Source organism: Tachypleus tridentatus, chromosome 8, assembly GCF_004210375.1.
Source record: "Tachypleus tridentatus isolate NWPU-2018 chromosome 8, ASM421037v1, whole genome shotgun sequence".
NCBI lineage: Eukaryota > Metazoa > Arthropoda > Merostomata > Xiphosura > Limulidae > Tachypleus > Tachypleus tridentatus.
Window position 1 is genome coordinate 92,011,369 of NC_134832.1, and position 72,089 is coordinate 92,083,457.

Here is a 72,089-nt window from a genome sequence, read left to right on the forward strand (position 1 = left end):
AAAAAGACCAGTCAAAAAACAACTTCTTGCCAACTCAATGAAGAAAAAACGGTATTAATGGGGTCTGAAATACAAGAACTGGACCCAAGAATAATGGAGAAAAGTGTTATTCAGTGACGAGACTCATTTCTTCGTACGGGGTCAAAGAGGTCTGCATGTTCGCAGACCTCCAGGTGAGAAACTTCAAGAATCTCACATCAATAAGTTCGTAAAACATCCCTTGAAAAAAATGTTTTGGGGCTTTTTCAGCTACTATGGCGTCGAAGGCTTACATATCGTAGAAGGTATGATGCGAGTACCACAGTACATCGAAGTTTTCCAGAGAAGAGTCGTTCCAGAATTGAAAAAAAGATTTCCAGATGAATCTGGCATTTTTCAGCAAGATCTGGCTCCGTGCTACACAACGAAACTTGTGAAAAATTTTATGACTACAACGTGAATAAAGGTTCTGGACTGGCCTGGAAACTCTCCGGACTTAAATCCTATTGAAAATCTTTGGGCGATTTGTAAAAAAAGACTTCGGGCAAAAGACTGTACTACGAAAGACAAGCTAATTGAGGCCATAATTGAGGGGTGGTACCGCGATCCAAAAATTAGTAAAGATTGCAGACAACTCGTGGACTCGATGCTAAAGCAGATTAATGATGTTCTGAAAAATAAAGGCGGTCATATCATATATTACTTTGTGAGTAATTTTTGGATTCTCAGAAATAAAACGCAAAAAATTGAAAAAAATCGTAATTTTCTGTCTTGTTTCAATTAATTTGCACAAGAGTGTATCAACCTGTCTTTAACGGTTATAACACGCGTGAATCCAATAATGATACTTGTCAACCTGTCTTTAACGTTTATAACAATGGTGAATATAATGATGACACTTATCAACCTGTCTTTAACGTTTAGAGCAAGTGTGAGTACAATAGTGACACTTATCAACCTGTCTTTAACATTTAGAACAAGTGTGAATAAAATAATAACACTTATCAACCTGTCTTTAACGTTTAGAACAAATGTGAATACAATAGTGATACTTATCAACCTGTCTTTAACGTTTAGAACAAGTGTGAATAATGGCACTTATCAACCTGTCTTTAACGTTTAGAACAAGTGTGAATACAATAGTGACATTTATCAACCCGTCTTTAACGTTTAGAACAAATGTGAATACAATAGTGATACTTATCAACCTGTCTTTAACGTTTATAACAAGGGTGAATCCAATAATGAGACTTATCAACCTGTCTTTAACGTTCATAACAAAGGTGAATCCAATAATGATACTTTTCAACCTGTCTTTAACGTTTAGAACAAGTGTGATACAATAATGACACTTATCAACCTGTCTGACGTTTAGAACAAGGGTGAATCTAATGATGGTACTTATCAACCCACCTTTAAGACTATAACTTTGAAAAATCTCTGTTGTTTTTAGTAACATGGTTCTCCTTATGAATCATTTACTTTAACATTAACGAGTGATATCAAGGAATATAGAAAGAAGAGATATTTCGTCGTTCCAAACCCTTTACATTGCAACTACCAGGAATATTCGATTTGAGTTTTTCAAAATTTGCTCAAAGCTACTTACGCTATCTGTTCTAAAACTGTAGATTAATGTTTACAATGACATGGCTGATAATACACGTCGACCTGTTTACAGTGACATAGCTGATAATAGACATCAACCTGTTTACATGGTTGGCCAAACACGTCAACCTGTTTACAGCGACACAGCTGATCATACACGTCAATCTGTATGCAGCGACATAGCTGACCAAACACGTCAACCTATTTACAGCGACATAGCTGACTAAACACGTCAACCTATTTACAGCGACACAGCTGATCATACACGTCAATCTGTTTGTAGCGACATAGCTGACCAAACACGTCAACCTATTTACAGCGACACAGCTGATCATACACGTCAACCTGATTACAGCGACATAGCTGATCATACATGTCAACCTGTTTACAGTGATATAGCTGACCAAACACGATAAAATCTTTAGTCTTAACATTCGTAACTCATACAACCATAAGTCCATGTCGTAACACAAATGTTGTAATAACTAGTTCACATAAATGAGAATGCCTTGAACAACTTGAATGGCATAAGACTAAATTTTAACGGGAAAGAGCTCATTCGAGTGATCAGAAAATGAAAAAAAAAATATATTATGCGTGATTTTGTTCTATCCTCAGTAGCGTTTAATCTGCTGAGGGCAGAAAGGCTTATTTCTGAAATTTAAGACTTGTGATACACATCGAAAAATATTATAATGAATATGTTATCATTATCACAGTAAAATAAAACCAAAGTTTATTTTAAATTTACTACTTGAATGTAAATTATATAAATTTATAAAACACGAAGTCGGTTTATCACGTATGTATAAAGGTCACAAAATAAACAAGGACGTTTGTTTGTTTTTGAATTTCGCGCTGACCTGGGAGCCAAAAAAAATTGGTATTTGCACAAGTAAATATGTATTAAAAATTAGTTTGTTTTGAATTTCGCGCAACGTCACACGAGGGCTATCTGCGCTAGCCGTCCCTAATTTTCCAGTGCACCACCAACTCTTGGGTTACTGATAGTGGGATTGACCGTCATATTATAACGTCCCCATATATGTTCATAAATTAATTTAAATAATATTACCAGTGGGTATGAATTTTCAATTTAATGTTTCTACTACAGAGATCAACCAGATCTCTTCCCTTCACCCTTTGTTATCTAGTGTTTATCAACACTCAGTTGAAGCTGTATGTGATATAATCCTTTGTGAGATGAAGACATGTGTGGACTGAGGGTGTTTCTCTGAATAGTTCTGAGGTGGCTTTTGCAAGTAACCAGGGAACAAATGGCAAGAATTTAGAGTTGCTTCTTCTGATTTATTCTTTTACTAAGTCAGCCTTAACAGGGGATCATTTTGATCAGTTGTCTCCAGCATCTTTCCTTCAGTTGATTACTTGGGTTTGTAAGGTTTTGGGGATTTCTCCTATTGTATTTGACTCTACTCCTTCCTTATTAGCAGAAAGGACAGAAAGTAATGTCTTGTTTTTTTCCCCCTTCTCCTGATATTGCTGTTTATACTGGGAGAATTGCTGCTCTGTTATGCAATGGAATAGCTGTGCCTTGACCCCCACATCTATTGGATCAGCATACTTTGGCTTATCACCTCTATAAGAATATCTGTTTAAATTCTCAATGGATGGACACCTTTTGGACCTATAAGGTTTAGATTGAATCCTGAGATCACTTTAAACAGATCACATTTTCTTCCTGTTTAGCTTACTATCTTACTGTCCTAAGGTATTTATCCTCATTCCAACTTTTGTCTGAAGCATATCAACATTCCCCTCAGCAATTTGAGGGCAAGTTGTGGATTTTGCTGACATCTACATTAGTCAGGTTGTCTTCTTCAGTTCTTTCTTTGGTTTCCTGGTTAGTTTGTTGTAGAAATTTATTTGGTACAAACATGTTAGAAACTATTCATTTATCATCTTCTGTCTTCAGGGAACTACAGAAAACTCCTTTTCTTCATCCCATGTTATTTGCTGGAATTCCAGAGATATTAGAAGCCCAAATTAATACAGCCTGTTCACATTCTTTTTTATTTTTTTGGCTTCCTGCCTTTCTGGTGCTAATTTGGGAGTATCGTCCTGTAGGGTTTTCCAACCTCCTTCTTTGGTTCCCAGACTGTTTGCTCCCATATTAGGATCTGTTCATATTCTCAAGGATCTATAATTTGGGTGGACCAATTACAGTGGCTTTAGTGACTACCCTGTGGGTGAGGGAGTAGTATGAGCATGATTAAATTACTTTCTAGACATCTGGAGTTCTTTCACCAGGGATCCATGGGTACTCTTAATTTTGTGGGCTCAATCTTTCACCTATTTATGTCCAATAGATCCACAACAAGTGGAATTTTGTTCCCAAGCCATAAGAGAGTTGTTAATCCAAAAGTCAGTGAAGAGATTTGATCCTGTTTTTCTGGGATTTTATTCCCTTTTATTTATTGTACTCATGAAGGTAGGAGATTGGCATTCAATCATTGATTTGTCTCTATTCAACCAATTTTTAGGTTATCCTCATTTTGCAATGAAATCTTTTCTCAACCTCTGGTAATTCTGTGCCAGGGTTCTGGATGACCAAGTTCGATGTTACCAATAGAATTTTCTCAGAGGTTCCTCAGGTTCATGCACAAAGGTCAAATGCTGCAGTTTAGGGCTCTACCTTTTGGTCTTGCATCAGCACCTTATGTCTTCTGCAGTGTTGATTGAACATTTTCTCATCACCTGCATTACTTGGAGCTGTGCACACTTCATAATATTCACATCTGGCTCCTTTTGGATTCATCCCTTCAATTAGCTTAACAACACTCTCAGATTCTCAGATATTTTAAACATATCAGTTGGAATATTCATTTGAATTATCTTCACTTTGATTTTTGTTTAATTGACCTATGCTTTTATTCCTATATCTGTTCTCATTGTTTAATCTGGTATCCAGTTCTTTGAAAAAGATGTGGTATCTTTTCCACATCTCATTATTTATGCACAGTCATCATACCTAGATCAGTTTATTTTTAACTGATACATAAAATAAAAACACAAACATACCACTACAACAACATTTTCATGGTTTAATTGGATTATGTATTCATGTTTCTGGCATCTTCCAAGATATATAACACTGCTTCACAGTAGTCATTCAATATTGTAATGACAGTGGAGACACTACTGGTCAGTGATGATGAGAAAACCCACTTGTAGAAAAGTATATATGTAAAAACGGCTGGTTTGGGTTGGAATTTTTTAATATTTTTTTTATGTAGAGGAGCAAACAACGATGACCGAAGAAGGTTAAAACATTGTTCGCTCCTCTACATTAAAAAAAAATTCTCAACCCAAACGAGCCGTTTTTACATAAATATTTCACTACTGGTCAGTGATACTTCTAATATTGCACAACATGTGATTGGTTCCATTCTGATCTCAGATCTAGGATTCACAGTTATCTACATCTGTCACTGCAGCTGAGCCTACCCCATTTTATAAGTGTTTCATTACTGTTGTTTTTATATTTCCACATCTACTGTTGTTTCTCTTTTCAATGTGGACCAGGTAGTCTCACTTTCATTGTTCACTGCTTGGATTCCATGGGTTTGTATATTTTGTTTTCTCTTCCTGTGGTGATATTTTGCTGACTCACAAGCTTCTTTATTGTATGAGCCCCATTCACCTGATTTTTTTCTTATTCAGTTTAGGGATCACTGTGAGGTTTTATGTAAGGGCTGAATCTTTTACAATAGGAGTCTGTGAATTGTTGGTGATAAATTTTAACAGTAAACAAACAGTACACAGTCCACTTGTTTTAAAATATACATATATTTTTCCTTTCAATTGGTCTTCTTCAGTCTACTAACCAATTTTTGACATTAAGCAGACCCATATGCAGAAGGTGTGTGACAGGAGTTTCTGATTTACAAGATCACAAGTCAACACATACTGTGCAAAGTACAATCAGCATGCTAATGCTATGTGGATATTTCAAGTAAAAAAATGCTAATGCCTCATCTAGACTGTACTTGCCAAGGAGTGCATTGAAAAATCTAGCACCAAGGAAGTGCCTGTCCACTTTCATAGCTTATGTATGCTGGCTTTATAAAATAGATTTCATGGTATTCTGTTGTATTTTTTCCAGTAAAAGACTGTTACAGTGGTTAAATCTGAGTCCAGGTACTTTTATGGATAATCCTCAACATCTTTTGCTCACCATGGTGTAAAAAAGGAGAACAAGAGATCTTCACCATTCCCATATTATATATAACTACAAGGGTGGTTAACTGGGAGAGTTTCGTAGCAGTTATGGAATCCCTCCAGAAAGTCAGAGTGAGCAGCACAATGCATTAGGAAGTAGGGCAGGAATATCCATGTTATTATAGTACAGGTCACCCATAGGACTGATTTTCCACTGGTTTTGGTCATCAGGATGGGCCAAAGTGTTCTCCTTTGGAATCAGGAAAAGACCTTAGTTTCCTGTATGGATAGTGATTAAATTGTACAGTAGAAAACATACCAAAATATATGTCTGGTCATTGAGTTAATATGTACTACATTTTATGTCCATCCAATCTGTTATGTGAAAAGATCAGTTGATCATATAATTTTCTACCTACCCCTGAGAAAAATTAACTAATCTTTGTTTTCCTCCTTTCGTACTTCCATCTAGTAAAAAGCAAACCCTGCCTTAGAAGAAAGCACTGTCCCACAAGTGTTGCCCTTCTATCATAGTATGCCCTCACTAACAGGTGTCATGTTCTGTGGGCTTTTCCTTTCTACTGCATTTGGAGAAGGGAACTCATTTAGGTTTTCTCCTTTGCATAGGCCTCTCCACTGTGTGAATGTAGAATTCTGGCTACTGTGTGTAGAGAATTAATTAGATTATTTCAGAAGATAGTATTTTCCTTGATTGAGAATGTGTTTCAGATACATACTTCACTGAACACCTTCCTAGCCTTTTCTCTACATTATTGGTTCACATTATTCCTGTCTCATCTATGAATGAAGTTAATAGTGAAAGCAAGTGTTGATGGGAATCTACTGTGGATGGATTATATGTTGCTCTTTTATTGGTAGGTGGTTATTTTTAAATGATGATTACCTCATGTTCTAGTGAAGCTCACATTAAAATGTGATTTAGGTGGAACATAGTTCAAGATTAATTGTGTGTGCAAGTTCTAAACAGTGGGTGCATGAGAAATAACTATTGTATGTGTAGAGATATATCTGTTGGAAATACATTTTCAAGTAAGGAAAATGTTAAACCTTTCTTGTTTTTTTTTCCCCATCACAAGGGCTGGCTATCACAGATCTTGGAGGTGGTTTGTTTTTGAAGCTACCCCTCATTCATTACAACATGGTCTAAGGTTCTGCCTGGTCCTCAGCTTTAAAATTGTTGGACCCCATTCACCATCTGTGGCTTCAGCTCTGCAGGGGGATTTTCCACACTTCTCCAGTCCAGAGTTTGTACACTGAGTCTCACACACCTCCTCTTCATCTCTGCCATTTTCAACTTTCTTTACTTTATACTTCAAAACTTTGATCCACACCACAGTATCCCCTCTGGGGGTGTGTCTTTCTTCCTTGGTGTGCAGGGTTTTTTCAGAATAGATGGTCTGCCATTCTTCCTTTTGGTCTTCCTGTCCAAGCACAGCTGGCTGAATTGAGCCTGTCCTTAGAAAACATTGCTGTCTCCACTGGTCAGTCAGTCCCACCATGGCTTATCACCATCCTCACCTGTGACCTTTCTCTGAGCCATCTGAGAAAAGCAGTTACTCCTGACTGGAAGTTCTGTTTTCTGTTTGCTGAGCATCTTCAGAACAATCTTTCCATTCCTATTTATAAGGATGGTTCAAAATCAGATGATTGTGGGCTCTGCCAGGGTTGATTGTGGTTCAGTAGTTGCACATACAATCCCCTCTGCAATTTCTGTGTTCACTGTTGAGTTGTGCACCATTTCTCTTGCCCTGTATCACACAGAGGCTATGCTGTACACTAATTGTACTATTTATACCATCTCTCTTAGCTCTCTATCGGTGCTGGAATCACTTCATGTTAGTTCCATCAATATTCAAACCTGACTGGCCCGTTTCTCTTCATCTTCCATTTCTATCCAGTTTTTTCTAGATACCAGGCCATGTTGGTATTTACTGGAATGAACTTGCTGACACCACAGATAAGTCTGTCTGCTCTTTTGCCATGTCTGTTCTACATATAGACTATAATCCAGTATTCAAGAAGTGAACTGGTACACTTTTCTAAGAATATGATGCAATAACAATATTGGAAGATTTATAAATAAAAGCACTTAATGGTGGTAGAGCAAATAGAAGAGTGAAATATTAATAATAAATTCAAGAAATTAAAGTTATAATAATAAACATATAAATAAATGAAAATGAATTCCTTTATTATTGAAATAATAATTTGTATATGTTATTACTTAATTAAATTATTTTTATTTTTCTATAATATATATTATTTTTATATCTTTTTAGTATTATTATTAAGGGCTTTCTGTAAGACTTTTAAATGTTTTAATTAGTTGAAAGGCTGTTTAACCTTTCTTACAAGCCAGTAAAGCATTCTGAAAATATCAAAAAAGTAATCTTCAGTCTTTGTCTCACCAACAGAGAAGCTTATGAAAGAAAAAACCTTGACTCTGAAGTTTTACTACGAGCTCTAGAAACTGAACATGCAGAAGTAACCCAGTTATAGTTGGATGTGGAATAAAGAAAGAGAATGAGATATTGAAAGCTTAGGGTTGCAAACGATATTAAAATTGTAATTGTAATAAATAAACTAAGTAGTGTAAAATCCCTTTTTAGTAAATAAAGCAAGCAGTTTAAAATTTTTTACGTAATAAATAAAGTAAATAGTTTAAAATCATTATTTAATAAGTAAAGTGAATAGTTTTAAAATATATCTGTAATAAATAAAATATGTAGTTTAATATCCCTTCTGTAATAAAGTAAGTAATTTAAAATCCCTCTCTAATAAATAAAATAGGTAGTTTAAAATCAATAAGTAATAAATAAAGTAAATAGTTTTAAGTCATTATGTAACAAATAAAGTACTTAGTTGAAAATTATTTCCGTAATAAATAAAATAAGTAGTTTAATATACCTTTGTAATAAAGTAAGTAGTTTAAAATCCCTCTGTAATAAATAAACAAATAAAGTAGTTTAAAATCACTTTCTAATAATTAAAGTAAGTTGTTTAAAATCATTATATAATAAAAAATATAAGTGGTTTAAAATTTTTTCTATAATAAGTAAAGTGAGTAGTTTAGAATTATTAATTTTGTAATAAATAAAGTAAATTGTTTAAAATCCCTTCTGTAATAAATAGAGTAGTTTAAAATTATTTAATTTTGTAATAAATAAAGTAAGTAGTTTAAAATCATTATGTAAGAAATCAAGTAACTAGTTTAAAAATATCTGTAATAAATAAAGTAAATAGTTTAATATCCATTTTGTATTAAAGTAGGTAGTTTCAAATACCTCTGTAATAAATGAAGTAAGTTTTGGAAAACCCTTTTGTAACAAATAAAGTAAGTTGTTTGAAATCATTATGTAATAAATAAAGTAAATAGTTTAAAATCCCTTCTGTAATAAAGTAAGTAGTTTAAAATCCCTCTATAATAAATATAGTAAATAGTTTAAAATCCAATCTACAATAAATGAAGTAAGTAGTTTAAAATCATTATGTAATATATGAAGTAGTATAAAATCATTTTGCAATAAATAAAAAAGTAGTTTACAATCATTATGTAATATAAAATCTAAGTCGTTTAATATCATTATGTAATAAATAAAGTAAATAGTTTAAAATACCTCTCTAATTAACAAAGAATGTAGTTGAAAATCCCTTTGTAATAAATAAAGTAAATAGTTTAAAATCCCTTCTGCAATAAATAAAGTAAGTAGTTTAAAATCATAACATAATAAATAAATTAAATTGTTTAAAATCCTATCTGTAATAAATAAAGAAGTTTAATTTTTTTCTGTAATAAATAAAGTAAGAAGTTTAATATTTCTGCTGTAATAAATAAAGTAACTAGTATAAAATAATTAAGTAATAAATGAAGTACTTTAAAATTCTTTCTGTAATAAATAAAGTAGTTGAAATTTTTTCTGTAATAAATAAAGTAAATCATTTAAAATTATTATGTAACAAATATAGTAATTAGTTTAAAATATTTCTGTAATAGATAAACTAAGTAGTTTGAAATTCCTTTGTAATAAATAAAGTAAATAGTTCAAAATCATTATACAATAAATAAAATATGTATTTTTCAATATTATGTAATATATAAAGTAAGTAGTTTAGTATCCCTTCTGTAGTAAAGTAAGTAGTTTAAAATCCCTTTGTAATAAATAAACTAGTTTAAAATCTCTATAATAAATAAAGTAAGTAGTTTATTTATTACAGAAGAAATTTTAAAGTAAGTAGTTTAAAATTATTTCAATAATAAATAAAGTAGTTTAAAATCATTATGTAATATATAAAGTGAGTAGTATAATATCATTTTCCAATAAATAAAATAAATAGTTCACAATCATTATGTAATATATAAAGTAAGTAGTTTAAAATCATTATGTAATAAATAAAGGAAGTAGTTAAAAAAACCTCTAATTAATAAAGTAAGTAATTGAAAATCCCTTCTGTAATAAATAAAGTTTGTAGTTTAATATTATTTCTGCATTAAATAAAGTAAATCATTTAAAATCATTATTTAATAAAGTGAGTAGTTTGAAATTATTAATTTTGTAACAAATAAAGTTGTTTAATGTCCCTTTATAATAAAAGGACTAAGTAGTTTAAAATCCCTTTGTAAAAATAAAGTAAATAGTTTAAAATTCCTTCTTTAATAAATAAAGTAACTAGTTTAACATTATTTCTGTAATAAAGTAAGTAGTGTGAAACCCCTCTGTAATAAATAAAGTAAGAAGTTTAAAATCATTATGCAATAAATAAAATAAGTAATTTACAATCATTATGTAATGTCTAAAGTAGTTTAAAATCATTATGTAATAAATAAGGTAAGTAGTTTAACATTCCTCAGTAACAAATAAATAATGTAATTTAAAATCCCCTTTCTATTAAATAAAGTATGTAATTTAAAATCATTATGTAACAAATAAAGTAACTAGTTTAAAAATATATCTGTAATGAATAAAGTAAATAGTTTAAAATCCCTTTGTAATAAATAAAGCATAAAAGTGTATGCAGAATATAAAATTAAGGTTAAAAAAGTGGTTCACCTCAGTAAGGTATAGGTGAAGTTATCTAACCTAATGTCACAGTAAAATTGATTGATTGATTTAGTGTTTTATGGCACAAAACAGCTAGGCTATCTGCGCCAAAAATATAGGGTGTTAGCAGTGTTAAGGTAAAACAAAACATCATTGAAAAACAGAAAAAGTATAAAATCAGTGTTGACACCTAGTCTACAATGTTAACACTCCTACGAAAAGTGGGGCGTAATAGGCCCCAGAGCAACTTGAAAGGTTATTAATATTAGGCTAATAATTTTGTATTTAAATGAAATTGCCATTTAAATCCATTAATGAATGGATTAACGAGATTCCCACTGTCCCTATCTACTATCTAGCGAAATCACAGCCAGGAGAACGGGCTTGGAGAAATCAGGACTAGAAACGTCTTTTCGTAGGAGTGTTAAGGGAGAAAGCAGAGTGAAAGAAGTTGTAAAGGACTACCTGTAGCAGAATGGTAATGATCATAACCCGCCAAGAAGACTAACAGGTAAGTATAAAAACCACTGTCAGTCACCTGAAGTTGCTCTTTCCAGTCCTGGTTTCGAGTTATGTGTCATTATGGCCAGTACTAAAAGGTAAAGTAGTAAAAGTGTTAAATGACATGCAGTAAAAGTGTAATAACAACTCGCCAGGACGACTAACGAGTAGTTCAAACGGATCGTTCAAACAGCAGGGTTAGTCACCTGAAGTTGGCCTTTCCAGTCCTGGTGTCGAGTTATTTAATGTTCTGGCCATTTTCCAATATCAAATTGAACTAGAGAGAATGAAACTGTAAAAAAGGAACCACAATTAAAAAGGTGTAATGAATAAATATTCAACACTTAAATGAGATTAAAAAGATTAATGGCCATTAAAAAACTAAAAACTTTATCAAGGTGGACAGTGTCACCATCACCAATAACACTGTCCAATATTACAGATAGACCCTGGGAAAAAAACATGTTTAAAATATTGCCGTCGTTGAGAATTGTAACGATGGCAAGAGAGTAAAAGGTCGCTGATAGTGATTTGAGTGTTACACAAACTACACATTGGTGCAGCAGTTCAAGATAAAAGAAAACGAGTTAAGAAAGTGTGACCAATGCGTAGTCTAGTAAGAACAACTTCCTCCTTCCGAACCTTACGGAAGCTAGACGGTCAAAGCCCAATATAGGGTTTTATTTGAAAAAGCTTGTTGTCGCGTTGCTCAGTGAATCCTGGTCTATTATACTAAGTAGAATAAGAAACATATCAAAAATAAAAATTAAAGCACCACTTTTATACTTGCAGCAATTCTTTACTAACAGACGAAATGTGATTTATTCTGTGTTGAAAATAGTAACTCTTTTTGGAGATATGTATTTTATTCACGACCAGTGTTTTGAAATATTTCGGATCGTTGTATCTTTATATTAAGCTAATCGCCTCAACAATAGCTAGATATCCCATGAAGCTTACCATATTAAACATGACATTCTAGCAGTGTGTGATTAATTTTTATTGGAGAAAAAGGTGCGAGAAAGCCACTGAATTTTCTTAAGAAATGTTTTATTAGTTTTTACAATAATTTAACAGAAGAAATAAATACAACAGTATCAACAACAACACTGTTAGATCACAGAGTCCAAATGATTGACCAGAAGTCCATGAGGTTGAAGAGTCAGCGGAAGATGAAGAATGAGATAATAGTCGAAGACCCAACAGAGGTCATTGGGATGGAAAAAAGAAAAGATGTCCGCTGAGGGACGTGGAGTTCCGAATTGATTTGTCAGACCATCCACATTTATATAAAACAAACAGACAAAAAAAATCAACAGATCCTTTGTATACGGTCAAATGTTTAAATACTTTTTAAACGAAACAAAAAAGAGAATTTTTAATTAGTTGCCAAATTTTGTATTATCCGTTGTTTCCAAAGCTGAGCATAAAAACTAATGCATAACTAACCTCTCCCGTGCAGTGGATAAATTCCTTAAATGGTAGATAAGGCCGGTGTATGAAGGTGTAGCAGTGAATATAATAAAGATTGTAAGTTTTCTATAAATTGTATATTCGACTACATGTTACTTTCTTATTTTTCATCTTTTTATACCTAGTAATTCAGCTTCTCTTGTTTTTGTACTTCTAGCTTGACTTGTTTTCGTATTTTAGGCTTTGTTTTTATACTTTCAGTTCGGCTTGTTTTTTTGTTTAGGTTTCGTGTTTTTGTAATTTAGGCTCAGTTTAATTTTGAAATTCTTTTTCTGAAGCAGCTAGAGGAATATTCTATTGTCAGGTAGTTACGAGCACTGCGTGTTATTTAGTGTGCAATAAAATAATTAATTCACAACGACCTTTAAAAATTGTTTGTGCATTTTTTTTCGCATTCCTTCAAATTAGAACTTTAATAAGATTAAAATAAGAGTGAAAATTACATTTAAAATCAAGTCTTGTTATTCACATCTTCTGTGATGAATTCCAAAATAAATCAATTATGAGGTATGTGTTAAAACGTTGCACTTAAACAGAACTTTCGTCACCTTTCATAGGCTTAAGAAGCCTCAAAGCTTTGACACTACTAGACAAAGTTAATTTATTTGCTCAAATAACACAACTACATCTCAGAAAAAAATACAGTTATTAGATATGTGTTTATTTGGTCCTTTTTTTACTGATTTAGAAACAATTCATGGAAGAAGAATGTAAGTAACAGGTACAATATATAAAGTAGTATTTACAAAAACTATAGATATGCATTTCAGAGGCTGTGTAAATACTATATAGAAATTATAAAATGATGAAAAAACTTATTGTTAGTTTGTGTAAAACAGGTGTTGTCAACTCACAAACATATCTTTGAAACTTATCTAAATTTTTTGTGTATAACAGACTTGTATGTTTCACTACAAGCCTGCTATATTTCTTGTAGGTACTTCTGATAGGTTTAGAATTTTAGTAAATATTCCTTTTTCAATATGGGGTCAGTCCAATGTATCAGTTTCATACACTTTGAATTAAGTAGTATTTGTTCACAAGTTATGGAAATATTTGTGTACAAAAAGACCAAAGTCTTTTATGTATAGAGTGTACAGTAGCAGTGGTAAAATACTCCAGTGGTTCAAGTGTAAATCAAATCCTTTAGTATTGAATATGATTATTAAATGTATTATATTGAAGCAAAACAAATAAATAAAAGAACTTTTTAATTTATGTAGAAACAAAATATACATAAATTAATTACAACCAAGAATACTGTTAGCAAATGTATTGTTACCTATCTTGACCTTCTTCTTAACATTCAGTACATTATTTTTTTCTTTTTTGCATACAAGTCTCTTTTTAATATATTTATTTCTTGATTTTAACTTCTAGTCAATATTTTCTAATTAAATGTTGTATAACCATACTGGTATTGTTTACATATAAGAAGGATGGAATAGAATTTTTTCAACCAGTGAGTTGTTAGTGTATTATTTATATTTCCTAAATAAAATGGAAATACGTACCATGTTTGTCTTATTTTTATCAAAAATCAGATTTTTATATTTTGACAGTTATAGTTTCTCTTTCACCAAATTGTAAAAATTGTAGATGAACCTCCGAGCAAATTAGGAAAAGTTTCACATGGTGTTCAAGAAGCAGCTGTCCTGTTGGTTATCACTGCAACTCATTGTACAGAAATGTTCTTGTATCTCTTCATGTGAGAGCTAGATATTTGATCTGACTGAGATAGCCTTAACTATGCCAGGACATAATGACATTCAAATAAATTTCAATTCTCCAACTGTATAGTTCTTGTTGAATTCTACAAATGAAATATGAGTTTCAAAATTGTATATACCACTTTGAAATGATTATAAGTTTCAACTATATAACATATTTAATTGCAATAAATTTACTGAAGTTTGAGCTGTTGAAGTTTTCAGAACAATAATATGTCAGATTTACTTAACCAGTGATTGCATTCATTTTGTAGTTTAAGCAGTTTGAATTTTTTTCTGTACATCTATTTTGAAAGTGAAGTAAATGTGTGAAGAATTACTTTTTGATGGATCATTCACTGGAATAATTCATGAAAATTCAACAAACCCATAAATTTAGCTATGTTTTTAGAACAAGTATGAAGTATCTGGTCTATATTGTTGGGCTCAAAAGCTCTCTCGTGATCTGCAGAGACTCCAGTGTAATAGAAATCTTCCATTATTTCCAGATATGTATATATATATATATATATCTTACAAGAAGACGGGATTATACACATGAAATAATATTGTTAGGGCACAAACCCACGATTCTTAAGCACTTGCCCCACCATTAACCCCTCTAACTTGTTATGGCCTTGTAAATCAATGAGGGGACTAGAAACACAAAATGTTATTTGTGTTTTATGATAAGAATAAATTAGGAAACAACAATTTTAATATAAAGAGTATAAAAAAGGTATTTAAAACATTTAACTTAAAAGCAAAAGTAAACTAATGATATGACATGAAAACTGATTAAAATGTAAATGTTAAGAAAAGGGAAATGAAGGAATTCAAAACAAATAAATAAACATTATTTTTTACAGATAATATTTTTTAAGAAAGATCGGGGTTAGAAAAGTAAAAAACTTGCACCATAATTCAACAACTAATTTTCCAAAATATTGTTTTCTTCTAAAGATACATGAAGAGATTAGTAAATGACAAACAACAGTACCTGTCTCCAGTGATGGGGAAGGTTGAAGTTAATCTGTCAATTAAAATTATTTTCTTGTCCTTAAAAGTGTTTCATTATATCACACTCTTGGTTTTACTCAGAACCAAAGCCCTAAGCTACTTATACCACCCACCATGTGAAGTAATTTTTGAACATTTCAGACAATATTAAGACCAACTCAACAATAACGTGGTAAATCTAAATTCTTATTATTTCAGTTACATCATATTTTGAAATGTGAATGAGTTTGATTTTTCTGACAGTTTAGTGTAGAATATCTTTCTTGTCAAATAAAGTTTGTCATCAACATTATTCATGCCTGTTCTCTTATCATTTTCAAAGTGTAGGTTTAGCTTTGCCTGTATGGAAATCATGTTAAGTGCAACATGGGAAGTGGCTGCTGTAAATGGGAGATAGGTAAATGCTCAAGCAGACAACATGGATTGTAATATATATATAAGATAGTGCTAATACACATAATCACTTGAATTTGGTGATATATTGTTATTAAATTAAAAATGAGATACCTTGGTAACAAATTCTAATAATTTCTGAAATATATGTGTTAGAATTACCTTCTTCATCATATAATAATTAACTGTTAAAGTCTTCACCAAATGAATGTTAATGTGCAAATAATCTACCTTAAAATATCCATAGGAAGTATTTTTCTTCAACTGTTTTTCATTTTATTAGAAAAATAGCAACCATCTTCAACAGTATATCACTGTAAGTGTAATGTTCATGTTGAGAAACTTAAACAGCAAACTAGCTATCTCATGTTAGAGAAATCATATACTATCTATTAATAGTATCTAAGAAGTTCCATATAATATAGCCATATGGTTGTTTGGTGGGCTTATCATTGACTATAAATATAACTTATAATATTTTGTGGTTTCACAAATAATTCCATAATATTCCTCTACTCTCTGTAGAATTCTTTTCTGACACAATAACCTTTGTATTGTAATTTAAATTATTATTAATTTTAGAATTATCTATATGGAAAAATGGCTCGTTTGGGTTGAGAAAATATTTTACATAGAAGAGCGAACAACGTTTCGACCTTCTTTCAACCATGAGATTAAATTATATTCTTTTGAAAAAATGTTTCAGCAGAAAATAATGTGATGGTTATAAAGATTCATTACAGATATTTTTAATATATATTTACAGTTAATTGTTTTTTGTATTTTTTGTTCATTTGTTAACCAAATAATTTTCGACTTTGAGAAGAATTACAAGTGGTAAATGAATGAATATCATACCTTTTCTTTGTGCTATTTTCTCAACCCAAACGAGCCGTTTTTGCATATAAATTTCTCAACAAGTGGGTTTCTCGACATCACTGATCAGAATTATCTGTTTTATGCACAAGTACTTTGTATTACTTTTGTATTTTTTCATTTTATTTGTATTATCATTTTTTACTAATGTTCCTTATTAAAAGCAATTCTTTAATACATTTCTTTTACCCATGTACTTATTAATGATAAACAATAACAGAAGTATTCCAGCTGTTTACCTACTAAACTATTAATGATGGTCAATCTCACTGTTTGTTGGTGGAAGAGTAGCCCAAGAGCTGATGGTCATTGGTGTGTGTTTTGTGCAGTGAAAGACTATAAAGAAGTTAGCCAGTCATCATTTGTTGCAAACAGCTCATATTTTACATTTTGAAACTTATTGTAATAATTTTTTTGAAAGATGGCAGGTAATCTTAAATTTTACATTTTAAAGGATAAGTTACAAACTTCAGACTTGTTCTTAATACTGTTTTCTGTTTTATTATAAACAAAATCAGAAAAGTTAAATACTATGTTATTAAGATCAGTTATAAAAGTGTTATTGCCTGAGCTGTTGTTAAATGGTCAAGTTTATCCAAATTTTTTGAGTAATAATTCTAAGACAATACCACGTCTCTGCACATAGTTAAGTTATCTCTCTTATGTGCTTTTATAGATTAGGATTTGATTTATCCTCAGTGAACTGCCACCTACTCTTATAAGAGTTTATTGTGAATTATGCTACTTCATAATGAGATTATTATAAAATAAAAAAGTCCTTCACAGATAAGAGGGTGATGCATCTTCTCTTGCACTCACTTCATTTGTGCATTTTTTTTATACAAAGTATGAGCTTGACTAGTTCATGTAATATCTATTACTTGTATAAGTGAATAATTTCCTCATACAAGTTATGTATGACTTATATAGATATGTTGACAGTAGGTTATGTAATGGTCATTGTGCATATGTTAGTGTGTTTTTGTATGCAGTCTGGAGGATACCTACATCAGGTATTACTTTTTGCATTTTGAAAATACAATAAGGAGGATGGGTTTTATTGTCTTCTTTTCTGATTATACTTTGGAAACTTTTCTCACTGTTAGAAAAAAAAACACTTCAAACTTTCTTCCTTTATGCTTATGTATCATTCTTTCTCTATCCCTTGTGTCATGCAATTCTTATTAACTTTTGCTAATCCTAGCCACAAGTAATCATTGTTTTATCTTTTGTTGACCAACTGTGTTCTTTTATCCTCAAGTTTCACCTGCACATCTGTCTAATTAGTTCTGTTAGTTCTCAGTATTTTTGTCTTTGGTTGATCTTGCTAACCATACTTTACCTGTCCTCTCTTCACCAAAATATGAGGTGCTACACCATGTTCCAAGTTTAAACACAAGCTGAGGCTACCCAAAATCAATCCTTCATTTTTCTCTCAGTTTACACACTTTCCAAACTGAAACCTCCACCACTATACCCTGTTTTAGTCCCCAGTTTCTTATTTAAGAATTTCTAGTTTACAACTTTCCTTTGCTACCTGGTTTATGATTCATTGAGGTTATCAGTCAGTATTAAATCCACTTAGATCCTATAAGAAACTGTTTGTCATGGTTTGAGTACTTGTGGTCTCACTTTTATGTGCACAAAGGGATAATTCTGCATTTTTACCAATAATCTTTCTCCCCAATTTTTTCTCTTTCCTCCTCCAACCAATTTCAACTGTCTACAGTATATCGAAGACATGGTGTTCACTAATACTTCTGAATTTTCCTTTCTCGCATTTAATATTCACCTGAGAGTGTTTCTCAACTGTAACATGGTCTCTGGCTGACTTGTAGGCAGACTGAGTGGATTATCTCAGTGTAGCCATTGTAGTTCAACTAATACTACCTATTGTTACATGAAATATTGTCTGAAGTGAGGATGTAGTGGGTGAATGGAGCACACAGGCACTAACTTGAGAGTTTGTAGTTAAAACAAAGTGAAGAGTCTTAAGACTAGGGCTTCAAATAACACTTTTTGTTTAAGTCATCAAACACTTAATATTTACACACATGTATATGTACAGTTTATTAATGTTTATCATAGGCTAGGATTTTAACTATCACCATGGTGATTGATGTTTAAGGAGGAATGGAATTAAAAACACATACAAAGAGCTTAGGCAAGAAATGGCTATTCTACTAATGGTAAGAGACATCTTCTCTCCTTCTATGAGATGAGCTGAAATGTGAATGATCAGATCAGTTTGGATTGCTTGCTAGATTTTGATTATTTTAGTGTCTGTTCTCAAACCTTTTATAGCAGCTGAAGGGGAATTGTGGGCTTTTATATAATATTGTGGTGTCAGCTGACTTCCTGTTTGTGATTCCTTCAGCTCATTTCATAATAATAACTTAGACTAATTCATCATCAAACTGTCAGAGTTTCTTCTTCTTTATTAACTCCAAAAGTCGAGAGTTACATTGGTTAATCAATCACCATAGCCCATACTGTCATTCGTCACGTCGTTCTGCTATTCCGTGTTCTTCATGCTTTCAACATCCAAATTTTCTTAACCACTTTTAACCTTGATAGTGTCAATTTACTTCAACTCAAACATACAACTGATAATTTCTCATCTGTAGTTTATAGCTTGAATAACACCTTTTATCCTTGATAGTGTCTATCTGTTTCAATCTAAACAAATAGCTGATGTTTTTTAGCAGCTTTCTCTGAATCTGTTTCAAATAACTCCTCTGTTGTCCTTGATAGTGTCAGTTCTTCATAAACTAGCTATAAATTAATCATATGGCAACAAGTTTCTTAGGATGTCTCCTTGAACTGTTGTTATTTTATAAACATCATTACTTTGAACACATTTTCTTGTACTTTACTATTTTCTGTTTATTATTACAATTACTTATATGAAGCATCCAAATATCTACTGATGACTCACAATTTTTTCTCAGGTTTGCTTAGCCTCTTTCTGTCTGCCTGTGACTCATTTGTTACTAAGATTTACAGTTATTGAATTTTATAGCTCATGAGAGATAATTTGATAAGGACCATGGCTTTACTAAAACTAAATATCTCTGATCACACACAGACATCTGCATATTCTCTACTAGTCCTTGCATGTGTAGAAGAAGTACTGTAATCTTCAATAAAATACTTTATATGCCTTCTCCTCCAGCCCAGGATTTATTTTGGTGGCTTGCCTCTCTAGTGTTACCATCAATGTGCCACTATCTTTACCTAATTTAGTCTGTACCTCTTCACTTATGGTTCCCATAACGAGTCCTCTCATCATATGAATGAACTCCAACTTCTGGTAGTCTGATGGGCATGTTCATTGTTCTTACCCTTCCTTGTGGATCATTTGTTTTATGTTCCATTTGAATAATTCAGTATTGTTTTTTTCCTATATCACCTGCCAAGAGGGAACTCATTCCAAGACTTTGAAACCCTGGACCTTCTTTATTGTGCCAGTTCTCAGTGAGTTAATCTGATTCCACTTCCAGTATGTGTTATGCTGATAAAATAAATAATTTTAGCAAGTCGAAATTTTTAATACATCATAAATAGAAAAAATAAAAGCTATGGTTTGTTTTTCTTTGTTTCAATGTCTTATATAAATCTTTACTTTTCTGTCATTGCAACAGTTTCATCAAGGAAGGAAGAATGGATAAATCAGATGTGTACATAACAACTGTGCTTATTATTTATAGTAATAGCACATATCCATAGAGATATTGTGTAATGTTTTAAATTGTTATATATAATACATATAAAACTTTCTTTGACGTAAGTAAGAAATCTTCCCCTGTATAAGCTAAATGGCAAAGAAATACCTAGTATGCTGAACATACAACATTTTCTATATAAAACATTTTATCTTCATTAATTTAATAACATTATACGCACATTGTAATTAAAGAAAAAAAGCTTGTCTCAGCTATTCGAAAATTTCTCACATTTTATGCTAAACGAAGTTATGTGTATGTAGTTCATTAGTTAATATGTGTTTTTCATAGAAACAAAACTATACAAGAAGTATCTACGCTCTGCCCTTTGGGAGTATTGTTGTAAGCCCTAAATTTGCTACAGAGCGACAGTAACATTGGAGCTATTAAAGAGTGATAAAATAAACGTAAAGCTCAAATACTTTTCATATGTGTTGAGGATATTCCATCTGTGAGGCAAAGTCCAATGTTAAACGTCCCAGCATCTAATGAGAATCAGTTAAGGGGTAGGAACCCACAACTTCTCAACTGTAACTGTCTTTCGTGTCTGTAGCCAGTTGTGAGAAACTAGTTACCCTTAATATCCAGAAATAACCAATCCGATAAAAATTGTGCAATGTGTTTGTGTTTTCTTTCTTCCTTATAGCAAATAACACTTACATAGCAAGTCACATTGGACTATTTTCTGTATCCATCGATGGAAATCTAACCCCTGATAATAGCGTTGGAAATCCGAAGACTTACCGCCGTTCCAGCAGGGGAATCTACAAAGGGAAACACTCAATATCCACCCATTTAATTGATGCTATAAATAATAGTATAATACTCTGAAAGTATAGACTCATTCGAAGTTCTCCATTTATAACGCTAAATTTCACTACTCTCTGTCTAACTAACTAGGCTTCATAAACGTTAAACAATGCATAATGGTTTGATCTAAAAATATCGTAAGCGAGTTATATTTAAATCTAAAAGTAGAATATACTTGTGGCTAAATGGTAAAGGTTGAATATCTTATTTCTCGGTAAAAAGTAACAAAATTTCCGTTAGTACATTTTGTCTAAGAACAAGTTCATTTAGAATAGGTGTGTTTTCAATCCATTAGTTTAGGCGATGCTGCTTCAAAATTGCAGAGAAACTATTCTGAACGTTCTCGAATTTCATACAGAAAAAAAAAAAAAAAACGTAACTAACGCGAGCGCTTCATTTATTTTTCTTGATAAATTGTACAGCTTGGAATAATCTGTCAGGAAATGCAACTTTCCAAACTTCCGCTGACATCATCCAAAACGGAAGTGAGTATCCACCCAAGAACAACAGATAACTCTGGCTTCACAAGTTTGCTGAAGTCTCGCTTTGCGAAATTGGGAATCAGTTAATAAAAGACAAGTAGTGAAAAATTGTTTTTTTAAAAAGCACTGCCTTTTCAAACTTGTGAAAAAGGATTTCAAAATATGTTAATGACCAGGATTGACAATCAAGATTTCGAAACCAGAAATAGAAATGGAGAAATCCCAGAGTTTTATTGGAATAACCAGTACAACACTAATACACTGGATGACTTTACCTTTTCTTCGGTTAATATGACTAGTACAGCTGTATTTCATGATTACCCAACTGCTTTACTACACTTTGGTGCGACCTGCTGCATCACCTTTGCAATTATTGGTATCCCTGGAAACATCATTTCTGTAATAGCACTAGTTCGTTGTCCCCGCCTTAAAAAGAACGCAACAACGTGGTTTATTGTCAATCTATGTATTGCTGATGCTTTAATATGCGCTTTTTCTAACCCTCTTTCTGTTTCGACTTTAATTCAACGATTATGGGCATATGGTGATACACTATGTGAGGTGTTTCCTATAATAAGATTCACCAATGTTGGAGTTTCTTTACTGAGTGTTGTGACAATAACAGTGAACCGATATGTTCTCATGGTTCATCCTTCATATTATAAAATCATATACAGAAAACGCAACATGGCTGTAATGATATCTCTCATTTGGATTATTTCTTTTCTATTTGTCCTTCCTCCTCTTCTGAAAGTTTGGGGGAAGTTTGGATTTGATCCATCTGCCGGATCCTGCACTGTTTTAGAACTCAATAACCGCTCACCAAAGGTTTTTATATATGTATTTGCTTTCGTTTTGCCGTCTTTTGCGTTTATCATCTGTTATTCTCGAATATACTGGGTCGTCCGAAAAGCGCATAAAAATGTCCAAGAACAACTAAATGTTTCTTCGGAAAGACAGGATGAATTTAATGAGAAAGATTCATCAAAGCCTCCAAAATCAGCAACTCTTGATAATATTCGCGGGAAGCTTCATCTGACATCAGCCTCCAATAAAAGAAAAAAGAAACAACTTTCTAGAGATATCAGACTTCTTCGTATGATCTTGGTCATCTTCTGCACCTTCATTGTCTGCTACTTACCAATGACCGTCGTGAAAGTATCCCGAAAAGAAAGGGATCTTCCAGTGACAAACATTTTAGGTTATGTGGCATTTTATTTTAGTTCTTGTGTGAACCCAATTATTTATGTTATAATGAGCCAGGAGTACAGGAAAGCATACAAAAACCTTTTTACTTGTTCTAAAGATACCACCACTTCTTCTACTTCGTGAAATTTATTTAGAAAATTTATATTTGTAATGGTGATATTGTGTGCATCCGTATATGTGTATGTGTGTGCTAGCTTTCGTTTATTTTCGCAATCGTACTGTAAGACATTATTTGAGATATCACATTGATATGCAAAATCTCTCCAAAGTGGATGTCGATTTCCTGATTTCTATGCAATTATATTTCATTTCTTGTTTACGTTGACTTGACAACTTCTTTTAACAGTCATTTATTGTTTACCGGAAAAAATCATTGACCAGACATCTTGAGTAACTTCCATTGAAATGTTAAGATGCTTCGATTTCATCAACATACTCAAATCATACTGGACGCCATCTACCTGCCAAAAATACTTTCAACAAGACAAACTTTGAATTATTGTACGAATGTTAAGAAACATTCTCACCATCTGTTGGCGTCCACAGTATTATCAAGCATGGAATATCTGGATTTTACACTCGAGCGCTAAAAACGACAGAGATTTGTTGTACCAAGTTATCGATTTTTCATTATTACACTTTTACTTGTTACCATGTTATGATGTATTGAATGAAATACATTTTAAAATAACAAGCAGTCTGTGTAATGGTATTAAATTGCAACGTTATTGGAGTTCAGGTCTGTAATATGAAAGCTTGTGTGTTAAATGATCATACCATTTTCGTATTTTGAAATTATAGTTATTACTATTAGAAATGCTTAAAAAGTTGCTAAAAATTGTCTCTTTTCCAATCTATTTATATTAGTTATGTACTAAGGGACAATGCCTAATTAATAACTATTGTGAATGCTTCTTACTCAAAAAATATTTATTCAGTTTATTATCTGGTTTCATTCACATTTAATCCTTGTGCAAATAAAGTTAGAACTATATAACAAAACGAAATTATTTAAAAACAGTTAGAGAATCAAAGTAAGTTATAATAATTTATAACTTATACAAATTTATTAACTTAAGAACGATTGTTTACTGGTTCGTTTTAGATCAAAGTCACAGTTGGCTATCTGCTGTGTTCATTTAGGGGAATTCAACACTAGATTAAGATGATGCAAGTTCGTTAAATTATCTTTATTAAGAGAAACGTCTAACCTCTTGAATGCTTAATGTTTCGAATATTGTATGCATTTACGTTTGTTTCATTCACATGTTAAGATTTACTGAGAATGAATTCATTTATATGCCCGGTTGAATAAATTTTTCTCCATAAGTGTTATTTCTGACCAACATTATGTTTCCAGGGGATTAATTTATGTGAATCATAAGATTTCCATCGTCATTGCTGTTATTTCGAAAGTAAAGTAATACCTACCGAACTGTTTAGTTCCATATAGATTAAAGAGTATACAAAACGATAAAAAATGAACATATGAACGGAATGTATTTAGCAGTTTTATTATATAATGTTTTCTCTTTGATTCATTAGTTGATTTGTTTCTGTTAAATAAAGCCAAAGGGACTGAAGGGATATAGAGAAAAACAACAGCTGTTCTCGTGTATTAAAACCATTAAATTAAAAAATACGCTTTAAAAATTATTGTCTTATGTATCATATTTTCCTTATAGTGTCTGTTTGTTTATTTTTTAGCACTAAACTATGCAATAGAGATGAAAAGCAGACAGAGAAATAAAAGAAGCGTATTGGATTGCCAAACTAAACACTGTTCAACCTTTCTGAATTAATCTAGCTCCCGGAATCAGTGATCTCCGGTCATCAGTTTCATTTCTATCAGAAAACAAACTTTATTCTTCACTTACTTTTTCATAAAATAATTATTTTTCCTGTTTTTAAATTGATCTATATAACATATCTTTCTCAATCACTCTCCAGGTGTTATTTTTACTTTTTCACTTAAACACCGAAGCACAATTATTAAAAACACACCTATTTTATCCATTCCAAGGTTAAAATACCACCAACACCTTTTCACACATATTATCACCATCGGCTACATAGCATCTGATACAAAATGTTTACAACACTACACAGAGAAATAAACAATTCCCGGAAAGTCCGATGATCTCTAACACGTTACGAAATAAATCTTTATATATCATTCGTTTAATTATACTGGACATTCCCAGATTGCTCCTGAAGAAGAAAGGTCCACCCTTCGAAAGCTCTCGGGCTATAAGGGTTTCCATTTCAGTTCTATACAATGGGGAATCTGTGTTGTGCCCTTCATGAAACACAAAACTCGGTTTATGGTGTTATAAGTCTTCGTATTTGCTGCTGTACAACTGAGGGAGAGGAGAACTTCTTACAGTGTGATTTACCATACTTTACGAGTTTATTTGTTTCAGAGGTTTTACGCGGCGTCGAGTAAGGGCTTCCTGCGAATAATCATCTGTAACTTTCACATGATAAACTAGAGCGAACGCAGACAGTCAACATACCTTATTGTCAACTCCAACTTGTGGACTACTTTCTTCAGACAGAATATGGGATGATTACTCTTTATAGCGCACACTAAAGCCTCAAAGTATGGAGTTGCAAACCAAGAACTTTTGAATTTACACTTCAAGCATGGGTAATCCATATAGTATGGGAGAAGCTCGTGACTATGATAAGTCCTATCACATTGTATTAGAGTGTCATCAGTAGTGACATTTTTGTCACATTTATTCCGTAGTCTCTGTAAGATGAAGGAAGTTTGGCAACTGAATGGTTAAAAAAGACTGATGTTGTGGAACTGAGAATGTCTGTTTATGGTCCATTATATACAAACTAAAAGGAACAACGCAAACCCGTAACAGAGTAAAGGAACGTAAATGTCTCGTTCCTCCAAAATCGATATTGGCGCCCTCTAAAAAATACAAGAATTATTGTTGATTTTTTTTTTATTCTTCACCAACGACCGTCAATGGTTTTGGAAGCCGGTTTAAAAAACGCAAACTTGGGCTGAGTCATATTATGATGGGCCTAAAGTAACGGGATTTCTTGACCTCTAGTTATCATGTTTGGCTCCTCGCAAGACAAGATGAATGATTGTGACCGCGCAATCTTCATCAGAATAGAAACTAAAAATCTTTATCTAAAGCATTATCAGTTTCTATCTTTAAATTTACAATTTAATTTCCGTGAAAGAGAAAAATTAGCTTGATATTGGTAAAAATATAAAACATATTTGTCAAAAAGAAAGAAAACCAACAGGTAACAAAAAGAAAAACAACAACATTGCTGGAAAGATAATATCAAAGTTTGTGTTAATTAGAATGAATAATTTCCGAGGAAATTATTCAGATCTATGTAAAAAGCCATTTTCATATTAATAAAAATATCACATTTGTTGAAAGTCAATAAATATAGAACAAGTAAGCAAAAGTACTTTAACTTGTTTACTTCGGACCGGAGATTGGTTTGGTTTGTTTTGAGTTTCACGCAAGACTGCAATCGGCCTGGCATGGCCAGGTAGGTTAAGGCGTTCAACTCGTAATCTGAGGGTCGTGGGTTCGAATCCCCATCGCATCAAACACGTTTGCTCTTTAAGCCGTAGGGGCGTTATAATGTGAGGATCAATTACACTATTCGTTGGTAAAAGAGTAGCCCAAGAGTTGGCGGTGGGTGCTGATGACTAGCTGCCTTCCCTTTAATCTTATACTGCTAAATTAAGAACGGTTAGCGCAGATAGCCCTCGCTTAGCTTTGTGCGAAATTTAAAAGGAACCAAACCAATTAATGACATGAGTAACGTTAGACTCCGGAAGAAATGAATCTATTATTTTTTATATAAAGGCGTTTACTCTTTTTATATTATTTTGGTCACTATAAATTTAGTTTTGTTTTAAACTGTGTTTGATCTTTGTCCTCAAGCACAGAGTCAAAAGTTGAAGTTACATTTTTTATAGTATATTCTGCCGTTTCGCTTATTATAAGAAAGTATTATTTTTGCCTGTATGGTTAATCAACGTGTATAAGAATACCCAAAACACCAGGAAACTTAGAAACAATCTGTATACTACTAATTTTAGGAAAGTTAAAGCTGAATGTCTTTATTTAAACGTATCAATGAGAATTTTGCATTTTTTTATCTCCAGCTTAAGTTCACTTGAAAGGAATAAACTAAATTTTGTTAATGACCACACTTCTTCACTACCTCATAACTGAAAATCTAAGGCAAGAAACGTCAATGATTTTTTTGTATATGTTATAATCACAAAAAATCGTATGCAGCACCCTACTAGCAAACTTAGTTACTCGTCTCTTGAAACAGACAAGTTACATTTATGTGTCTGTTTTAGATCATCGCTTAGATATTTGGTATTTTCAAAATAAACGGCCCCTTAAATCACGCGAGTTAAAGAGGCTAAGCGAGGTTCAGGCATAATCATCCGTAATTTAGGGCTGTTGACCAGAAAGAGTGCAACTTGTTAACATCACACACTGTTTACACGGCTATTTTTAACCAAATGACGAGAATATCTTGGTTAAGGACCCCACAAAGCTGAAAGTACAGAGTGAATTTAATATCGTATCGTGTATTCAATCTTTGACTTCACAGTCCGCAGCCCAGCATGCAAACTACTAAAGTTTTGTAGAAAAGCTAAGCAATAACGAAAATATTGAAAAATGTCATGGTATGTTCAAAATATTACTTAAGTAGATACTAGATGACTTCTAAAGATAATAATCAAATCAGTTATCTATACTCGTCTTTCCTATTTAGGATTTTAATTAAAATACAAATCCATATTTAGGATTTTAATTAAAATACAAACCTATGTCCAATAAATTAAACGTCTGGAGTTTATAACGCAAAAAAATTAGTTTTCGATAACCGCAGTTTGCAGATTACAAATAGCCTATTGTATGACTTTGTTTAACAACAAACAGCAAAATAAATTTGTATTAGTTCTATACACATGCTCATATTAATGAACAAAATTCAATACAACAAACTGACAAACAAAACAGTATTTTTCTGTAAACACATGTTGTCATTATAGGTGCCACTGTGATTTTTACTCCGTGTTTTGTGTTTTTTGGGTATAGACGGACTTGTCAGTCGTAGTATCGTTCATCCAACCAACACGAAACAAATAAATGTGCAGAGGGTGAAATATTAAAATGTCATTACGCCAAAGATTGTAATGCCAAGTCGGCTCTTAGCAAATACCATAGAGTGTATAATAGCGATGCTGTGCGAAAGTTCATTAAACATTTTGATGAAACTTGTGATAAACCAAGTGCAGGCAGACCACAGTAAACTGATGAAACTATTGCTGAAGTTAGCCTTACTGTAGAAGAACATCTCAGTATAAATGCATGGGAACAGCAGTACATATCATATTGCTTAGTGTTGAGTTTTGTCAATTTCAACTATTTCTAATGTTTTTTGGTCAATTTTATGAACATTTCCCTACAAGCTGTTTCATGTTCAACTACTGAGAGAGTTGGGTTTAGTGGTGATTTTGTGTTGATGTTCTAGGCAAGACCAAATGACCCAACAATATCTTATGGACTTATAAAGCACACTTCACTCTACTAAAGTGTGAATATTTAAACTAATCAACATGTAAACACACATCTCCATGATTCTAAGCAGACAGTATGGTGTGATATCGGATCGTACGTTCTGAAAAATCTTGAATACACGGAGTGTTAACCTGCACAATCAATCCTACATGGTGCCCAGCAACATCTACAACCATTGTGATTCAGCAACGAAATGCGATAGAGAATGATGCTCCTCTATATATTGGTAACTAGGTGAAACACGTCTTTTCATGACAGAACCATTTCACGTTACTTTTATTGTGAATAACCACCTATGTACTAGATTTAACACCAGCTGATTTCTGGCTGTAGGTAAAGTGTAGTCAATTATATACCGTGGAAAGTCTTGTACAATTCTGGAAAGTGGCCAACGTACCAAATCAGATGCGTATTGTTGAGCTTTATTTTTCATGTGGATTTAATGAATTATGGACACCTATCAGCGATTAACTTGCAGTGGCACTGATGGTAACAGTTTGTAATAACTTGGCTTTTAATTTCACATGATACCTTTAACACTCCCTATGCAATTTCACCATCTATGTCAGAGCGTTTGTGAGATACAAAGTTCTAAATTATGAAACTACCTTTGTCATAATTTTACTGGTGCCTTTAATTGTACATTTGCTTTGCATTGTTCACTATTCACCTCGAATGCTTTTATTTAAGTATTTATGTTTGAACTTTACAAACCTGAAACTTATTAATAGAAATTTTGCATAAATAAATGTCTTTTTTTTTTTTTTTCGGGCGTTTTGACTTAATATAACATTTTCTTAAGGGAAAAACCTGAGGTCATTTCTTGAAAGTTACCACGCTGTTAACCAGTTTAGTTGTATTTGATGTTCAACTCATTCAATTATAAAATTAATACTGATAATAGTTCTATATTCTTTCTCTATTCTTAAATACACCAAAAACATTTGACTGAACATGTAGTGGAACAATCCGTAACTATATTTTTGTGAGTGCCGAACAAAAAACATGACTGAGTTTGTCAGTAAGTAACTTATTCTATTTGCAAAATGGTCAATCTATTTGTAAAAAAACACAAAATAAAATCTTTCTGTCCATTCTTACTTCGTATGCGTTTTGTATCTTGGTAATTGTCCAAACTTAATTAAAAGTTTACATAGCTAAATTTCTATATTGTACATTTTGCTTCAGCAACCAAGTACAGACATATGAAAGCAATCAAATTACATAACCCTAACAAAATAAACGTCATCATAAAGCTGATGTTTGATGTCGGAAGTGAGAAATGAAACACTAAAACTAATGCTTTGCTTATGGGAGACATTATAACTATTTGACTGGTAAGGTATGAACCAAAATTGTAGTAGCAAAACCACTGATTTTTGAGAGTTTTAACATTTTGATAGTTAAATAGTATTAGCTGTTGATAAAACTCAATTCAACTCTTTAATTGGATTAAAGATCAAAGTAAAACACGAAGGAGAAACTGGCGGAACGATGATCACACCCACTTCGAGGTTGCTCTACGTCAAAAACCACCTACTATTATAATGTTATCCCACCTATTCCTGCCTTATTTCCTTATTTTTCCCATTACTATTTCCTCATATTTTAATTTAAATTTTTAAAACTTGTATAGTACACCAAGTAGTTTACCAGTCATTTTGAGATTATTCTTATTCAAAGTTTTAAAACTTATTATTATTGTGAACGTGACTTCTTTTTAAAACTCATAACGTAGGTAAATTTATATAAAAATTATACAAGAACTTATTTCCACGTTAAAATACTTTATCTGCAAGCTTTTGGCCATTTTCCCAGAGCCTTCACTGAGTAGCGTTGTACTGAGTGACACAAATTCGTTTAGCTGTAAAATACTGCTGTAAAATATATATCTGGGCAACAATTCGTAACAATAACTGACATCTGGTATTAAAGTTATCAACCATATAGAAATCATGATGAATATATAGAAGATGAAAGTATTACCTGAATATAATACACATAAGGAAAATACAATTACAGGTATTATATTGGGAAATGAAAATAAATAAAATTTTCACACTTCAAATAACACATGGGAGATGAGTTGTCATGCGCGGGAGGTTAAAATCTCTGATATTGTTTTCTCTTGAAAAAGACGAGTTAGAAAGGATCTGGTTGAGTTGTGTAGGACATTGTTTGATTAATGTGTTTATCCCTTCGCTGTGGTTTCGCCAGATAATAGATAGGAACAGTGGGAATCTCGTTAATCCTTTCATGTGCGTCACTAATCAGATGACGAAGCATTTGGTTACCTTAAGAGAGTCATAGTAACCCAACAAATAATGTCGATGCATTATCTTTTTTCCATACTTCATGGTGAGAATGTTAGGACTAGAGCAGGGGTTCTTAACCAGGGGGGTGCCCGCACCCCTAAGGGGTGCGAAGATGATTCCCAAGGGGTGCGAGGATGCCCATGAATAATTAAAGCAAATCTATATTTTTACATAAGAGTATGCTTTATATTTCTCCTAAGAAGAAACATTTTTGCTTCAGCAGTGTTCCGAGATAAAGTTAAACCTAAACCTGACTTCCTAATGAAGTGGTAAAGTTGCATCAGATTCCAATACAGGGTAAACAAACGGGTAAGTCATTTGGATAGACGAGGAAGGGACGCGTACAGGACACGTGCGCAACACGGAGAGAGAGGGAGGTTATCATCACGTCTCAGTCCACACCACCCATCCGTGCCATCAACACGTGAGTTATGGTCTCCCTGTTTCAATGTTATTTTTTTTTTCTGATGCATAACAGTAGGGTGGAAGGTTGGTTATGTATTATTTCAGATTTTGCTTTCTACACATTTATTTAAATGAGCGATGGGTTGTTTACATAACATACATCATCACTGTAGCAGTGTAGCCGTTACAATATTTTCATAGAATGTATTGTCATGCCTACAAATCTTCTGATTAAACCAGGTATTTCAGTCTCTCCATCACATATTTTAGAGATAATTCATAAAAAAAAGAAAACACCTACACATGAATGTGTTTCTTTTCCAGATTTGTCTGCAGTATGTCGAAGAAACGAAAGTGGAATGACGAATATGTCAAGTTTGGTTTCACCTGTACTACAGAGAAGGATGGGACACAACGTCCACAGTGTATCCTGTGCAGCACACTCTTCTCCAATGCGAACTTGAAGCCATCAAAGCTTGATGAACATTTCAAGAACAAACATGGTGGCAGGGATGCAGGAAATGACATTGTGACATTAAGGGTCAAAAGAGCTAGGTTTGATCAGGTTGGCACATTGCCGACTTATGGATTTTCGCCAACAGAGAAACCTTTACTGCGTGCTTCTTATGAAGTTGCATACCAGATTGCTAAATCAAAGAAACCCCATACAATTGGTGAGGAACTGATCAAGCCATGTGCCCTTGAAATGGCAAAGATTGTTCTCGGCAAGGAAGCTGAGAAGAAACTCCAACAAGTGTCTTTGTCAAATGATGTAATCCATAACCGAATCATCGACATGAGTGTTGACATCCTGGAACAAGTTGTAGCTGACATCAAGGCTAGCCAGTTAAGATTAGCCTACAAGTGGATGAATCAACAGATGTATCCAACTGTTGTCAGCTATTGGCAGTAGTTCGTTACGTGAAGGAGAAAAAAGTGGAAGAAAGTTTCCTTTTCTGTCAGTCCTTAAAGACAACTGCACAAGCTATAGATGTGCTTAACAAAATACAAGAATTTTTCTCAAGAAACGAACTTCACCTTGACAAAATTGGTTCAATATGTACAGATGGTGCACCAGCAATGCTGGGCAATCGTTCTGGGTTTGCTGCATTAATGAGGAAAGAAGTTCCTAATCTGAAAATCACTCACTGCTTTCTTCATCATCACTCTCTTGCAGCAAAGACATTGCCCCCAGATCTCAAGAAAACTCTGGATATTTATGTCAAGGTTGTAAACTTTATTCGCAGCCGAGCTTTGAATCATCGATTGTTTCAGTCACTTTGTGAGGAAATGGGTCAGGAACACACTGTTCTTTTGTACCACACTGAAGTGAGGTGGTTGTCACGTGGTCGTGTGCTGTTTCGTGTGTTTGAACTGAGAGGAGAAATTCATCAGTTTCTCCGTGAAAGGGTACAAGAACTGGCTATATATTTCAAAGAACCTAGTTTTGTTCAGATGCTTGCCTGTTTGGCTGATGTGTTTTTAGCTCTCAATGAACTCAATCTCTCTCTGCAAGGAAGGGGACTCAACATTGTGACTGCAAGCGCGAAATTGGCTGCATTCAAAGAAAAACTTGTCTTGTGGATAAAGCGTGTGAGATGGGGAATTTGGCAAATTTCCCCTGCCTGGAAGAGACAGTCACAGAAAATTCTACCCTGCATCCAGACTTTGTTGCAAAAGTTGTTGAACATATGCAGATGCTGCGTACTTCATTTGAGGGTTACTTCTCGTGTGGAGAGCTGCAAACTTATGACAACTGGATCCTGAATCCTTTCATGCAGAATTTGGAAGATGTCAGCGGCATCAAGGAAGATCTCATCGACCTTAGACACAATCGTGAAATCCAAATGGAGTTCACCAATAGTCAGCTGGAACACTTCTGGGCTTCTCAGCTGGAAGCATACCCTGCATTAGCGAAGAAAGCTGGTACCATTTGCAACTACTTACTTGTGTGAACAAGGATTTTCTTGTCTACTTCACATCCAAACAAAATGCAGAAATCGGCTGAATTTTGAACATGACATGCGAGTGGCACTCAGTACAAAGACGCCAAGATTTGATGCCATCATAGAGAAAAAACAGCAGCAACGAAGTCACTAAGTTTACTGTGCATTACAGGCTAAATAAAAACATCATTAACAAAATTGAAATTAATTTTTCATTATGTACCCTGAATTTTTGTCTTGAAAAAAGGTATGCTGTATGTATGAAGATTAAAAAAAAATTTTTGATTACATCAACTTTGTATTTTTAGCTTTTTTTATATTTAAGTTTCCAGGGGGTGCGAGAAATGATTACTGATTTGAAAGGGGTGCAAACACTGAAAAAGGTTAAGAACCACTGGACTAGAGGATACAAATGTAAGTTTTGGCAGGGTAAGTGTCATTCCTTAATTAAGATATTCTTGATGACGAGAAAACCACTTGAAATAGAAATGTATCCCAGAACGGCTGGTATAGGCATTAACATTTTTATTGATAAGGAGAGAACACGGTTTCGACCTTCCTAGGTCATCTTTAGGGTAAGAAAGAGAAAGTTTGAATGTGACCGTTGATGGACACATATCCTAGGGAAGAGAGTATAAACGGGTACCGGATTGTAGGGGACATTGGAGGTGGATATTAGGTTATTTATTGGTATAGGTATAAAGATGTTCCTTTATATTGGTTTAATTTTGGTTTAGCTGCTGTATAAGTAGGGATTCTTTTATTTTTCATTTGTTTATATCTGTTTCCCTACTTAATATCCAGGTGTTTTTATGGTTATGTTGTGTTAATTTAATTTGCAGTGTTCAAAACGTGTAAAGGTGTTTTTTTTTTGTTCTTTGAATCTAGTGTCCATTTTTCTGCTTGTTTCTCCAATATAGAAGTCGTGGCAGTTGTTGCATTGTATTTTATAAAATATGTTGGTGTTGTGTTTGTCAGTGTAGTTTTTACATAGTATGGACATTAGTTTTGTACCATGTTTTTTGAATAAATTTGGTGTTTACTGGAATGTTGTGTTTTGTTATACGTTTTTCCAAATGTTGGTTATTTTCTCGCTAATGTCGGGAACATATGGAATGCAGCAGTGTAAGGTTTCGTTATTTGTTGCATCTTGGGATTTATTTCGTTTGTTGTTGCTGGTCTAGGTGTGTGAGTATAATTTTTTCCACGGTTTTTTGAAGAAATTTGTTAATATTGATGAAGCGTTGTTTTATTTTGTTGATTTCATCGTTAAGTTTATCGGGTGAGCACAGTTGTGTTTCTTAGAGTGTTTTTATTGTTTCATATGCTGAGTTCCAGAAAATGTATAATGCACTATGGTTGATTTTTCTGTAGATTTCTGTTTTGAATTTTGTATCAACTCTAGTAATTTTGAGGTTAAGAAATGCTATTGATCGCTTGTTATTCAATCTGTGTCATAAAAATGTTGGATAGAACTGGTGACACGGGATTTCCCATGCTTAAACCATTTATTTGTAGGTAGTTTTAGTTATTGAACATAAAGTTAATTTTGGTGGTGATGAATTCTATAAGGGTTGTTAAGCGGTTGCTGGGAATGTGTATCAATGGTTTAGGGTCTTGGATATAAAATTCTAAGGCTATCTTGCAGACTTCAGTTGTTGGGACTTCTGTGAGGAGAGAAATTACATCAAAACTGGCCATTAAGATTTATGATTTAGTGGATTAAAAATATATTTAAAGTTGGAAAAGTCTTTGAAAAAGGAGTCGGCTGATGTTACATATCTAGAAAATGCCCACACTATATATTTACCAAGGATGTAGTTGAATGATTCATAAGTCGAAATTATGGGTCGTAGTGGACAATCAGGTTTGTGGGGTTTAGGGGTGCCGTTCAGTTGTGGTGTGCGTGAGGCTGTCTTTCATAGGTAAGAATGAATGCTTTCTGTTATTGTGCTGGTTTCTTTTTCATTTGTAGTAACATTTTCTTTAACTTGTTTTCATGTGGTTTTGTTGGAGTTGTGTTTAGCAGTTTAAATTTATTTGTATCTGACAAGTTGATTGTACTCATTTGTGTTCATTATAATTATAGCATTGCCTCTCTCTGTTTTTATAATTTTAATACTGTTGTCTTGTTTTAAGTTGTTTATAGAATTAATATCTTTTTCTGTGAGGTTATTTTTTATATTTCTTTTCTATGAAATTATGTTGATAGTTTTGTGTGAAAATTCTTTGAAAAGGTTGTTTAAAATGCTGTTTTGAGATGTTTCAGTTCTACCTGGAAAGATAGGTTGTTGGTTGTCGGTGGAATTGTTGTCGAAGTTGTCTTCTTCCTGGTGGTTTGGTTTCGTTGTTATGTTGGTGTTTTCTGTTTGTGTAGAGTGGATCACCAGTCTTCTAGCTAGGTCTTCCAGACAGGCTTCCATCGATGGATGGAATATTTCTAGATGTTACTGTGAAGTCGAGTCCTTTATTGAGTAGATGTATTTATTGATTGCTTAATTTTCGGTCGGATCTGTTAATTACGAGGTTTGTTGGTAGTTCGTTTTGTTGGCGTCTTTTTGTTTTTGTTGTTGCACATTAATTTATCTGGTTTCTTGTTGTGGCGGATCTCCTTTTCCTTGTCGTTCTTGCTATTGAGTTGTTTGATGTTGTATTGTATGAGTCCATAAGTGTCTGTTTGATTGCAGCAGGCCAGTTGATAGTCTAGATTAATTTTTTGTTTCTGTAGGTCATTTAGTTCTTTACAGTTCGAGCTTAGCATGGCTTTAGTAGGTTTCTTTCTGTAAATTATGGATAATCTTTGTACACTGGGTAATATTCTTTGATAGTTTTATCTTCACATAATTGTGGATTAGTTTTCCTTTCTTCACTGTAGGATGAAACAAATGCCTTTCTTCTATTGATGATTTTTTGATTTGAGTTTCTCAGTTTCGTTAGGATTGCACGAACATGTACGGTTAACAATGGCGAAATGTAAGTTCAAGCATAATGGAGTTTAAAACAGTACACAAAGAAACACAAAAGACTTACACTTCTCGTATAATCGCCGTTGTGAAGTAATTCTTGATGACGAAGAATCTATTTGAAATAAAAATGTATCTCAGAACGGTTGGTATGAGTATTAACACTTTTATTGATAAGGAGAGAACAACGTTTGAACCTTCCTAGAACTGATACACAATTCAAAACCGAAATCCACAGAAAAATCACCCGTACTGGATTATACATTCCCTGGAACTCAGCACAAGAAACAAAACAAAAGCTCAACATATTAAGAAACCAAATAAACACAGCCACAAAACTATGTTTACCCAAAAAATTAACGATGAAATCAACAAAATAAAACAACATTTCAACAAACTTCCTAAAAAAAAATGTGGAAAAATTATATGCACACACCTAAGCCAACAACAATAAATCCCAAGATACAACAAACTTATATTACTGTATACCATATGTTCCCGACATCAGCGAGAAAATAACCAACATTTGGAATAAAACTTATAACAAAACACAACATTCCAGTAAACACCAAATTTATTCAAAAAATATGGTACAAAACAAAAGTCCATACTATGTAAAAACCACTACACTGACAAACACAACACCAACATAATTTATAAATTACAATGCAACAACTGCCACAATTTCTACAGGGTGTCCCAAAAATGTATATACACTTTAAATGATTATAACTCACTCGTACTTTCCTTTCTACAGATGCAATTGATCTGAAGTAATGGCAGAAGCAATAATAATCTTTGAAAAAAGGAAATATATCTTAAAGTGTTACTGGAAGTGTGAGAACGTAGCTGAAGTGCAAAGACGGTTTAGAAAGGAGTTTCAAGCAGATCCACCATCGCGACTCACCAATACTCGCATCAGAGATAAGTTTGAAATAAATGAAACTGTTCAAGACATCCATAAAGGGCGTTCTAGAAGATCGCAGTCGTCTACTAGTCCAACACAAGAAGCAGAACTGTTGGAAAGTCTCCACCGATCTCGAATAAAATCTGTTTAACCAAGAACACGTGAGACAGGATTACCAAAATCAAGCTTCCATCGCATGTTGAAGAGCTTTCATTGGAGAAGTTTTATTCCGGCATTAGTCCACGCCATCAATGAAGATGATCCTGACCTGAGAGTTGAATTTTGTGAGTGGTACCTGGTAAAATCTGCAGAGAATCACAGTTTCTAAACAAGATTTTCTGGAGCGATAAGGCCACATTTAAGTTAAATGGCTCTGTTAACTGCCACAATTGCACCTACTAGGCACCTCAGAATCCGCGTGTTACGGCTGAACTTACCAGGGCTTAGAGTGCTGTGTGTCTCATCAGCGTTGGGCGTAATTGGACCATTCTTTTTCGAAAACACAGTCACTGGTCTCGGTTATTTGAACTTGCTCCAAGAATCTGTCTTGCCATGCATTCGAGAGCAACTTGGAGATGAGGAGTTTTATTTCCAGCAAGATGGAACACCTCCCCATTATCATAATAATGTGAGGACATATCTTGACGAAAATTTGCCGAACAGATGGATTGGACGAAGAGGTAGCACTGAATTTCCCCCATGTTAACCAGACTTCACACATCTGGATTTTCTCTTTATAGGGATACGTCAAAGATAAGGTTTATAACACAAAATCTGCAACAATCAATGAGCTGAGAGCAGCAATTCAAAGAGAACATACCCAAATATCAAATGAAATGATTTGTGAAGTTTGCAGTTCCACTGTCCGCGTTATCAGCAGTGCCTGGATCAGAACGGTCATCAGTTCAAACACCTGCGATAACTCAAAAGATTCTATGATTCTACACTTGTCTTCTTAAGCTTGGATTATAAAACCTAGATAAATCTTAATAAACTTTGTATTTATAATCATTCAAAGTGTGTCATACACTTTTTGGGACACCTTGTATATTGGAGAAACAAACAGAAAAATGGAAACTAGATTTAAAGAAAAAAAATGGATTCATAAGTTTTTGAACACTGTAAATCAAATAAACACAACATAACCATAGAAAACACCCAGGTATTAAGTAGGGAAATAAATAAAAACAAACGAAAAATCAAAGAATCCCCACTTATACAACAACTAAAACCAAGATTAAGTCAATATAAAGGAACATCTTTATGCCTATAATAATTAATAACCTAATATCCAACTCCAATGCCCCTTACAATCCCGTATCCGTTTATACTCTCTTCCCTAAGACATATGTCCATCAATAGTCACATTCAAACTTTCTCTTTCTTAACCTGAAGATGACCTGGGAAGCTCGAAACGTTGTTCTCTCCTTTCAATAAAAGTGTTAATACCGATACCAGCCGTTCTGATATACATTTTTAGTTAAGATAGTTTTATTTTTCTTACAGGGTGATTGGCCTTTGGTATAGGTTCTTTAGATCTCGTGGAGATAGTAAATTTCCATAAGTTTAACAGAGAGTTTTATAACTTTATGAATGATAAAGGCTGGCTTTAAGTGCTTTTTTTATTTAATTATTTTAGTTTAGTTTATAAGGTAGAATAATCTAGGTGGACCAATAGATCCCTTGTTGTCCCTAAACATTATGTTAATATTTTAGTATAGCTTGGCACTTCGGCCTTCAACAGTATTATTAAAGCAATATAATGTGGCATTTAGATCATCAACGGTGTTCTTATGTCAATATAGTTTAACCTTCAAACATTCAACAATACTATCGAATCAGTATAGCTTAATATTTAGACTTTCAAGAGCATTGCCATATTAATGTAATTTTATATCTAAATAATATTATGTTATCGATACGCTATGATAAAAGAAAAAATAAATTTATGTTGGTTTATCCTCTGATAGAATTGAAAAACCCAATCAAAGATGTGTCAGACTATCAATCTTTATTGTAATGGTTAATTTTATATACGTTTTTTGTTAATTTAATTCTTCTAAACTTGTGAGTTTAACGTTGTTTTAATTCTTTATATATATATATATATATATACAAGGATAGCCGACTATTCTGAGCTAAAACTGTCACAATCACATTCTATACTTTTATTATATTATTTTCAATATATTTAATGCATCCTTATCATTAAAGTTTATATTCCTGAGAACACACCCTATGGGTTTTCTTGCATAATTATCTGATAGAGGAAACACTTAAATGTCATTATACTGATTTACAAGTACAAAATACACACCTATAGATGTTAAAGAAAATGTAATAGGAGTAAAGCCCAGCGCTTCAGCATTACATCTGTAAATTTATAATGCTAAAATCGGAGTTTCAATACCCGTGATGGTCACTGCACAGATAGCCTTTTGTGTTGCTTTTTTGCTTAACAACAAGTGTGGTTAACAATCTAATCCTGTCTTGTAATTTAACTTTAAAACGAAATAGTTATCAATTAATGAAACCTTTTCAGTTGATTAATATAAAAGGTTGTGCCCGGCATGGCCGAGCACGTCAAGGCACGCGACTCGTAATCTGAGGGTCGCGGGTTCGCATCCGCGTCGCGCTAAACATGCTCGCCCTCGCAGCCGTGGGAGCGTTATAATGTGACGGTCAATCCCACTATTCGTTGGTAAAAGAGTAGCCCAAGAGTTGGCGGTGGGTGGTGATGACTAGCTGCCTTCCCTCTAGTCTTACACTGCAAAATTAGGGACGGCTAAGGTTTATCCTCCTGGTTGGGGGTTGTGCAGTGGGCTAACAATCTACTCACTTAAAAAGCAGCCTGTTAATGAATCCGCAAGTCATTGCGGCCCTATGTTTCTTCAATGAATCGAGAGGCATAAATAATAATAATATAAATAAATATAAAAGGTTTGTTTTATATTTTTGTAACACCTAAAATACTTTTTTACAGATTTTCGAAATCAAAATATTACATTTGTTTTCACATAATACAGGTCTTACATAAGTAGCACATTGCAACAACACATGAAAAGATGACCTGAAGTAGCTAGAGTTATTTAATTATGGCTAATGTCATTGGTGTCCCGATTAACTTGTGTTTATCCATCCTTTCTTTTAGTATTATTGGTGTCTTACCACTAAGTTGTGTTTGTCTATCCTTTCTGCTAATAACATTAGTGTCTAAGCATCGTGTTTTTCAATCACTTCTGTTTATATTATTGGTGTCCTACCGCTAATTTTCGTTTATCTATCTTTCCTGCTAATACCATTGGTGTCCTACCATTAAGTTGCGTTTATCCATTCTTCCAGTTAATACCATTGGCGTCCTATTACTAAGTTGTATTTACCCTTCTGCTAATATCATTGATATCTGGCCATTAAATTGTGTTTATTTATCCTTGCTGCGCGTATCATTGACTTCTATGATTAAATTATATTTGTTTGATTGTGTTAGAGTAAAGCGATATTGAATTATCTGCTGTGTCCATTTAAGGGAATCGAACTCCGGATCTTAGCTTTGTAAATCCGCAAAGTTAACTCTATCCCACCGGGGGTATTAAATTATGTTTTTACATTTATGTTTTTGTTTCCAGTGATATCTTGGAAATATCACTTGCACACAAGTTTTATTTTTAAATTTACATTTCTGAGGAAGGTGTTGTTGTCAATAGCAGTAGAAATAATTATAGTTTTATAATGAATTTGTGTTTTTGATCCTACTTTTTAAGCAGCTAGTTTCAGTACACAGCTGCAACTATCACATGTGACATTGCAATATTTATTTTTTGTTTTATTGATGTATTTAAAGAAGCTGTTTTATGTACATTGTTGTCGACATTATCCGAATGCAAACTAAACCAAACAAACAAGTACGTCTATAAAAAAAAAACAAAAAACATTTTAATAGAAACGAGAAATGACAGATCTGCTTCTGAAATGCACCCCATTCCATCCCCCGGTGGCTCAGCAGTATACTTATAATGCTACGATTCAGGGTTCGATTCTTTGGCTTGGAATATTAGAGGTAACAACTTCTTTCGCCTTGTGATTAACAACAAATAAACAAACTCTGCTGTCAGATAACTTGAAAGACTTTGCCAAATAATGTTTGTAGGAAGTTAGCAAATTAATAAAAAGATAATTGTTTTTATACATTATTTTTCTTTTCTGCTTACGAAAGCATTTTTTGTTATGTATAAGTCTTTATTCAGCTTAAAATATAGTTGTATTTTTCTCGTCTCTTCTGACATCACTTAAATGCAACTAAGACTGACAATAAGTATATTAAGAAACCAAAGTTTCTGTATAATTCGAGAGATGACAGCAAAATAGCAAATAAGCAATTGCTTACTATAACGCTGTCTCCAGTCACACCAAACATGCTTATCCTTTCAGCCGTGGGGGCGTTATAATGTAACGGTTAATCCCACTATTACTTAGTAAAAGAGCAGTCCAAGAGTTGGCAGTGGGTGGTGATAACTAGCTGCCTTTCCTCTAGTCTTATACTGTTAACTATATGAGGGCTAACGCAGATAGCCCTTATATAGTTTTGCGCGAAATTCAAAAACAAACTAATAAGCACTGTCTTTGGATTGCTTGAGGTTTCATAATGCTCATTTCCTGTGATATTCACAACTTTAGTAGTATTTAGTGTAGTATTTTGTTTAGCAACATACAAACAAACTGCACTGCAAAGTGATTTAAAAACTTCATCGAACAATATTTGTACGAAATTAACAGAACATGTGTTCGCCTTTTGATAGAGCTCCGGATTTCGGAGCAGTCGAGGTCTGTTCACATTCATGCGACAGCACAAAAATATTCCCCACATTTTAAACTGTGAATGCATTATAATAGTGATAGTGAATCCTTTTTACATGAATGATGATTGGTAGAAGCTATTGTGTAGCTGACTTCTCTCTGGTCGGTATTTCAAAATTAGGAAAGACTGAAAACATACTTAGTAGTTTTACCATAAAAACTAAGTACCAAAACAATGTAGTTATTAAATAGGATGAAACATGATAAAGATTGTTGATAATTTATAGAATTTTTCTCTTTTCATGTTTGAGAAACATATTGCCATGATAAAGGCTTGAGAGAGAAACATCACACACGAAGAGAACATGATTAAGGCGATTCATTTAGAAGCTACAATTAGTTTTTTGTGAATTTCTTGGAATCATGACAACATCTTGAGGTTAAAAAGATTATTAAACCAAGCGAATATAATTAAAGTTATCCTCTCCAGAACATGTTCTTTTCTTTGTCGATTCTTGGAATCTTATAGAATGGTTTAAGACAAAACAGACAGCTAACAAAGGAAGTAAGGTTTACTGTTAGTGTCTAACACTGTTTACGAAACCTGTTTTCCTCAAATAATATTTCTCTAAGGGTAAAGCAATCAAATAATTAAAATAAAAAAGAGAATGAAGTTAAACCTATATATTCTTTGACAAGTTTATTGAAAATTTAGAAACTTTTGTTTATGATTTCACACAACAAATGTGCTTGTAAACAAAATGTTGTCATTTTCCCCTAAAACGTAAACTTCTCACTCTTATCGATTGACTGAGGCGTCACTGAAAGGCTAGAACATGAATTTGATTTGTGTCATCCGTCTTTGGGTAGGTATTTAATTCTATACTAAAGAATGAAAGAGAGCTTTCTGTGCGGAGAATATTCCTAGATTATTATCTCTGAAAAAAATAATAGTTTTGTCTCATTTTGCTCATATAGATTTCTTCACCTTTGACCTCTGTATTTTAATCCTCTCCTGAACTTCTATTGCTTAAATATAATCACGAAGTAGTGCATGAAGATTTTTCTGTTAAAACTAATTCGAATACTCAAAATTGTTTACCAAGGTGGCAACTGATAAAGAAATTCCAATCTTTTAAAATATATTTTCAGTATTGGATAATATTTCGTCTGAGAAATATCACTGGAAAAAAAAAAGACAAATTATTCAATTATAATACATTTTATATTAAAATCTTTTGCGGTTTAAATGGTAAATATGCAAATGTTTTATAATAATGTTATTTGGAAATGTACAAATCTCTTTCGCATATAAGAATACCTTTTCCAAACAAAATTTAATTTCCGCCATCATGGTTCTGCTGATTCCATTAACCTGAAATTAGATTAAAAAATGTGTCTGTCTTTTAATACTTCACATGAATTTTAACTTTTCATTTTAACGTATAATATCAACATTCCTTCAAAAGTATACTGAAGTTAATTTAACTTAAGCATTATTTTGAGTGTTGTATTTTCTGTTTTTCCTTGAGATATACTTTGAAGCTAAGTTAATAACAATGCTGTTCTCTTTACATATTCTCTATATCAATGTACTATAGGATTTATGGTACATAAGATTAAATAATAGACCTCTTATATCACCGTTTGTTTTTACGAAATGTAAGAAACAAACTATATTCAAATTGCTATCACTTGTTTCTTATTGGTTAGTGAAAACATTTTCAGATGTTCTTACGAATTTTTATTGTTTGAAAATATTTTATCATCTCACTATCCTAAGATTAAGTAGATTCTTTACTATCACTCCACTGCAAAATAATGCACAATACGACACCAACATTATGCAAATTTAGACTAAAAATACTGAGTACGTTATACTAAAACAATATAGGAGCCTCGACATTGCATATCATAATAGTCTATATTTCCATGTGCGTACATCTGAAGAAATTTTTGAAACGTAGTTTATATTGAATAATGTTTATTTATAAGAGCGTCAAAAGTACATCATAGCCTCTTGTGTGGTGGCCATGATCCTTCTCGTTTATGAGTATGACGGCTTCCCAATACCCACTTCAACAGTTCAACTACGCTAAAGTCCATAAGCGCTATATCTCATGACTTGATTGATGTGTTTGCCTTTGGGCTAGCATGAATACCCATTTAATTATCTAGGTGCTTGAGGTGTGAGACAGTTGAAGAGATGTGTCATGAAGTAACTTATGTACCCATGACTTGTGTCGCTTTCCATACAGAGATCTTTCTTGATTATGTCCACTACTATTCTTTGGTCTATGCTTCCAACTTTTTACACTGACCTTAATCTTTGTATTTGTGTATTCTTAACTGTTACAAGACATTGCATTTTCTTTAACACAAACGAGAGATGACTTATTTTGGGTATTTTTATGAAATCCCCAAATTTATCTATATTCCATTGTTTTCCAATGTCATTATGTACAAAGGATATTCCCGTCTTGAAAAGTCTAATCCTCTAGCCTAAAAACATATTTATGATCAGATTGTATGTATATTTTACGTCGGAAAGGGTTAATATATATATATATATATATCCTTCCCAAAACAACTTTTCAGTGTCATCACACTACCTAAGAAACATCAAACTATCAAAATGTAGCGGTGACATAAGCCGTTCCTACACGACTTTATATTAGCTGTAGTTGTCATGTGACTTGCTGATTGACATGTTTAAAATCGTTTTAACATAACGTTCTCAGCCTAATATTCTACCAGGTTTAATAGGTTCGAAATAATATCTCTATCAGTGAACTAATAGGTTCGAAATAATATCTTTGTCATTTATAAGCTCTACAGTTACGTTCAAAACTACCGCTGCCACATTTAAAACAAATGAGTTTCGTACAAAACGCTAGTTTTGCCACTTTAAAAGCATAACATTTATAGTACGGTTTGTTTTTCACCATTTTAACCAAAAAAATTGAGGGATTCTTTTTTCATGAATGTATTTCTTTTTAGATTGTTGGTGTGTATTTGTTTGTTTCAGAGAAAAGACACTTATCTTCTCTATCCAATGTGGGAAATCAAACCCCGGATATAATTCTTTCAGCTTTCTATTATAGTTTAATTAAATTACTTGATGCACTTCCAGAATGTGACAAACCTGGACAATCTTGTGAAGCGTCTCGAACGATAGCTCATTGATTATATGAGGTATTCTACGAATGCTCTTTAATTCTTAAACCCAAACAATAAATGGTTTAATCCACATAGCCACGGCTATGCTTTGGATATGTGATATGTAAATTTGTAGAGAAGTTGTTGTTTTTTTGTATTTATGTCAAAGTTACTAAGGTTATCTATCGACATCTCCAATTATGAACTAATGACTGACTCCTTATCTGAGGGTCGCATGTTCGAACCCTCGTTCTACCAAATATGCTAACCCTGTCAATTGTGGGTGCCTTATAAAGTGACAGTCAATCTCAAAATTAGTTGGTAAAAGAGTTGGCGGTGAGTGATGATGACTAATCCTTCCTTCTAGTCTTTTTGCAAATAGCCCTCGTGTATCTTTGCGCGAACTTCAAAACAAATTTAAAAAATCTACGTGTCCAAGGTCCAACCATGTTTATGTGCGCTTAATCATTCATATTTTAACCCTAGAATTAAAGGGCTCTTGCATTAACATCCTATATCGTCAGTCATCTATTTTTCGACACGTTTTATATTATAAAACGGGGAGAGGTATTTAGGACTGGTTTATCAGTTCATTTTCGGCCTGGCATGGCCAGGTGGTTAAGGCACTCAATTCGTAATCCGAGGGTCGCGGATTCGAATTCTAGTCACACCAAACATGCTTGTCATCTCAGCCATGGGGGCGTTATAATATGACGGTCAATCCCACTATTCATTGGTAAAATAGTGGCCCAAGAGTTGACGGTGGGTGGTGATGACTGGCTGCTTTCCTTCTAGTCTTATACCGCAAAATTAGGGACGGCTAGCGCAGATAGCCCTCGTCTAGCTTTGCGCGAAATTCAAAACAAACAAACAGTTCTTTTTTATTAATGTTTTTTTTTTATAATATTGAAACGAGTCTGAATAGTTGTGTAGAAAATCTGAATTTGTTGATCATGGCACTCTATATGCTTTCGTTAAAATATGATTTATATACGCTATAGTTTGTAGATGTGCATTTTTGATACATATATCCATGTTATACAGACATATTCCACAACTGGTCTTAAGTATATTGTATAAATTATAAATTCTTAATATTTTTTATGGTGAAGCTCCTTGTTTGTTACCAGGCTCCTAAGATTTTCGCTCTCTTCCAAATTCTGGTTTTTATGCTATTAATCTGTGGCATCCATTTTAATTTTGTGTCTTATGTAGTCCCTAAGAAATTCAGTGATGTTGCTACCTGTAAGAGAGTTCTCTCTAGATATAACTGTAGTATTAATTTGCTTCTTTTATATTTTATACAATTTTCTCAATAATATTGATTGTGTTCGGTGCGCATCAATTTTAACTCTCCATTTACGGCAGCACAAACTGATTTGTTTTGAATTTCGAGCAAAGCTACAGGAGAGCTATTTGCACAAACCGTCCGTAACTTAACAGTAAAAGACTAGATGGAAGACAACTAGTTATCACCACCCACTGCCAACTCTTGAGCTTTTGTCAACGAGGAATGGGACTGACCGTCATAATATACCGCCCCCACGGCAGAAAGAGCAAACAGGTTTGGTGGGGTGAGAATTTGATCCAAGCGTCCTAACTACCTGGTCATGTCTGGTTCATACTTTTACAGAGTTAAGTAATGAAATTTGTCACAATTAATATTTTTAAAATGATTCATCTTCAGCACTTCTGTATTAAAAACTAAACAGCTATTAAGTCACAAATTAAACTAAATAATAACACCTATGCTAAACACTTGTATATTGTACAGTATATAAACTGTAGTAAACTATGGGCGTTCGTAAAAAGGTCTGTTATTTGTGGTCATTAAGTGAATGAGAAGAGACAGTCCTCTGGCGCGAGTTAGTCCCTAGCTCACCAATAAATTGTAGTAAATCCTGGTAGTTCTGTACGAAACAGAAATATTTTTGAAATTATTGTATACTTATAATCAAAACTGCGTTGATGTTTACTACATATGTTATATATTATTACACATATTGAAATAAAAAAGCTCATTGCTTTAATTTCATTTTAAGAGTTTTAGTTTTCAAATCCTATAGATGAATTTTAAACTTTACGTACTGAATAAGACCTCTAATCCAAAACGTAATCTCGAAAAATAAATATGAAAAGATGTTTCAACGATTTGTATTATGTCTATTTATTTCTGTGTCTCTTAGCAATTAACTTTACATTCTTTTCTTTACATTATTAAACTTGGGGGCCCGGCATGGCCAAGTGGGTTAAGGCGTTCGACTCGTAGTCTGAGGGTCGCGGGTTCGAATTTCCGTCGAACCAAACATGCTCACCCTTTCAGCGTAATAATGTGACTTTGGTAAAAAGAGTAGCCCAAGAGTTGGCGGTGGGTGGTGATGACTAGCTGCCTTCTCTCTAGTCTTACACTACTAAATTAGGGACGGCTAGCGCAGATAGCCCTCGTCTAGTTTTGCGCGAAATTCAAAAGACAAACAAACAATTAAATTTGTATTAAATTTAATCTGGTAATACATATATATTATTATGTATAATATATATTTGTAGTAAATTAGTTGAAAATGTTTATTGAATAAAATTCAACATGAAATAAAACCTGTTTACTTTATATTTATTGAATGCTCAAATACAAGTTTAGTTCTGGTGATGTGAAGAGGATGCTGCTCTTTTACAAAAAGATTTAGATCGATTAGTGAGTTGAACAAATAAATTATAGATACGTTTTAATTGTGATAAATGCAAGATATTGCATGTGGGTTATTGTAATTTGAATTATAATTATAATTTGGATGGGAAATACTTTAACAGTGTCATGAAAGAAAAGTATCTTGGGATAATAGTTGATCTGTCTCTTAAGCCATCCAAGCAGACTAGCAGTTGCTAGTCGTAGGACAAATAAGATTTTAGGTTGTATCTACAGAACTATTAAATAAAAGTTTAAAGTGGTTACAGTTTCATTGTGTAGAACACTGGTTAGGCTACATTTGGAGAACCGTGTTCAATCCTGTATGCCTTACCTTAGGAAGGACATTGAATTGTTGAAAAGGGTTTAGAGAAGAGTTACTAAAATGGTATATGATAAAAGAAGAGTTAAAGAGGACCTAATTGAAGTATTAAAGATTGTAGAAGGATCTGATAATGTTGATGCATTAACATTTTTCATGTTCGACAGCGAGAATTATAGAATTGGAGGACACAAGTATAGATTTAGGCAAGGTAGGAGCCGTCTTCAGTTAAGACAATTTCATTTTTTAAATAGATTATTTGGTCTGTGGAATGTTTTGCTTTCTGATGTTGTGGAAGCAATAAGTTTGAGGAAGTTTAAAAGAAGGCTTGAAAGATATATGAATTATAAGAGTTGGCTTTAATTTTTTAATAGTTTTAGCTCGGCTTAGAGAATGGGACAGCCGAGATGGACCAACAGGACCCTTTTTGTCCCTAATTGTTATGTTATTTCAAAAAGTTAATAAATAAAATAAAATTTTGAAGGAATATAAAGAACAGTTTCTATGGTTTCATTTGTTATTCTTAACACAAATCTAAACAATGGGCTATCTGTACTCTGCCCACCGAGAGCACAAAAACCCGATTTTGAGCGTTATAAGCCGTCGTATTTACTGCTGAGCCACCAGAAGGTTGTTTAATATCACATACCAGCTTAACTGCTTTTTCAAATTTATGATTTGTAGATGACTGAATAAATGCCATGCATTCACTTATTGAGCTGTAACACCCCTAATAAATGTTTGGTAAGCCTCAAACACTTTATTATTATACCAACAACAAATAAGTGATCATCAGTGCTAACATTCGTATGGCTAATTACGCTAATGTTAATCCTACAATAGTTGTCGTTTTTTTTCTAATATTCTCTCTAGAAAACATTAACATTATCTAAGTGTACCATGTAGCTAAGTCACATTCACGACATCACTGTTAAAGTTTGACTGTGATTTGAATCTAGCAGAAAACATTTCTTAATATTCGCCTCGAAAAATACCCACAGTTAGTAGGTATTATAATTTAACAATCGTAAATGCTTTCTGATATCTATTACATTATGTGATTTTTCCTAAAACTGCGCATACTTCAAGTAAAATAATTCAAAACTTCCGTCTACAACGAAGCAGTTAGAGCAATCATGTTTTTAATATTTAAATGTATGTATATATACATATATACACACACAATTACAATTGTAAAGTTATAGAGTGGAAATACCAGACCGGAAGAATTACAACATGGCTTCCTTTCTTACAACGTCATATATCCGGAACATGGTCAAGATAACATTTTCACTTCTGGGTGATTCAACCTTGTAAATTTGAGTATGGAGAGTAAATATGTTATAATAATAAAATAGTACCAATAGTTACAGGAAGTGTCGGGTACATATAGATCCATTCGGTGAAGGACTGCTGAATTCTGAATATACTGGTTCTTCACCAATCGTGTTATATCACTACCGAGCTCATGGAATCTGAACTTTAAAAGTCTCTGTTCAGTAGGTGTGTATTTCAGTTTTTACAGGATAATTTTACCCTAAACTGATATATGTTTTTAACTAAGTATTTTAAAATTAAACTCACATTCTAGATTCAAAATAAGCGTAAATCATTTAACACACTCTTAGATAAGTTTAAGTCAGAATGAGTATTATCCACTGAAACATTTCGCGACTTTGAATAACTGAAAGAGCAGGTAAACCGTAATGTAAAAGCTGGTAATTTAGTTTACTTATTTACAGCGGACAGGATCGTATATCACATTGATCTTATACTTGAACCATCTTACATACGTAACTATCCAGTTACATACGTTTAGTGTGGTAAACCTGATATCTTACTTTAGTAACTTCAATCCAGTTAAAAGGTTTAGTGTGATAAACCTGATATCTTACTTTAGTAACTTCAATCCAGTTACATACGCTTAGTGGGGTAAACTTTACTTTAGTAACAAAATACAGTTTTGCACGTTAATTGTGGAAAAACTGACAAATTAAATTAATAACTTTAGTCTAGTTTTATATGTTTAGTGTGGTGTCAGTTACGTTACTTTAGTAACATTAATCCGTTTTTATAAGTTTAGTGTGTTATGATTGTAACATTAGTTTGATAACATTAATCCAATTTTATTTCGTTGGTGTGGTAAATCCGTTACATAATATTGGTAATGTCAACTTATTTTTATGCTTTTAGTGTGATAAAACTGTCACATTGATAACACGAATTCAGTGGAACTGAAAATGTTTATTGTTATGTACGTATATGCTAACAATAAAACCACTAATGATATCGTAAAATGTATCTAAATTGTAGTAATGCTGCAGTGATTGTATTTATTTTAATTTTGCATCATTTGGAATGAAAATGTTAACCAATAATGATATAGATTACTAGTTTTATTGATAAAAGTTTGTTAAAAATCGAACACCTGAAAACATATTTTAATCATTATATTTTTGGCAAACCAAATTTTTAGTGTTTGTTTTTCTGCAAAACTTTCTTTACTGTAGGAAAATAAAATTTCAGATATTTGTACATAACCCATATCAACGTTTTATCCCCATTTTTTAGTTAGGGGCATATTCTATGTTTAATGTGCTCTTTCTAATCATGTATAAAATATTCAAATTATATTTTTCTAACCACACTCTCTATTTAAATTTTGTTGCAGTTCAGAAAGTCAACAATTCGAAACTAACATAAGAAAAGAGTGTTTGGTAGTAAACATTTTATTTGCAAAGATGAAACAAGATGTGTGTGTGTTTTTCTTTCTTATAGCAAAGCCACATCGGGCTATATTTTGAGTCCACCTGGGGAATATAAAACAAGATATAAGTTATTTGTTTAAATAGAATATTTCGCTGTAACTCCTGTAGCTTTTGATGTGACTTTTCTGACTTAACTCGGAATAGGCTGAAACTTCACCAACAGCAGGCATGACAACTACCGAGTTTTTGTTATTAAACTTAACAACAATAAAAGACATTTATAACACATCTGAAATACGAAAAAATCCAACAGAATTCAATTACTTTGCCGCTTTTCTCATTATTGTTCTAAGTATTGTCGGTCTTTGCGGCAATGCACTAACAGTTTTTGCTTTATGGAAATACCCGCGTGTGCGTGGTCCAACTGCCAACTTCATCATCAGTTTATGTGTTGCTGACTTTTTGTACTGTGCCTGGAACCTTCCGTTTACTGTCTCGGAATACATCATTCAAAAATGGATATATGGAGATATTTTCTGTATCTTATATCCCTTTGTGCAATATGCTAATTCAGCCTTGTCCTTGCTGCTCGTCACAGCAATCACTATAAACCGGTATATACTTATTGCCCACAAAAATGTGTACGAAAAAATTTACCAAAAACGCTTTATCGCTCTCATGATTGTGATAATTTGGATTTTTACGTTTTCTTTATTGGTGCCAACATTGGCTGGCGTGTGGGGGCGTTTTGGTTATGACGAGAAGCTCCTAGCCTGTTCTATTGTTGAAATCAACGGACATTCGCCTAAAGCTTTTCTCTTTATCATTGGCTTCATTATTCCTACTTTTACCATCATATTCTGCTATGCCCGTATTTTTTGGATTGTGAAGAGGAGCTCCAAGCGTCTTCGTAGCCACAATACAGGAGAAATTAAGAAGCAAAAGGATCGAAACACAAAGAAACGAGAAGAAGAATGGCGCCTCACCAGAATGATTCTCACCATCTTCTGTTCGTTTATACTTTGCTTCCTTCCTCAAACAGTCATCAAGGTAAACTTATGTTTGTGCTGATGCTACAATAAATTATGTATTGTTTATCCATATATATATATACATGTCTATGTTGCATATTTTTCAGTTCTCTACTATTAATGACATTCTCTTCATTCAATGCTAAACGAAATAGCTTAAACTCTGGTTTGAAATAAAAAAAATTCCATCAATATTTACTGGGTTTAACACTAAATTAAAGTCAACCCTGTCTAAATATAGGAAACACTAAATTAAAAGCTTAAAATTAATGTGCGTGCAATTCAAACACATAACCTCTAAGACATGCATTAAGGTCAAGAATCTGACCTCCAACTCTTTTATTTCTATGAGTGAAACTGGACATCACCATCATCATCATTCATTCACCATTAGATTCCATCAAGGAACATAGGGCCGCAATCGCTTGCGGATTCTTCAACAGGTATTTTAAGTGAGTAGGTTGTTAGCCCGCTGCACCGAGCCGTCCCTAATTTAGTAGTGTAAGACTAGAGGGAAGGCACCTAGTCATCACACCCACCGCCAACTCTTGGGCTACTCTTTTACCAACGAATAGTGGGATTGACCGTCACATTATAACGCCCCTACGGCTGGGAGGGCGAGCATGTTTGGCGCGACGCGGGCGCGAACCCGCGACCCTCGGATTACGAGTCGCACGCCTTACGCGATTGGCCATGCCGGGCCCGGGAACTGGACATGGGTCATATTAAATATCTCAGAAATATAATCCACTGAAGCTAAGTTTTAACGTTCCATCTAGTTTAAGTTCCAAAAAACTGAGTAAATTACCTATGAATAAGAGGACAAATACTAGAAAGATGTACACGGCGATGGAAATATTTATATTACATAATTATTAAAATTAAATGTTTTTTTCTATTATACAAATAAGTAGATGTCTGTAAGCTGTGTACATCATTTACTCGTATTTTACAGGTGACTGATAAAAATGTCAGGTATCCTATTCTACACACTCTGGGATACATCCTTATCTATACAAGCTCTTGCATCAACCCAATTATATATGGAGTCACCAACAAGCAATACAGAGAAGCATACAAGTCAGTACTATGTGGAACAAAACCGAAACGAACAAGTGTGTTATATAATGTGTCTCCGTCTAATGAAAACAGTAGTTCTCAAAATACTCCACATTCTAATATCTCTCAGTCTACCAAAGGTTCTGAAATTAAAGAACAAGTGTGAAGGTTTTAATCAGAATGAAGTGTGAAAAAGATACAATCGTAGAGGTTTCAGGCAGTAAATTGTATTATTGTAAAGTTAGTGCTAATATATGACACTTAGTTAAGTGTCCACCATATAGATTATTTTAAAAATGCAAACTTCTGTAATATTTTTTTATTTTTTAAGTTTTCTTTGCTACCTATTCAATTATTTAATACAAAAATTTAACTTAAAATTTTCTTTATATATTTAGCAACTTTTGTATTATTAGACGCAACTCAGATTGTAATTTTTATTTTTTTATTTTATTTTTTGTAATATTGTAGTAATAAAACCAAACTTATTTCTTAGAGCTTTGGAGTTAAAGAGAGTCGAAAATCTCTCATTGAGTGGATATCTAAGTGTAATTTTCACACGTTTTTTTCATTATTGTCAGTCAATATGTCATTTCAAGGTTTTCCGGTTATGTATTTAGGTTTGAGACAATTTTCTTGACGTATTGTAAACTAATTTTAAATGTATGAAAAGAAAGAATAAATAAACGTTTTCAATTATGTTCTCATTTTACAGTAAATGCTGAAGATTTCCTATTCATACGTATTCCTTAACGTTTATCGACAAATAAGCTTTTCCTGTTTTTCTGTTTCTGAATAACAGAAAATATTAACATAAACAATAATCTCTTTAAAAATACTTACAAAGAATATTGTTTTTTGTTTTCTGAATATCGCGCAAAGCTACTCACGTGCTATCTGCGCTAGGCGTCCCTAATTTAGCAGTGAAAGACTAGAGGGAAGGCAGCTAGTCATCACCACCCGCCGCCAACTATTGGGCTACTCTTTTACCAACGAATAGTGGAATTAACCGTCACATTATTACGCCCCCACGGCTGAAAGGGCGAGCGTGTTTGATGCGACCGGGATTCGAACCCGCGACCCTCAGATTACGAGTCGAACGCCTTAACCCACCTGGCCATGTCGGGCCTTTTACATTGAATAACGCAGATTAACTGCCTATCTTTTCGAGATGTGGTCATCATTGTAATAATTTTAAATTCTCAATAACTGAAGGTAGTACGAGTAGATGATTCTAATATTCGGTTATATTTGTACACTCGATATACCTGCTTAGTAAAATGATGTTTTAAATGATATAACGAAATGTTTTTCCTTTACCCCTCAGTGGCGTAGCGGAGTGTCTGCAGATTTACGGTTCTAGAAACCGAGTTTCGATACTAGTAGTGAGCAGAGCTGAGATATCCCACTGTACAGCTTTGTGCTTAGCTTCAAAACAAACATTTATTTATTTACTGGTCGTTACATGGCTGAAACATCCAACACTAAATTAGGGAGGTAAAATGTCTAAACCGTTGTAATTTAGGTGCATTCAACAATCTTTTCACAGTACAAGATTAGCCTTAAATATTTCCGTTGAAATTCATCAAACTTTATTTTTCAAAGTCTATCTATGTTACTTTCAGATCATGTTGACGTCAGGAGTAGAGTACATTAAAATCATGTACGTTTTTAACCATTTTTTCTGCATTTTATAAACTGTTTTAAATCATGTATGTAAAGTATTTGTATATACATATATCTAAACACTACGTATCATCACATATAACAGTAGCTTTAGACAGACTGCCTCCAGCTAGTACACTATTAGCATGAGAGCTAAGAATAATTACTTTCATTAATTAGATCTTGATATCTATGGAACCACAACATTCGGCCATTTGTCAACCAAGAAAATTAACACGTTTTCCCGCCATTACAAAATACATAATCACAATCAGAGTGCAGAATGACAATTAAGACTTTTCAGCAAAAATATTGTCAGCCAGGATCAATATTCATGCTGTCATTGCACAAACAAACAAACATAAGCAAAGTACAACATTCCACAGTAAAATATATTTACTGTCCAACAACTGTAGCTCAAATATCAGTATATTGTATCATTATCTGCACCTCAGTATACTCGCAACAGGTGGCATCACAAAAAAATTGGCAGAGTCGAATCCAGCTAAACAAGGCCCATTTTTCTACGATTCGGAATAATCCAATTCGTATTCTGTGCTCAGGACGAACACAATCTTCTCACCCGGCATGGCCAGGTGGTTAAGGTCAGAGGTTTGAATCCCCGTCACACCAAATATGCCCGCCCTTTCAGCCATGAGGGCGTTATAATGTGACGGTCAATCACACTATTCGTTGGTAAAAGAGTAGCCCAAGAGTTGGTGGTGGTGATGACTAGCTGCCTTCACTCTAGTCTTACACTGTAAAATTAAGGACGGCTAACGCAAATAGCCCTCGTGTAGCTTTGCGCGAAATTGAAAAACAAACAAACAAACACAGTCCTCTCACTACACACGTAAGAGTTCTGTGTACACACTTGAGGTCCAGCACGTATCATGCATTCATCTCTGCGGGAATTCTGGTACTAAGTGACTAAGCTGAGTGGTGAACATATTCATAAAATGTTAGAGAAATATTTCACAGCAAAAAATCACTTGATGGATCAGGAGGTAACGACTGGAATGCCCTTTAAGTTATGTTTTGAACTCCTAACCGTCATCCTTAGTCATATAAAATGTTGATGTTCTAAACACTATAACCTGCCATGGGATACTAATCAAATAGCTATCATCAATATCCTTTATCCATTATTCAATAATACTGTAGTCGAAAACTTGGAATGTAGGTGTCTCACTGCCCTTCAACAAACTATCTTAGCTTCTGTAAACATGTAGCAGTAACAAAATGTAGTGCTTATATTTCATACTGAAATACAACTTGTTAGCTCGATAAATAAGGGATGATATTACTTTTGAATCCTTGATCTCAAAAATCGGTGAGTGTTGTAGGTGCTGCTTTGGTATTCAATTCCAGAAGGTAATAATCAATGTCCTGGCTGAACATCAGAGTGATCTTGTGCCTTTTATTCATATTCTTCCTCATCTAACTCATCTTGTAAAACTAGATAATTACTTTAAGCACCTTCTTCCTTATCCACTGAATAAAGATTATACAAAAGAAATGACCATAGTCCTCAAACTCAACTAGTCTGGACCTCTTAATCCTGATCTGGCCAGTGCACAAGAGTTTTGCTATTGATGTATGATACTGGCTTGTCAGTTACTTTTCCGTGTGCTCGTAATATCAAAGCCATGCACAGCCTACCTGCAGAAGTATTCATTCTTAAATCTTTCATCTTAAGATCTTTTATGTAACGTAGCAGGTTTCTCTAGCAGCCGATACACAAATTTGTGTACATTAACTAACACAAACCTTAATCTCTACACACATTTTTGTGGATATGAAGCAATATTTCTCAGTCAAGGATGAGCATTTTAGTAAATAACTAGTCGAGATCTGTTCTCTTGCACGATAAACAATAATGGTATAAGACATGTGTTTGATCACGTTGGTCCTGTTAAGAAACTTCAGATACATCAATTTGATAATTTATATTACTTATTTTGCTAAACCGTCAAACTAATGAGTGATGACGTATATGTTTTCACCACACTCGAAAGTTTATACAACTCAGAGAGTAGTTGGCGGTTGAAACTGTCATATTGATCTCCTTAAATTTCTTTGGGTGTATCAAAGCGTGCTTCCACTGCATCAACAAGAGACTGTTTTAACTTACTGACTAATCGAGAAGCTTTGGGTAACTTAGTGAAATTAATGATCAGCATATAACCATTACTTCACTCAATTTCCGGGATAGGATCAGTGATATCTAGGACTATTATCCACTATTTCTCTGATGGAGTTTTTCATATTTAATCTGACGTTTTCTAGTAAAAACACGCACTGTACAATGTTTACTTAACACCTCTATTCGAACGCAGCCAGTAGAATCATCATCTCATATTAACAAAAGTGTATGTAACACTTTAGTGGCCTTCACATATTGAAGAATATCCTATCTTAGAGCTCTGAGGACCATTAGCTATAAAATAGGTTGAAAATCACATCTCGGTGATACATTACACTTTGTTAAGTTTATTGCTCCTTATAGAAGTGTTAGAAGTTATATGCATTCATGCTAAGGTTATTAATTTGCACATCTATCTTTCTGCGTGTCAAAGACCACCAATGTTAAACCTTGTTCCTTCAATTGTTGTTACTGAAACTCTTGAACTCTCAATTGTGATGTTTAAGAACTAGTAGAATCTCTTATCATATAACTCATCATTGTTATGACTGAGACGACTTTAACTCCCATATGATTTCCAAAATCGAGACATTCAACAAATACACAAGGTTTCAACATGCAGTGAAATATTCCATTGATGATTCCCCATTACAGGCTCAAACAATGCAGCACAATAGTCAAACTCTTGCAATATTGTGATTCAACATGTAATTATGCTTTATGAACTTATAAATTTCCTAAGCTAGTTTAGGGAAACATGGTCATGCAGGCGGTGTCAGTAGTGTTTACTGAAGGCTACAAAGGTAAGCAGTTCTTTCTTTCCCGTATAGTATTTACATTCAGGAGATGTGGGCATACACGATCGTACACTTCACTTCATCCTGCAACCGCGAAAAAACTGCTCCAATTCAACTATTACTAGCATAAGTATTCAACAAGAATTCCTAGTGTTGTCAAGAATACACAGATACTGGAGTCTTAACTAAAATCAAATCACACTTTAGTAATACACAGACACTGAAATCTCAACTAAAATCAAATCACACTTTAGTGAAAGGAATGTGACTTTTTTTATCTGCCTAAAATGTGCACCAATCTTAATGAGACCAAGTAATGGCGTGGTTATCATTGATAATATGATGTAAAAACAAGAAAACTGTCGATTTTTCATCTGTTCGTGGGATGAGGCAAATTTTACATCACTACAACATTTATACGTTTAATAGAAACTCCATCTCTAGTTCCAACAATACCAAGTAATTCAACCTGTTTTTCGACAGCAGACCCGAATGTGTTGCCAAATAACAAGACGTTATCAATATAGACGAGGTATCTTTTTCACTGTAATCGACTGAAGTAGTTTATTGGCATCTATCCTTCCATATATGGTGCTTTCAACGACAATCGATGTTCTCGAAAAGGGTTTTTCCATAGGCAAGTGTATGACGTTTCAAGGAAACGAGTAAATTAGCATCCGCTATACATAAATCTCTCCTTCAAGCAAGTACAGCATATAATAATATCACTACGTCATTTTAAGTGTTTAATGATCGATTATGATTCACCCACTAGGAGTTTATATCAGTATACTTGTAAAAGCTCACATATTTGATTTTTTTTGTTCTGAATTGTGCAAAGGAGCAAGGATTGGGTGTCCAAATGTCGTTTCATTTTTTTAAAAGAGCAGAAATATTTAGTATGGTTCGATTATTAATGTCATCAGTAATGTGGTCAGATTCTTAATTGTAAGAAGTATCTGTAGAAAACGCATGACTGCAGTTATATTTCAGATGTAAACAACAAAGTAAACTATCTATGTATCGAGCTTGTCTGGGTAACTGTGCACAGGATCTAACCCGAGTCTCTTTTTCAAAATAGTTTTACTTGTTGCTGTTAGCGAAATATCACAAGTAATCGTAAAATTGCAAGTGTTGGTTAGTTAATCAAGTTCCAGGTATTTTTTCTTTTCAGGTTATCAAATATAATGTTTGATTTTTAGCAGCAAATTCTTGAAGACATATTTCTTCAGTATTATGTGAATTGATAACATTAACTTCCAGTTTACTCGACTTGAACAATTTGTCTATTTGACATGTGCGATAAAAACTCTTTATAATTTCGAATTGTGTTGTAGATAGGTTTTACTATTGTCTAATCTCATAACTCATACAGTCTATAAGAGTATAACACAAACTTTTAGACACTGTTTCAGGTTGTTTACAAAAACTACAGCTATAACAAATTGAGATTCTTGAACAGTTATAATACTCAGTTCATATTACATTGAGTATGTTGCGTAAAGGAATTGGGCTTAAAATGCAATACAAAATTCTGTAAGATAACTCAATATTTTAAATACCAACTAGATATTTTTAGTTGCTACAACATTTTTTAGTCAAAGTTAAACAAAAAGAGATGAAATCCGTACCAGAAAATAGGTTTAAGAAAAGGCTAAACAATGAACGTTGAAAATCGTGAGTTTCCAATGTCTGTTTCATAAGTTTTTATGATTTGGCATGTTCAAACAAAATTTAAAAAAACATCGATTATGTGAAAAAACTATAAAATAAAATTTGATTATGCTTTGTAGGAAATGATAGAGAGTAAATGAAGCAATGCAATATTAATATCAATTGGAAAAATGTGTTTAAATAGCTCGACGTTTCAGGCAAAATTCTCTGCCTCTGGTACATCAAAGCTTTGAACTCAAAAATAAAGTGCAAACTCAGCCCTCTTATAATGCACAATAAAACCGTGAATATCAGAATGTAGGTTTAAATAAAATGTACAAAAAAAAAAAGGATTATAACAATTAATGACGAAATAAATTAAAACATTGATATTATAAACAATTAATTATAAATTAGAATACAACATTAAATTTTATAAAATTTGTGTAGTTAAAAAATCAGTGTTAATTCAAATAATTTTAGTTACAATTAAATCGCCAAAAGTTGACAACGTATTATAAATCAATAGATGCTTATCTGTTTCAGAGTATAGCCATTTCAGGCTACTACCTGTGTCAACTGAGGGGAACCGAACCCTTATTTTACCGTTGCAAATCAATTTCCATACAACTGTCTCACCAGCGTCTGAAATCAATACACCTAAATTTTTTTGGGAAGGAACATTCATGGTAGATACGTTGTTACGCATTCCTTTTAATTTTGCATGAAAAAATATCATTTCAGATCTACACTTTAATCCATCACAAGTAACAACCAAAGCGACCTTTTTTCCAATAACAGAACTCGTCATTGAGCTAGATGATCAGAGAAAAATGGTTTCCTGAATAGAGTACTGTAAACAACCGAAAATTATTGAAGTATTTTTAATATAAAATGGTAAAAACGTTTTATATCAAAACTTCTTGAATTTATGGAGTATTCTAACATCATGTATATAAATATTTTTTATTTATTTATCTAGAGTCATTTGGGTAACATAATCGATAAGCTATTTAAAACATTATTCGATCGATTTGAGAAAAAGTGAACATAGTTTAATTCAATTGTATTGATTTTAGGGAAAAAAATCAATCAAAAGGTAGGGAAGACATTTTTAGGAATAACGAATACCTCCCGCTAAGTAGTAAAGTATACATGTGAAAATAAAATAATAATATCTGGTATCAAATACAGTTCTAGCATTTTGATTTTAGAGACATGTTGAAAATAACTTGAACGTTGTTTATACATATTCCAGCAACACTAAGGATTTCTTACTGTCGAACAAGTCTAAAATTCAAGATAAAGAGTATGTAACATCGTGCCAATCCTTTATTAGAGCTTATGGGTGAAACCTGTATAAATTAAGACACCAGGCTCGCAGAATATAAAAATGATGTTAAAATAACTATAGTCAAAAAATAATGTTATTTTGCTACATACAAGAATTATTGGTCATCGAATAAATTGCAAATCAATCCAAATGATACATAAAACTATATATTATATCAAAAGAAGATTTGTGAAAAGTTTGCTGATCCAAAGGTTGCCAAATTTCAACACCTCTGATATTCCCTTTAATCTAGACCCCTTTATGATGTCATGTACCTTCGACAACTTGACACTTCAGCTATAAAATAAGCTGTGTGTGTGTATTTCTTCAACAAAAAATTGGATTTTAACTTAATTTTAGATTACTTTACACTGTTTGTGTATTTACATATTAGTTAACTAATATACTTCTGGATTCTACCATCATACCCATAGACAAGATATCATAAAGTCACTCAGAAATGATTTAAAGTAAAAACTATTAACATAAAAGCTCCAATAGCCAGCAAAACTTGATACAATTATAATAATAGAATAAATTGGAATACGTTAGAGAATTAAGTTAAGTGATCACAGAGTGAAAACAGTGCAAAACTGAATAAGAGACAAAGTAAATCAAGCTACTAAATCTATAATTGCAAAAGAGATGTTGTGTGTGTGAGATGGTCAAAGCTCCAAGAAGAAAGACCCTAGAGACCTGAAATTTTGAAGGTATACTAAGGGGAGTATGAAGATAAATCCATTGGTAATGTTTTTTTCGATTTTGCTTTAAAACGTTAGTCACTTTTTTGCCCTATAGCTTTACCCAGTAGCCCTTCAACCCTGTCATTTGTTTGTTTTTTTAATTTCGCGCACAACTACTCGAGAGGTGTCTTCGCTAGCCGTTTTTAATTTAGCAGTGTAAGACCAGAGAAAAGGCAGTTAGTCATTACCAAGAGAAGCCCAAGAGTTGGCGGTGGGCTACTCTTTTACCAACGAATAGTGAGATTGACTGTCACATTATAACGTCGCCACGGCTGAAAGGGCAAGCATGTTTGGTGCGACGGGGAATCGAACCCGCGACCCTCAGATTACGAGTCGAACGCCTTAACCCACCTAGACATGCTGGGCCCTACAGCCCCATGATTCTGCTTCCTGCAGATCTATGTTTGTTTTTCTCTCTTTTTTTTTTTTACTTACTGAGTGAACATTATATGGAGGTTTTCTGTCAACTGCTCATTTTCAACGCAAACATTAAAAGAAACATACAAATCTGAAAATGAAATGAAAACGTTGAATTGAACTAACTTTACAAAACAGTAACAAACAACGGGAAGGAAAATATGAATCAGAGAATACTGAAATATATGGAGAATAAAAACAATTCAATAAAAACACAGGACGTAAATACGAATCCGAAAAAATAACTTAGAACTATTAGCTCTTAAAAAGAGTTGAATTGAATTAAGTTCGGGAAATAGCAACAGAAAAACCAATTAAAGGACTGGTGTATTGTGACACATGAAAAAGGAATTAAGATAATTAAAATGCCTTACTGGTACATTGAGGCCTCTGTGAATCATTAGGAGACCTTAGAAGTTGCAGTTCAAGAGAATACAATTGAAATTACTTGAAAACATCATTTTAGATAAAATAAGAATGGTTTAAAACAACAACAAAAACCAATTGTCAGAGCCAAATTTAAAATGCTAAAGGTTGTTTGTTTGTTTTAAATTAAGCACAAAGCAAATGCCGTGGGATACCTGTGCTCTGCTTACCATGGATATCAAAAACTGGTTTCTAGCGTTGTAAAACCCTTTTTTATCTATGTACAATTGGGAGCCGTTTTAAAAACTGGATTGACCGTTACATTATAGCACCCCCGTGTACGAAAAGTCAAGCACGTTCAGAAGAGTGTATCTAACTACTGATTACTAAGACAGAGCTCTGTTTCCAATGTGGAAGGATTAGAACTACAAACTTCTGAAGTCATTTTCTGAGATTAGTTCAACTACTATAGAATCAGCGACAAGCGCTTCTAACCATTCTGACACAAGTACAAACATTGTTGATTTCGAAAGTAAACTAAAAATTATATTTATAATATCAAACAGAGATGTAGTTGTTTTAAAAAATCGTATACAAAGCCACACTTAATCAGAAATAATATATTTAACAGTAAGTAGTATTTGCAATGTTTCTAACAGTTCACTTTTGTTAAGAAAACTTATTTCTTAATCAAAGCACGCGTGTATTGTGTTTTATTCCATTTCTAACAAATTAGTAACTGTGATCTCATATTGTAAACACAGGACAACAGAGCCAAAAAGCATAACAGTCAAGATGTTTTCTTACTAAAACAATGAAAACAATGGAACCACTATATTTCTTACTAGGTAAGACGTAAATCATACTGGCTAACTTTACCCCTTTCTCAATTATACGCAACATACATTCCAGTTTCGAGGTGTTCCAAATATGTAATTCACCAACATCAAACAAAAACATCACATACTATTTCATTCTGGCAACTTGGTGTAAACTAATTCCTTTGACCTTTATTAAATATGTAATGTATTGATATTCAAGCCACTTTCTAATTTTCTTTATTAACCTCATAATATATGTTCTGATATATTATAAGCTCGTATACGTAATTAAGTACTCACAAAGTTCTCCATACAAAACTAAGACTAACCTGCATAAATATATATCTATTGGAACATTATATATTAATCATGTCATTCTCACAGAACATGGCAGTCACCGCTTAGTGACAAACCCAATACCCCCAAAGATGAACTTGGTGTCAGTCTATTCCTACGCACAGGAATGCTCTTTGTAGTTTGTAGTGCCACCTGTTGAATTAGAACAACTTCACTGGAAAGATAAATGTAAATAAAAATAATTTTGGACAGAAATCAACAGAAATAGAGGTTTTCGGCATAACTTGCAATCTAGATCAGATATTATTTATTGTTAACTAAAAATATATATGAATACACATAAACAGTCTGGCGTAGAAAGGGCAAAGAATATAGTAAACTTGCTTTATTTAACAAGGGTAAAGCAACTAGCCTCAATAACTGTGTTATCAATTTTAGTGCTGCCATCTAAATGTCGGAAAATCCATTACATTAGAACAAACATAATTCATTATAAATGTAGCAAAATTCGTAGTGACGAGAAACTCACTTGAAGTAAAAGTGTATTTTAATAAAGAAGTTAACCTAAATATGACCTATGAAGGTCGAAACGTTGTTCTCTATTTTATTTTAATAAAAGTTTTATTAATACACATGCCAGCCATCTTGAGACACAATGTAGCATATGTCTCTGTAGTCATAGAATTTACACCCTTGTGCAAATTAATTGAAACAAATGGTCATTTTACAATATTTTCAGCATGGCGGCTGGTGTAGGCTCTCTGGACCCGCTGATTTCCTTTAATAGTCATCTTTTCACACAGACGGCGTCATTAGCTGTGCTTTGCAGTACGGTCGATCTATTTTTGGGATATGTGATGAAATTTTGAGGAATATTACGTAATTCGAAATTGCGTTAGAAGGGCAAGGAGACAAGTCAAAAAACAATTTCTTACCAACTCAATGAAGAAAAACCGGTATCAATGGGGTCTGAAATACAAGAACTGGACGAAAGAAAAATGAAGGAAGGTGTTATTCAGTGACGAGACTCATTTCTTTTGTACAGAGTCAAAGAAGTCTGCATGATCGCAGATCTCCAGGTGAGAAACTTCGAGAATCTCACATCAATCAGTTCGTAAAACATCTCTTGAAAAAAATGTTTTGGGGCTTTTTTCAGCTACTATGGCGTCGGAGGCTTACATATCGTAAAAGGTATGATGCGAGGACCACAGTACATCGAAGTTTTGCAGAGAAGAGTCGCTCCAGAATTGGAAAAGAGATTTCCAGATGAATCTGGCATTTTTCAGCAAGATCTGGTTCTGTGCCACACATCGAAACTTGTGAAAAATTTTATGACTACAACGTGAATAAAGGTGCTGGACTGGCCTGGAAACTCTCTGGACTTAAATCCTATTGAAAATCTTTGGGCGATTTGTAAAGAAAGACTTCGGGGAAAAGACTGTACTATGAAAGATAAGCTAATTGAGGCCATAATTGAGGTGTGGTACCGCGATCCAAAAATTAGTAAAGATTGAAGTCAACTAGTGGACTCGATGCCAAAGTGGATTAATAATCTTCTGAAAAATAAAGGTGGTCATATCATGTATTAATGATACATTTTTGGATTCTCAGAAATAAAACGCAAAAAATTAAAAAAATCGTAATTTTCCGTCTTGTTTCAATTAATTTGCACAAGGGTGTACATACGTGCAATGTACAGTCAAGTCCTGGCCTTCTAGTTGACCGAAAACCCATACAAAGGGCTGTCGGACAGTCATTGTGACTGACGTAGTTACAAACATACACGAATCTAATACAAGTATTTTCTTTCGGAGAATAAAATTGTCATGAATATTTGGTTATCTACTATCTCTATTAAGGGGAATTTATCCCCTGATTTTAGAAATTTAAACATAAAGTTATACTGCTGAAATATAAAGGCAGTCATACTATGTATTAATTTGTGAGTAATTTTTGGATTCTCAGAAATAAAACGCAAAAAATTGAAAAAAAATCGCAATTTTCCGTCTTGTTTCAATTAATTTGCACAAGGGTGTATGTCATTTTGTCTTGCTCTCAAACATAACAAGGCTTCCTTGAATAACCAACTGATAAGACCACTTTGAATATTCTTCAGGCAAATTTTACGGCAAAACTTAACATAAATGCTCAGATAATGAGAATAGCAACATTATTTCGATTTATTGGTATATCAAATTCCCAATGACCATCGACAGTGATTACAAACATCAGTTTTTGATGTTTTAATCTGAGGATTTCAACAGTTCTGTACTTGTGTTCCTATTGACCATTGTATCAAATCCACCTCAAAAATGAGCCTGAAACTCCACTGTTATAGAGGTAGAGATTATCGCAAGAAACCACACAACATTTCACTTCGAACTCAATACCTTTTTGTTCTTGAATCATTTATTAATCAGCATTCCAAAATGTTTGTAACAGAACATCTATTACACAATATCTTCTACACATCATATTAGATACATCGGGAAGCAAGGAACGGATTATTTACGGTTACTTATTTTAAATCATTCATATGGTCATCCTAACTTATGATCACGTAGTTAATCCAAGTCATTATAATTAATAAGTCAAAACAGAATTCTTGTTTGACGATCACAACAGTTAATCCACGCGTCTTTTGGCACGGTACGATTTTTACCGATCATCAGCTATGTATCGCTGGTATTTTTATCACCTTCATTATTCTCAGAATCAACCAATTCATTTACCTCTAGTTCCTGAAGACACGATACAGAGTGTGTTTTTCTTTTAGCAAAGCCACAAAGGCTATCTACTCAGCCCACCGAAGGGAATCGAACCCCTGATTTTAGCGCTGTAAATCCGGAGACATACCGCTGTACTAGCGGGGAGCCACGATACACTGTCTGGATTGTTTTAAAACATCTTTACATTAATGCAGCCAGAAAAACCCTTTCACACAGCCATGACGTTCCTTGTGTCTTTAGTTCTATGTGCCTTGGAGTCCGCTAGCAGATACATCACTAATCAGTTGTCAATTTTCTGTAACACTAATACTAAACATTAGTGTATCGTTAACATTGTGGTACAGGCTGAAAGTTCTAGAAACTCTCCTCACGCCTATAAACATAACCAACGCGACGCGCCAAAAGACAGTATATATTACTGATATGCTATAGTTGATATACTATAAACCTCAGAAGCTATAATTGTGATTAATGCTTATTAATCGGGAACTTCAGATATTTGACCAGGAATGTTTATGCATTTTGAAGATTACAAATAATTTAATTAATTTCAGTGGATTGACATTGGACATTATTGTTTTTACAAAGACATTATATAACTTCAGCGGCGAAAGACTCGACGTGCACCAGCGAAGAGCTAGCTAGCCCCCTAATAAGTGAATTATATCGATATCAACTCGAAATTAACTCGCACATCGTGAATCGTTGATAAGACATCAAGGGAGTTCCAGAACAGAATGAAGACGTGTTTAGAAGTTTGTAAATCTTTTGTACATAGGTCATTATTTCTAATAACCATCACTGTAAATTGTATTATTTTTTGTATATTTCAATATATTTGTATTAAAAAAGAAACTGTGTATCAGTCTTGCACACTACAACACATTCTCAAAAGTCTCTTCACAATAGCAGCCAAAACGTGAGGGATATACTGTAAATTGTATTATTATTTGTACATTTCAATATATTTGTATTAAAAAGAAACTGTGTATCAATTTTGTTGGCAAGTATCATAAATTGGATACATAAAGATTTTTATTTAACTTTTAAATTTAAATTACGATTTAACTCAATTTTAGGCTATTTGAAATTGTTTTTTGGTTTTTTTGAATTTCGCACAAAACTACTCGAGGGCTATCTGTGCTAGCCGTCCCTAATTTAGCAGTGTAAGACTAGAGGGAAGGCAGCTAGTCATCACCACCCACTGCCAACTCTTGGGCTACTCTTTTATCAACGAATAGTGGGATTGACCGTCACATTATAACGCCCCCACGGCTGAAAGGGCGAGCATGTTTGGCGCGACGTGGATGTGAACCCGCGACCTTTAGATTACGAGTCTCACGCCTTAACACGCTTGGCCATGCCGGGCCATTTGAAATTGTAATACGTAACGTAATAGATTAGAGAACCCTCCTAGATAATTTGTAGAACGTAACAGTTTATATAAATTGTTTAGTATTTTATAGAATTTCATCATACAAGATATTACCTTTATTTGTCGATAAATTGAATATCATTTTTAACTAGAATTTTTACTTTTTGTGTGTGTAAAAAATTAGTAAATTGTATCAAGATTAAGATTCTTATCATTAATGTGTTATGGTATATGAAGTTTCAAAATATAAAAACATATGAAAGGTTTATCTGCTTATGCACATAAAAGACGTAGATCTTAAAACTTAAAAATATTTATAAAAAAATATAAAAGCTTTTTAGGAATGCTTATGCTATTTTATATTTAGTTGTTTTGGAAGTTAAGCACAAAGCTACACAATGGGTTATCTGTGTTCTGTCCAGCACAGGTACCGAAATCCGGTTTCTAACGTTGTAAGTCTGTAGACATACCGCTGTGTCGCTAGGGGGCTTCTATTTAGTAACAGACAGATACCTTCATCGTCATTAAAGGGTTTTGTTTATTATTGGATTTTAATGCTGTGAAACTTTAGTTGCAAAAAGATATTCATATGTGCAGTACATTTAACCTATTGAAACTAACTTCCGTCTATATTAAAGGATTGTGTGGTTTATCGTGTGAAGTTGTAGTGCTGTAAAAGTGTTTAAAAAAATCAAAAACATCTTACACCAGTTTCACGACAAACGAGTGATTTGCAAATCCATAAACTTACCAATATCCAACCGAGAGGTTTTCTGAATAATATTTTTCTAAATGATATACCCTTCGAATCTAATTATTTCATTACTTGATGAAAACTGGTTTAGAATTATCAATAAATCTACATGAATCTTCCAGTTCTTGTGTATGTAAAAAAAAGGCTCAAATAGCTGCTAGCATTTATCGACTGCTACAGCTAGTGTGAAAAATCATTTCACGACACATCACCAAAGCTGTTTTGATTGCTTATTAGTTACGTTACCGTTATAACTTCTTGTTTCCTGTATTTTCTAATGATTATTCATTAGGAATGTATCAAACTGACATAGAGTTCAAATTTTGTAACACTTCAGTTTTCCTCGTTATGATTTTCTATTTTAACGTCAGTTATATCAGTAACTAAATATCTTAGTATCGATTCTATGATGGGTTTTCTTAAAGATAATAATTTCAATTCCTGATAAAAATGAATAAAAACCCTATAACCCGAGCGCTTTTGCCCCTGAAGAAGAAAGTCCCACCTTTTGAAAGCGCTCGGGTTATAGGGTTTTCACTCATTTCTGTTAAGACTTCTTGAACCTGCGTTTTTTTTCTAACATCATCGATTTTAATTACTATTATACTACCTAGAGTATAGCTGGCATTTCATAGTGAACAAAGACTATACGAATCTTTGAAAACTCTTAAACAATTTAATTATCAAATACTTATACTATTAACATATTTAATTTAATTTTTACTTTGCAGAAAGCAAAACCAGTCTGTTGTTGTTTCGACAAAAAAGTAGAGCAAAATAAATCTCGATTTATTGAAATATAAGTTTCTATGAGCACAAATCGGTAAGTTGAAAACCGCCGATTTCTCTTCTTTTCCGAGGACTGAGGCAAACTGAAGTCGTTTTACGTCTGAACAACGACTGGATCGTCTTTTAAACATTATGTGGTGCTAGTTCTGTTCGCAGGATGTTCATTTGGAGAACTGCTGAAACTTGGTCTTCGCGGTCGACGACACATCAGAACCGTTTTGTAAGCCTGTCGATATTGCTTGTTAGTAACACCGTAGATAATGGGGTTGATGGAGGCGCTCGCATATATGAGGATATAGACTAAGATATGTAAAACGGGGTATTTATTCTGCTCGTCTATCACCTGTGTTTAACAAACGAAAACACTTCAGTACATACAGTAAGGTTGTGGGCATCAGATATCTATCGTTTTTGTGGTTAGTAACCAGTACAATTACCTAACTTTAATCATCATTAAGTTACTTCTATTACAATGTACTAATTAGAAAATAGTTTATTTTCTGTCGGCTGCAGTCTTGTAAGGAGTCCAGTGAAATCCTGGATGTGGTCCAGGAGCGAACTGCATCTCCTTCACATTACAACACACTCTGAGGAGTTTCTTCACAATAGCAGCCGAAACGCGAGGAATATACTAACTAGTAATCGATATCTAAGTTGTAAAAATACTAAATAATTGGATTTAGTTGATTGTATCGGCTAGTGACCAAGAAAACTATATATATATATTTATAATTTACAAATAGAGAAACTGTCTTATTCTAATTACGTGTTATAAATAGACTCTATATTCGTGTTTGTTTGTTTTTTTGTTATTAAAATGTGTAAATCTTCCAGCAGTATACAACACAAATTTTGAAAGACAAAAATTGATACAACACTTATTGTACTGTTTCTTTAAACGTGTATACTGTTTTATTTATCTCGTGGTACCAGGTTTATATTTATTCGATTGGCTGCTTACAGAAAACCTGAAACTTCGTACTTTTCGCCTCTCGTGTTTTAGGAGTCTATTAAGTGTATTAAGAATTTTTTTCTTACTAATAGTATTATTCTAAGCTTAACTCTAGAGTAAAATGAAACAATCTCAACATGTTATTAATATATTCTAACAATCCGCACACACATGTTTAACTTACAAGAATAGTATCACAACAAGTATCAAAACTTTGAAAGATTTAAAGAGAAAACCAAAATATTTGTTCTCACCAACATAAAACTCCAAAAATATTTGCTTTTCTCTAAGGAAATTTGGAAAGATTTATTCTCGTCCAAGGAAAATTTCTGAAAGATTGGATGTTGCTTAAATTCAAAAATTTACTCTCGTCGAAATATCACTTCGTAATTCATAAATCTTCTTAATTGGTGATTATTTTGACTTACTTCTTTTAGTAAGATTTCAATCAGAAACTTACAAAGGTTTATAAACATTTAACATTTACTTGATATAAATTATATTCGTTGTTGTTTTTATCATTTTTCATACAAAGCTATACAAATAGTTGTCTGAAAGACAAGAGGGAAGGTACTTAGTCAACGGCATCCATGCAAATTTTTGGGCTATTTTTGCATTGAAAACTGGTGAGATTTGATCATTACTCTTATTTTGCCCACAAGCTCAAAATGCAGAATGCAATTCTGCGGTAACGGGACCTAAACCATTAGGCCACGTCCCGCTACACTCTGTGAAACAGTTTATGTCGAGCTACAATGTTATTAAAATGTATTAAAATCTAATAGTTTTAATTCTCAGTAGCAAAGCTCAGAGTTAGGGGAAAAAACTTACTTTTACAATGGTATTAGGAAGGTAACACACCAGAAAACAACAAAAGATGATTAGGACCATTCTCGTCACGCGCCACTCTTCTTCTCGTCGTTTAAAATCCCTGGCACTTTTCTTCTCCTTCATCTCCACAGTCTTGTACATATTTAAACGGCTTGAGCTCTTCTTCACCACATAAAAAATACGAGCGTAACAAACCACAATGGTTATGCAAGGGATAACAAACCCAAAAATAAAAAGGAATGCCTTAGATGACCGACCATCAACCTCTAAAATAGTGCAAGTCAAGATACTCTTGTCGTAACCAAAGCGCCCCCAGGCGCCAATTAGTGTAGGTAAGAGCACGATGAAAGCAAACAAACAAATTCCAACAATCATCATTGCAATGTTACGCTTCTGGTAAATCTTCTCATACAAGCCTTGATGGGCAATAAGAACGTAACGGTTTATAGCAATTGCAGTGACAAACAAAAGAGACAACCCACCATTAAGATACTGTGTAAATGGGTAAAAGACACACAAGGCATCACCGTAAATCCATTTTTGAAGAATATAGTCTGAAGCACTGAATGGAAAGCTAATAGCGTTGTACAGGAAGTCTGAAATACTTAGACTAACAATAAAGACAGCAGTAGCACTGCGAACACGTGGACACTTCACCAGAGCAACAATAGTCAGCAAGTTACCAAAGATACCAATAATGCTTAGAACAATAATACAAAGCGTGGCGAAATGTAATATTGCCTTACGTTTCAGCATGGGACTCACAAACGTGTCTGAAACAAAATGGGCTTCGGTGTCGTTTTCTGTCGTAAAATTCAGTGACAGAAAATCAATGGTCGTCATTGCTGTATTTGTATTTTAAAATCAACACAGAATATAAAAGTGTACACTCTTCAAGCAGAAGATGACGTAAACATCAAGATAAAATTTGGCGATATGATATTAAAATGACCAGTCGATGAAACTATGATTTTACAGCTGGCTTATGTAGTTTTTTGGCGTTCGTAAGTCCAGTAACAGATACATCTTTTAGTCCACAAACAAGATATATTTCGTCCAAGGAAGTCAAAGTTTCTGAAACCACAAAACATAGTAATAATAAAGGAATTTATAGCTAAATATGATTTAAAATAGCTTGAATGTTAAATTTAATTATTTTTTTAGTTAGTTTTTGATATCTTTGCCTGACTAAAGTTAGTTAATAAATGTTCGAAGTTTTTAAGAAAACATTAAAAGATATCATATCGTGCATACTTGTTAACTTTATCAGGTTTAGTTTTAAAACTATTTTTTAATTTGGTTATCATTTTTTATTTACTTAAATATGTTTATTTAATCACTTGAAAACTCAAATCATTTTGGAGTATTCGCTCTCCTTAGTTTTTCGTAAATACACAGATACTGTAATATTATCAACATGTATTTAAAAACTATACTTTTATGTTTCATTAAACTACATATTATTTAGGATATAACCAACCATCTTCTTTTGTTAAAGTAAATTTTGTTAA

General features: G+C 33.3%; 2 protein-coding genes across 5 annotated transcripts in view; one reads left to right on the top strand and one right to left on the bottom strand.

Moving 5' to 3' along the window:
- The first annotated feature begins 21,858 nt into the window (after positions 1–21,858).
- On the top strand, positions 21,859–53,618 carry LOC143223964 (uncharacterized). The gene is made up of 8 exons (XM_076452433.1): positions 21,859–23,143; positions 31,663–32,220; positions 32,364–32,931; positions 33,036–33,264; positions 37,661–37,834; positions 48,280–48,323; positions 51,025–51,870; positions 52,807–53,618. The coding sequence occupies exons 1-8, from the start codon at positions 21,978–21,980 to the stop codon at positions 53,074–53,076; spliced, it is 3,855 nt and encodes a 1,284-aa protein (XP_076308548.1). The 5' UTR covers positions 21,859–21,977; the 3' UTR covers positions 53,077–53,618.
- Positions 53,619–68,662: 15,044 nt separating this feature from the next.
- Positions 68,663–72,089, bottom strand: part of LOC143222938 (G-protein coupled receptor moody-like) — a 4,412-nt gene continuing 985 nt past the window's right edge. For 3 of the 4 annotated variants that reach the window (XM_076450163.1, XM_076450162.1, XM_076450161.1), the window contains 3 exons: positions 70,579–71,652; positions 70,002–70,076; positions 68,663–69,138 (listed from right to left, as the gene is read on the bottom strand). In XM_076450163.1, the coding sequence (XP_076306278.1) occupies positions 68,926–69,138; positions 70,002–70,076; positions 70,579–71,421 (1,131 nt within the window). In that variant the 5' untranslated portion in view covers positions 71,422–71,652 and the 3' untranslated portion in view covers positions 68,663–68,925. The remainder of the gene's footprint in view (positions 69,139–70,001; positions 70,077–70,578; positions 71,653–72,089) is intronic. The other variant, XM_076450164.1, reaches the window with a different exon arrangement.

What these genes read in the sequence shown, in the direction of transcription:
- LOC143223964 (XM_076452433.1), top strand. Translation starts at nt 21,978, where the DNA reads ATGTTAATGACCAGGATTGACAATCAAGATTTCGAAACCAGAAATAGA. An exon ending in AAGTGGATGAATCAACAGAT is followed by an intron (nt 32,221 to 32,363) that starts GTATCCAACTGT and finishes ATTTTTCTCAAG; the next exon opens with AAACGAACTTCACCTTGACA. An exon ending in CAGATGGATTGGACGAAGAG is followed by an intron (nt 37,835 to 48,279) that starts GTAGCACTGAAT and finishes CATGTTCGACAG; the next exon opens with CGAGAATTATAGAATTGGAG.